General features: G+C 31.7%; 1 protein-coding gene across 1 annotated transcript; it reads right to left on the bottom strand.

Moving 5' to 3' along the window:
- Nucleotides 1-16,921: 16,921 nt before the first annotated feature.
- LOC121122539 (ribonucleoprotein PTB-binding 1) lies at nucleotides 16,922-65,721 on the bottom strand. Its single transcript, XM_040717557.2, has 4 exons — nucleotides 65,099-65,721; nucleotides 19,343-19,891; nucleotides 18,988-19,255; nucleotides 16,922-18,931 (listed from the first exon to the last, which is right to left on the bottom strand). Exons 1-4 carry the CDS (start codon nucleotides 65,375-65,377, stop codon nucleotides 17,751-17,753), a joined length of 2,277 nt encoding a protein of 758 aa, XP_040573491.1. The 5' UTR covers nucleotides 65,378-65,721; the 3' UTR covers nucleotides 16,922-17,750.
- Between the last annotated feature and the right edge of the window lie 6,368 nt (nucleotides 65,722-72,089).

Below are 72,089 nucleotides of genomic sequence, written 5' to 3'. Positions count from 1 at the left end.
CCATATTTCTTAAACGGCCATTTCACAAAAGTTATGGAATTTTTTTTATTTAAATATAAATAATGTTTTTTTAATATACATTGAAGATTGAGTTCTACAAAATATGGATTTCAAAATGTTTGTCACGCAAAAACTGTCATTTTTGAAGAAAATTGGTCTCAAATTCAAATTTCTTGGCTAAACAACACAAAATAGAGGATTGAAACTTAAAAATCATAATCTACAGACATTTTTACCGTAGAAAATACTTATTAAACAATTATCAATATTTATTTTTTATCCTAAATATTTTTTTCACACTTTTGGCGGGGAAACCAGGGTCAAATCATCAACCATGTAATATGTATTAATTTAATAATGCATTTTTCATAATTCATCCCAAAATAGAGCAGTGTTTAATTTATATCTACTTGCATTACATATGAGTAAATTATATCAAAAGTTAACTATTTGATATTTGTCCTCAGGGAAATGTTTTTAATTTATGGAGAAAATTATTTGTATGCATAATACAGTTAATTAACGTTTTTTGTAGTATGACACATATGATTATTATTTTGTGCAAGACAGTATCATTTTTGATATTGCCCTCATTCTCTTCAAGGTTAATATAAATACAAGGTTATACCGACTGATGTTTAACTTCCATCTTGCTTTTTAATAGTGACGTCATAGAGTATAGCTGTTACCAAGAGTTGCCTTCCTTGACTACTACTGTTAGAGTAGCACTGTTATACTCTATGACTCCATTGCTATTCACAAAAAATTAAATTTTTTGTAAAAAAGTTTCAAATATTTAATTTTCTGGAACAAAAATTTAAAAATCCATATACACTGAAAGAAAATGAAATTTTTTGAAAAATTTAAAAAAATCCTAACCTATTCACACAAAATTAATTTTTTTGGAAAAAAATTCAAAAATCCATAGCACAAAAATTTCCAAAATTAAATTTTTTGGATTTTTTTTTCTAAAAGTGTATTTAAAATTGAATCTGAAGAAACCGCAATGAAATATTATAGAAGGTACTATATACGTTATTTGGCATTACCTCTAGTCAGGATAATACTGTAGAAGAAAAGTCATTGAATGTTGTCATCAGTAGCGTCAAAGCTTAATTACGACATAAATTAACAGAAGAAAAACTTATTGAGCCATAATATATACGAGGAATAATGATCTCAGGAGTAGCAAGACTTACAATGCTTTTCATTATAATTCCATAGATGTGTGGAACAGAAAATTAAAATTTACTGTAAATTTAGTGAAATTTTATCCATCAATCTCTGCCAGACATTTCAAAATGACAAGTTTTGAAATGAGACAATATAAAAAAACATTACAAAAAAATTAAGTATAGATGTATTCTTGTAAAATGTTAGCTTTTTTATATCATTTGTAATTAAATTTCTTAGTCTTATACCTAAAAAAAAAGAAAGGTTTATTTATTCATCTCTTAGTTGATTTGAATATACTTATAGTAAAACACATGGGCTAAAAAGTGCCGGGCTTAACAAAGAAAACACTGTTGTTGTTTTTTCTTTCAAAATTATTAGTATTATTTATTTATTTTTAATTTAAAATTTTATACGCTTTATGGAGCAGAGTCCCCATATCACTTTTCAAGCCATTACTTATCTTGAAGAGCCATTTTTCTTGTTTTTGATTTTTTGGTCTTTAGAAGGAAATAATTTTTAATTACACTGATGACAAATATTTTTATGCAAAGGCATTTTTCCTTTTATCTGTTTATTTTTATACATCAAAAATGTAAAAATAAAGACCCTGCCGTTTAGAAGAAAAAAATAGACTACATTATTACAAAAATATTCATTCTCCAACAAAATTACTGTTACTTCTCTGAGTCAATTTTTCGTCATAATATCAAAAAAAGTTGTCCAAAATTATTATGTTATCCTGAAGTGGTAATATGATTTTTTTTTTGTTCGAGAAAAAAGATATACTGGAACCGTACAGGGACTCCCTTATATCATATGTACCAATCACGAAACCTTTCCTTTGATTAAATATAATAGATAGTCACAGAGATGTATAATATATTCTATGTCCCACATGTATCTAAAAATGAAAAAACCAGAAAATAACGTGGTTACCATGACAATTTGAAGAATGTTTTGAAGAAAACAGCAGTTTATATGTCATGGCGTTGTATTAGATCAGCTGTGAGCAATTTGAAGGAAATGAAATAAACACAATCCCACTCCATATAGAGCAAGGACATAGTGGAATACGATGCCGATTCTCAATTATACTCCGAGTCCAATAAAGTCTTTCACTTATAATTACAGAGCAAACCTTCAGTGTTACTCTCAGTGTCATTTATAGACACACGCACTAGTTATTACTAATTACTTAGATGTTATGTCTTCAAGAATGAAATAATAATGACAATAATCTAGTTCAGATTATTAAATAGAAAAAACCGCTCTTGTTTTCTAGGGTAAGTTTTATACATCTCTACCTATCCTCCCATATGTATCATATTTGATACTTGAGTTTATGATTCCTCGATTTCATCAATTTACTCATTTTTTTGGCTCAAAAATTTGATAGGTCCAATCACAAATATATAATTAATGGATCATTTAATATATAAAAATTGAAAATCTTCGACATTGAAATGATCAAAGATCCTTTTATAAGGATCCTACTCCACAAGTACCTATCGATCAAAGTATTGAATGCCATCTGACTCAATAAGTTTTGTAAATTCTTTGCTCCATATAAGTTTGCAGAGTTGAGACACAATCTGATAAAAACCTTAGTTGTTCCTTCTAGATTTCCTCCATTTCATTTTAAACAAAGCTCTCGTGAGTGATGACTCTTAATCATGAAGTCATTCATTTTGTATTGGGTAGGAATATAAAAATGTTGCGGAAATGAATGACAATGAAAAAAAGCTCTTCAAAATAATTAATTGCTCAAATTGACACTCACTAAAATTAACGTTGCTCAAATGAACAAACGCAGCCTTATACACCTTTATATCTATTTGTAGGGTCCCTTCAGTTTTCTTCCTCTTTTCAAGGGTCATATACTAAACATAATAATGTTGGTACATGAAAATATTAAAATGAATTATTAATTCGTTAGTAGGAGGATCAAAGTAAAATAAAATCAATTCTATAAATATACGTAGAACTAACAAAATAACTTTCTGTACTTATTTAACAATATATATATATATATATCATTTCTTGGTTTCAAATATCTAAATGAATTTCCTTTGCTCTCTCGAAGATGTTATCAAAAAAGTCTCAGCTACTACACACAACATAATTAAGTCACAATGTAGGAAGCAAAAAATAAATCAAATATGACTTTCCAAGAATGATTCATTCATCTTTGTTTGGTTGGATTGCGCACATTTGAGGGCTGAAGGACTCTATTGATTAAATATTCATCTGTCTAAATTATTATTTTACGTGTATGAAGGATTTGAGGCATTATAATAGTGATGTGTCGACACAGTTAAACTTCACTCAAATAGTGACTCCATTTTCAGATTCAAAAAAGCCCAAGTCTACTTCATATTTTTATCACAAAACCTCATTATTATTTTTAGTTTCTTGACACATGCTGTCCCTAAGTGCTTTTCTAAGCTATCATAATTAATTAATATCAGTTTATAGGTGCAAATAAGATCTTATAGATTTTCTCATTTAGTTTTTTAGTAATTTTTAATTAATTTGAAGGATTACCACCAAAGAGAAAGAAATACAACGAGATGCCAAAGGGATTTCGATTGGCAGTTTAATATAGTAAGGGTGTAGTAGATTAAAATCTTCAGTTTGGAGCAATGAATGTCAGCTATGGGAAAGAGTAGACACAAAGATAGAGTAATACCTTAAGAACGAGTGACATAAGTAAAGAGGGGATGTGTGTAAAGAAAAAACTAAGTATAGGAATTTCTTCTTTTTTGTTCATTCTTTAATAGGTCATCGTGGTGTTAACTTCTCCGTCTGAAGTAAGGATGTCAGCAAATTTTTGGTGTAGATGTTCTAAAATGTATAATAAATAAATATATATTAATTTAAATATTATTCATTTTATCACTCCAAAATCATAAAACAGGCAGCTGATATTAACAATGCTCTTAATTCAGATGTATCATATATCTTGCTCCCCCCCTTCACCTTGTGCTCTTACAAAAAAAAAACAAAATATCTCTAGCTATAAGATACGAGCTGGTCCAGAGTTGGCGACAGAACGCGATAGCCACGTCAAGCGTATTTTTTTTATTGTTTCCTTTTTGGATAAATTGCTTTCAAACTCCATTTCCGGGAATTAATTAAATTCCTATTACTGTATATTATTTTTTTCCTCTGGGTTTAAAACTGTTGTATAATTTTTTAATCTGCTAAAGAAAATTTGTTGATTGATTAACTTTTTAGTATACAATCAGAGTTGAATATCAGTTCTCTTTTTGGAATTACAGATAACACAAGGGAACAATTAGGGGGGGGATTTTTGTACAAATGAATTGAAGACAATAATCGAATTTATTTATGAGATCAAAATCCAAAACTGATCTCAACTTTTCTCTCAGTCATCTAAATTCTAAAATATCGGGGCTATTATCGTTCAGAGTCATTTTTTACCTTTAAAACAAATCCACAAATTAAAAGTAGGATTAATAAAGCTTGTCTTTATATATTTATGTATCTTTGATTCCAACTAATAAACACAGTAGGTATTATAAGATGTTTATAAAAAATTGTCGCTCAATATAGTTCCAGCACTCACAGTCCGTACAACACTAATTCAACCATTCACTCAACAAAAAACTAAATAATATTTTTCTAATTTATGGACTATAGTCGTTAAACTTAACGACTCGACTCAGTTCAGCAAAATACTAAGCTACCAGATGGTCCATTGAAATCTGTACACTTACTAATTCAATAATTAATTAAAGTAGAGGGATTTTAACTAATTTATATTTCGATATTTTAAAGCATAAACAATTAGTTACACAATAGAACAAACCAGCACTAGGACGCCATGACAGAGGACTGCATCCGAAGCGGGTGCCAGGGCTTCTGCCGCTTAGAAGTTATCATTACCGCTAAGGATGGCTACATTTATGATTAAGAAAGCTCAGCCACATATCTATTTATAGCATTAATTTTGAAGAAATTCTATTGTTAATTAATAAATTATATCTTGTTGGATTTTAAAATTCAAAATGTTTAGATTTTAATTGTCCACTCAGTATAGTAATGATATATGAAAGGAATAAAACATAAAAACATGTATTTTCATTGATTTCACAATGTTAATGTAAACGTCCTCCTACAAATATATGACAAAACATATGTTCAGGGTGTGACAAACGTTCCTCATCGATTTTGTATTTGTAAACAATACAATTATTTTTGTTTTTTGAGAATACGTTATTTCCTGCATAAAAAGGGGCTCTATTTTTGTATTCTTTCATCTAAGTATGTATTTTCAGTTTTAAGGATGTATAGATTTTTACATTCTTTGAAAAATTGAGTAAGTAACGTTGTGTCAATTATTATTAGGGATAGGAATTTCGTAGAGTGCGAGGAGAAGGTGGGAGTCAGACTTATGGTACTACTGAATTAAGACATTTTTTATAATCAGCTGACTGTTAGGGGATGAACTTTCAATATTTATAGGAGCATTAGTGCAGGGAAAATATTGTTAAATTATTTATAAACATTTATATTATTTTTTAAGCATTTGTTTTAAATACAACAAAAGTAGGTGATAATTCATTGTAGAGAGCGAGGTCTATTAAAGAATGAAAAAAACAGTATCACCAACCGTTTTTTCTTTTCTGATCTCAAAACTGTTATTTTTCTCTACGTTTTACCCATCCTTGATTATAATTTGTTTTAAATACAACAAAAGTAGGTGATAATTCATTATAGAGAGCGACATCTATTAAAGAATGAAAACAACAGTATCACCAACCATTTTTTCTTTTCTGATCTCAAAACTGTTATTTTTCTCTACGTTTTATCCATCCCTGATTATAATTATTTAGCAGCAATAAGCATGTTATTAACGATAATATTTAAGTATTTTTTACAATGATGTTTCGGGTAAAAAGATTACTTGGTCAAGCTCATATCCCTAATAGAAATGCTCCCATAATAAGGCCTAATATTGATTTTTTTCATAACTAAAATTTATTTCGAAGATTTTGAAATACTGGAAACATTTTACAGCTTGCTACAATAGGGTAATACAATAAAAACAGATAAAACACAGACAAATATTTAAATAATTATTCCAGAACTAAGCTTAATTGTATTTAAAATATAGTTTCTTCAAATATTTATCACGCCACCGTCAAGCTTGAAGCGTGATCCTTTCATGGTTTAGATGCAGAATTGAATTTTCGCGATGACTGCATGATGATATATTTTGTGATTGGAAGCTAGTGTGAAGAAATCCTTTCTGTTTTTTTTTTTGACCAACTCAGGGCTAATTTTTAGAATAAAATAGTTATCAAATGAAAAAGGAATTATTAATAAAAATAATAATTTGTAAAGAAGTATATTTTTTAATTCCTTAAAATATTAATTACACGATTGATGTAATTCAATTATCTCTTCCATTTTATATCTATTATGCTAGTAGAAAAATTGCCCTTAATTTATCAAAAAAAAGAAAAGGAAAGAAAAGAAAATAATTGTACCATCAATAGAGTATTTCTTGATTAAGGTGACTCAAGTCCCTTCTATTCATATTAACTAGTCACTCCTAAGTCATGGCTTTAAAATGACTTGTTTAAATTAGACTTGAAAGGAAGTCACATCTCGAAACGTATACAGTGACTTGAATTCAAGTACACACATCTCATATTATTAAAATATATTGAAGTGCGTTCAAGTGCTTGAAATTTGTCATAATTATTCTAGAAGTAGACTCACTAGATCCGAAACACACCTCTTACTATAATTAATATGAAAAAGGAGTGGAAAATCAATAAAAACAATTTAAAAAATTAATTATATATAATTTAAACGCTTTTACGTGCAAAATATCCCTTTAATCAGCTTCTTTTAAAACGTTTGAATATTGCTGGTGATATTCTTTTTTGTGGACAGAGTAAACATTCAACTTTCCCCGCAAATCTATAATAATAAAGAAAAGTTTATCTGTTTGTATTTATGAATGCATGTTGGAATGAAAAACAGTTATTTTTGATCTAAAAATAACAACGTAGTCATGATAATGACGACTCACGTGCTTTTTCGTCTAACATTAAGATACAAAGTGCACTGTAAAGAATGCACTCAGATGAATATAGGGGCTTCCTCAGGAATACATATATATAAATATATACTTTATTTATTTATGCTTGGTTTTTGGAACTTTTTTCACATAAAATTCCACTATTAAATTTTTTTTGTTATTCACAATTTAAAAAATTTTTTTTTTTCAAAAATCCAGTTATTCACAATTTAAAATTTTTTGGAATTTTTTTTTTCAAAAATCTATAGCTTTTCATGAAAAGTTCCTTTTTTTTAAATTCACAGCTGTTTTCAAGATATTTAAGATATTAAATTCTTTGGGAAAAAATAAAAAAATTATACCTATTTTCAAAAAATTTCAAAAACCAACGCTGTTAACAAAAAATTAAATATATTTTGAAAAAAATTTTAAAAATTAAATTTGATTTCATATATGAAAATTTTTTTCAAAAAAAAAAATTAATATTAAATTCTTTCAGGAATTTTGTAAATATCCATTGCTATCAAAAAAAAAAAAAAAAAAAAAAAAAAAGGAGATTAAATTTAAAATCATATATATTTTTTTTTAAATTTGAAAAGTTCATTTTATTTTCAAATATTAGTTTTTTTTTGAAATTTCAAATGCTCTTATTTTTTTGAACATTTTTTTAACCGAAGAAATAACATTATAGTCAAATTAATAAACATCTCGCGGGGGCATTCCATGTAGCATGGAGTAAATGTAGCTAAGGCTCAGCCAGGTAGCACTCTAGAAATTAAAGTACTCCTTAGCTAAAGTACTTCATAACGTAATATTAATGTTATTATTTTTCATCCTTTAGGAGAGAACATCTAAGTATTGAACAATTACGTGTGAGTGTTCTCATGAAAAACGGTGACTAACACTTATGATTTCCTATATCATTAAATCAAACTTTGTCTTGTAGTCGAGGCCTAATTACTCAGGGCAATTCCTGGTACAACCGCTAGTATACAATAGTATCAATTATTATTAGTATTTAAACCATTAAGCCTCTAATATTAAAAGTACAGAAGCTTTAGATATATTTCACCCCTCTCCAAAATAATCAGGGGCCTTCCAATATGAAAACGCTTCCTGCAACCCTGATCATAATTAACGAATTCATTTTGTGTGTACAATGTAAAATGGTCTTCCAACATTTTAAATTGATTTCAAAATTTGCTCATAACTTATACAAAAATACTAAGTTGAAAGTATTAATAATCAAACATCCAAATATCCAAAAAAATTAATTTTCTGTGGATAACTAGATTTTTGAAATTAATTTCGAAAAATGTAATATTTGCAATTTCATTTTTGAAACTTTTTCCCTAAAAATTTAATAATAAAATGTCTTTTTTGGAAAAAAAAATCCAAAAAAATGTAATACTTAAAATTTTTATTTTTGAAATTTTCTTCAAAACAATTTAACTTTTTCTGAACAGCTGTGGGATTTTGAAAAAAAATTCTAATAAATGTTACACTTTAAATTTCAATTTTTTTTTTTCCAAACGAAAAACTGAAGAGACCTTTGAAAGGACGGAGATTTGCAAGGATTGAGGAGATAAAGACTGCATCACTGGAAGATCTCAAGACTATACCGAAAAGTACTTATGATAAGTGCATGTAGGATAGGAAAAGCCTTGTCACAAGTGTATTATTGTATCTGAGGGTGATTACTTTGAAGGGGACAACATAATATTGATGAATAAATAAATATTTTTTCCTAAAAAATACTAAAAGAGAAAATATCATGTGTTATTAGAGGAACTATTAAAAGTGTTCTACTATTTGTTTCCTTTATTTAATATTAAACTACCTAATATTTTTTCAACATACTCCTGGGGTGGAACTTTTGACCACCCTGTTTCTGTATATTTCATTCTATGAATTATATCATGACCGTAGGTCATAGTTTTCATGTAAATAAGTACAGTTTATAATGTTTATGATGCATCCATCGACTGAGGCGATCCTTACCCTTCATAAACCTTAATTTGTAATACAAAAATATTATAAACTTATATTTTAAAATATTTAATATATTAATGAAATTTAAAAACACATTGTGAGGGAAGAATCCTTGTGACTCATAAATGTGGCCTGTCAACGATAAAGCAAGCTTGAATCAATGAGTTTTCTCAAAATTGAGTGTGAATTAGATTTAAATATCTCGACAAGTGATCGTTATTTTCTTTTAACAAATTATTTTTACTAATCCCCGCAAGTTGCACTTAAAGTATGCAAAATTGATCGTCGCAATACAAGAATGGAAAATGGATAGACTTAATTAATAAGGGACCAATATAAGTCTATTAGATAAAAAAAAGAAGGTTCTAACCAATAGCTAAAATTCTTGAGTAACTTAACTCACCCCATAAATTTGGATACAAAACCTATAATTGACTAAAATATGTATATGAAATATTAGATTGTATTTATATATGAAGTTAAATAATAGATTTATTTTTTCTTCAAGACTGTTTTAATGTTGACGTAATAGGATTGTGATTTTTCAAAAATAGCTACTTATATCCTTGGCCTTTTATCCCTTTCTAGTTGGAATAAATATTATCACAGTCATTCCTCTTATGGTATTTGAAGCTTTGACCCAAGAACCATCTTATGACTACATATAACCTTAAAATAAGGCAATCTATTATAACTTATCTCTCTTAAACGATACAATATCTGAGTTTTTTTCTTCAATACCTTCAAAACTTTGAAACAAACTGCTTAGTTTGGAAGTTTGTTCAACGAACAAGGAACATTTTTGTCCATTCATAGTTTTTTCTCACCTATTCGCATTTCTCTAATAGTCCCATTCATGACTCTTATAATTGTCTGGAACTTAAATATTTCTTAGGAAGCACTGCACCAGGGATGTGCATATTGTATAAATAGAGCCAATAGAAACATATGAATAGTTTTACTAGACTATTCCTCCATATTTTGTATCAGCGAGGAACAAGCACTATAGCTAATTGGAAATTATGAAAATCCGGTGTATATTTTAGCTCGTCCATTTTTTTGGAATTTGTAATCTGAAGAATGAATTTTCTATTCCTCAGCTGGTGTCATTATTATTTAACTTATGAGTAGTGAACTTTCTTTTATACTACATAGAATTATATTAAAACGCTGAATGAACATCTGCGCTCATAAAAGAGTCACCTTGAGGATTGGCTGAGAATTTATAAAATTGTAAGTCCTTGTTGGACTCAGAATATAATTGGGGATCGAAATCAGAGTAATTCTTGCCAAAGTCCCTAGTTTATTTCCTTCCCTCTTTGTTACAGCTGATTCTAGCAGATCTAACAAAATGTCATGATAGATAAGCCGCTCCCCTACCAAACAGCCGTTTTCCTTTTCTAATTTCTAAGAGTAGTTTTTCCATTACAAACAAATTGGATTTTAAAAATCAATTATCTTTTTCTACACAACACCATCTTTTTACTCAGAGCTACAAAGATATTACAAGAAAGAGCAATCTTAGCAGCAACTAATGAAGAGAAAAAAATACTGAAGTAAAAATCAAGACATCATCAGTTGATAAATAAATTTAATAACCTAAAGTAATAAAAACTCGTGCAAAAGGTATTTTATTAAGGGTCAATTAGACTCATCTACTAAGCTGGAAGGTTGAAGAGTAATACAAGCAAAATAGCTTGATTAAAGTATCTGGCTGTTTATGAACAAATCAATCTGTTGACGAGGTTATGGATATAAACGACGCAGTACACTATCCAACAGGGTTTTGTAATTCTACACATCTATCTGGAATGATTCTACAAAAGTTGGGATTCTAATACTTTTATTAAGAAATATAAATGCTCTCTAACTTTGTAATTGTACAAGATTGATTGTTAAGAAGATGATTTCTTATGTTTTAGAAGCAACTATCATTCTAGTGATTAAGTATAAGAAAAAGTATAGTATTACATTTACACCGTCTCATAACGTCCATATCCATTAAATATATTTCCTTCTCTAGGAACGATCGGGGTGCGAACGAACGCACATTAAGATCAAGAGAATAATTTATAACGAGCTCGTTGTCCATTGAGCTACAATGTCCCATATATTTTAGACAACCTAGCCAGGGCCAGTTTTAAAGGAGAGAGGGGTCCCCAGCCCATGCACTTTAAGGGATTTTTATTAAAATAAATACACTGAAAAAGCATTTAAAAAAATGAATTGACCTTTTGCTAAGAATGAAGGGTAATTTTAAACAAATAACTTATTATTTGTTTATTAAAGAAACGTCATTAAAAAAACGTCATTTCTTTGAAATATGCTTACAATTTAATAAAGTTCAAATTTATAAAAAAGGAGAAACAACCCTGACAAAATCCAAGCATGTTATATCAGGGTCATCCCACCCCCCCTACCAAAAAAAAAAAATGAAAGAATTTTTCCTATTCCAAAAAAGCGTGTCTAATAGTATTGACTAAATTACCACAATCTTTACATGGAGTGTTGAATAACAAAATTCCTGTGTCTATCTGAAATTGAGCTGTGAATTTTCTTCCATCAGTAATTTGGGAAGTCGAAGATCCATGCATCCAATTACGAGATAGATTTAGTTCCCTAATCCATACATTACCCCTGGACGACGCAGATACCTCTTCTGAACTAGAAAAAATCATTTTCAAATACCAAGGAACGGGCACGTTTTGTAGCTTGGCATGTATAATGAGAGGAAATTTAACCTTTCCGGTAAAAAAAAACAAACAGAGTGAACACCAATTATGAATTATATCCGGAGTCGTAATTGGGAGTTGCTTTCCAAAGAACCCTTTATGTTGCAGCAAGCATAGAGGAAAAGTCGTCGATATATTAATTCATAAGATCACTTCCAAGTATAACATAATAATAGTATGTTATCACATATATCCACTCCATGTTGGGATTCTTCGTTATATCAACAAAAACTTTCGAATAATTTTTTGTGATTATGTCCACAAAGGATTTGAGCCCACCACCCCCTCGATTTCTTGGTTTCTTTAAAGCAGAAATGTAATTCCTATGAAAAAGATTCTTTAACCAAAATATTTCCTCCGATATGGCATTCTCCGCCAATATACAGCCTTAAACAAAACATATGGAATAACAAAAGTGTTAGAAAGGTCTATTCTTTTTTGAGGGTTAAAATTGCGCCAGTCTTTGATAGAATTATTGAATCTAATTTTTAGTTCCAGCCAATTTAATTCTGAGGGACCAGAGCCCACCCATTTAATGCCTAAAACAGTTATCATTTCTTTGGTAGAACAATTTGAAATTTTCAAACCTTTTCCCGGATGGCATAAGCCAATCAGGAGAATTGCAGTCTTTGATGTATTGATTTTCAAACCCGATTTTTTTTCGAACGTTATAAAATAAGATATGATAATTTCTATTCTTCTTTGCAATTGAGCTTCCGAGTTCACTTCTATCATCACGGTCACATCATCGACATACAGATCTATAAGATGTTTAATATTTCCAAAATTGACAACGAATCCTAGATATTTTTTTTGGCATGGCAGTTCTTAGCTCTTCAATTGCAACTACAAAGAGCAGAGAGGGAGGCAAAGGACAGCCCTGCAGACAACTTTTACACAAGTAAATCGACCTGCTCTTTTTACATCCAACAATAACTGTCGACGATCCCGTAGCTAGCAATGCACTGACAGGGTTAAAAAAACGACTTGGTAGTAGTTTTTTCATCGATCTCCAAATGTGAAAATAAGAAAGGGAATCGAATGCTTTTGAAAAATCTATCGCAATAATAGATCCAAAACTCTTGTACCTATCCAATACTTCAATTGTAGTCTGAATATTCCAGGAATATGTCAGATATTTTTCTTCCTTTTAAAAATCCTTTTTGCTCTGGGCCTATCTTTTTATTTAAAGGTTCAATCTGACTTGCTATCACTCCTGCAAGTATTCTCTATGTTTCGTTTATTACAGTGATTGGTCTCCAATTGTCAAGGTTTAAGCCATCTCCCTTTTTGGGGATTAGAACAATTCGTTCTTTAGTTATAGCTTCTGGCAGACATCCCTTTTTTTCATAAAGTTTATCATTTTATATCAATACGGGACATTACCATTAGTCTCTATCGTAGTTGTATTTTCGCTTATTGTCACCTCTCCTTGGTCAGTACGAGTGTTTACTCTTTATTTTCTGGAATGTTTTCTTCACTAGCTGTATTTCTCCTCCTATCTTAATCTATCACATTATCTGTGTTATCTTTAGTCATGTCAACAATAATGGAACCATTACCAATTTTTTCACTTGTTTTATTATTATCAATTGCATTGTCTTTGGATAAAACTTCCTTAACGGACTTAAGATAATCTCCCCTTTTTACAAACTGATTGATACAATTTTTTGGGAAATGACCTATTTTGTAACACTTTGCACATGTAATTGACCTACCTGCATAGCTAATCCGAGTCTTTAAGCCTTTAAAACCTATAAATCCTGGAAGGTCACATTTTGGTATCAATCCAAGAACAAAATTCCCCTTAAATCTTCCATCAATAAAAACAGTCTCTTCTGCAGGTTTTACAATTTCGCCGAAATATTTAAATACATCATCTATTTCACAGGGCTTAACATCCTCATGAGGAGAGTGAATAGTTATTTTCTTTTCAAATATAATAGGATGTCCAGACTCGTCTTTACGTTTGTCTCTTAACCCTCTAACAACTCCTTTAATTCCCCCATCCCTGTCATTGGCTTCCCTTATTGGAAAGGTATCCTCTCCATGGGAAAGGCAATACTAATATCTAATTCTTTTTACAGTAGTATAACCACTATAAGGCGATGACCAGGATAAATATGAATTCTTTGAAGAAGGAATGTGTCTATCTCCAAAAATTAAGTTCTCAATTTCTGGAACAATTGGCCGTTTAAGAATGCGACCTCCATCATTGCTTGTAATATCAATAATTATCTTTCTTATAATTGCTTTTGAAGTCAAATCTTTTTTCAATGAATTTAAATAGCTATATTGCTGTTCATTATTAAAACATAAATTTCCCGGAACTTTCTCAAATATGAAGTGATAAACAAATATATGCAACCTCTTACCATCGATAACAATAAGAAATTAAAGATGATATGCGAAAATTATAAAATCACTTTTTTTCTCACAACTATTCTACACTGTATGATATGTATCTCACTAATTATATACACAATATATTTAGAGTCTCACTTATACACAAATTCAATGCAAAATCACATTATAATTATATTTTGAAGAATAAAAAATCAGAGCGCCAAATAATATGACTAGTCACTCTTCTTCTCTTCAAAAACTTTTAATTTCAGGTATCTTGTCTCTTTGAAAGAAGATATGCTTTACGATGAAACTTCAGCGAATCAAAGTACGTAATTAGTAGTAACTATGTAATTTCAGTGTTTATAGTTTCCATAAGACAAATCAGGACCAGTCCTAAAACTGCAGTCTTTTTAGACGGATCCAAAACTAGCAATAATACTAATAATGTTCTCCCTCCAAAATTTTATGACATACAGCTGATGTTATCAAGAGCATTAATTTAGTAGTAGCATAAGTATTGCTCCTACCTTCTACTTGCGCGCTATGAAATGTCCATATCTAGAAATGACCCATGCACTGCTTCAATGAGTGGTTTGTAAAAATAAGTGATAAACAAAATGATACAAATTTAAAAGTAGTTTGTTCTACTGCATTTATTTCAACATGAGATACGTTTATCAACATTATTCAAACTTCTACTTAGCTTTAATATCACTTTAAGCTTAAAGTTGTTGATGTATCAGACATATAATTGAGCATATTTGATTTGAGTGCGTCCAATAAATAAATATCCATATTATAGTTCAACATTATAACAAATTGTCAGCCTACTCCTGAGTTACTCAACTTCCCGAGATTCTACGCAGTACTTGCAAGCAATTACACCTCTACAATCCCATACGTGAATAAATTAATTAATATACCTGAATGCAAACCATTTTGACAGTTATAACGATGTATTCCGATTGAATCTTACTTTCACAATGAGACTGGAATCACAACTCACTTTTTGGAGATAAACATAACAGAATTTTACTTAGATAAAGCAGGTGATTGGCGACTGCACATATTTATACATCTTTGTTTGGCTGAATATACCTTAGCATGGCAAGTTTCACAAAGCTCACACAGTTACCTTTATTTTATCTCGCAACCTATCTTTCCAAAAACAAAGAAGTGGTTACAGTCCGTTGGTAGTTAGCCAATTCTTCCATAACTATAGGACTCTTATTTAGTAATCGTTCACAACTTAACAAGAGCTAATTCAAATTCAGCCAATCAACGCTCAGAACACTGATAAGCGGGGGAAAAGTAGAAAAATCGGGATCTGATGAAAAAAAAAAATATTTTATGTGAGCGGGAGTAACAGCATGAGCTATAAATTAGGCACGTTGTATTCAGAAAAGTTATTTCAAGAACTACCAGGGCTATGAAATAGAAAGCATTATAGTTCGTACTAAGAATTGGAGACAAAATGAAGAAATAGAAACGATACACACAATAGTAAGGAGAAATAGAGGTTGGAATCAAGTGTCATCCCAGTAAAGATAAGTGACTTCTATTTAGGTATTAAAGTGGTCAGTCAGACAGACAGAGCTGCATGCATGTGAAGAAATAAACAAATCAGTTTATGAGAGTTAAGAGAGAATGAAGATGAATGTGAAGAAAGTAAGTAGAAAAGAAAGTTAAAATTTAAGACATGGAAGTGCGTAAAGGGAAAAGTAAGTTAATAGGACCAATGCTATAAACCAAGTAGCAGATCGGGCGTGTTAGCTCGAGAAGATTATTAGAATATATTAAATCCCCCCCCTCGCCAAGATATCGTTATTATATCACGCAACCTGAAGCAGAAAAAAGGTCACCAATCAATTGGCAATTCTTCCCAACTATACTTGTTGTAAATTGTTCATATTTTAAATTGAGCTCTCTCTAATTCAGTCAATCAACGTTCGAAACACTGATTATGACGTATGCAATTTGTTTTTCCCTTAACAATCCCCTTGTTAATTCCGTTAAAATTATTCAACGCACCGTGCACGACATTACCTTGATCGTATCTCGCTACCATTTCTGTAAAGGGATACAGAAAATGAGGCCTGAAATTGGCAGTTAAACCAATTCTTCCAACTATGGAATAGGCATGAACAAACTCAAAAAATATGTATAACTTATCTGCAAGGTAATGTGAGAGTCTGTAGCTTGTTGGATAAAAAAGTCCATATAATTTTGATAGAGCACCAAAAAATTTAATTTTCTGGAAACATCTATGGATTTTAGAATTTTTCCCCCCCAAAATTGAGTTTTTCAAATTTGTTTCCAAAGAAACTTAATTTTCTGATCATACGTATGAATTTTAGAAAGAAATTCATATATAAAATTGAATTTTAGTATCATTTTTCTTGGAAAAATTTAATTTTTGAATTTTTCCCCTAAAAAAACTTAATTATCTGTGAATAATTATGGATTTTAGAACTTTTTTTTTTGGTTTATAGCCTTGATTGATAGCACTTAAGGAGACAGAGGAAGGAAGTGAATGAAGGGTAGAGGAGGAGACTTTCCTTTAACATACAAAAAATAAGAGTATACATAATGGAAGAAAAAACAAAAACAAATAAAATTATGAAATGGACCTATATTCAAATTAAATACAATCACAAAAGTATAGGTGAATTAAAAAAGAAAATAATCATTATCATAAAAATATATCATAGGACAGAGCCTTAAAAGAAAACTTAAGACATCTAAAAAAAGGTGTAAGTATATACATAAATAATAACATTGTTTTGAGAAATAATAAAAGTACAGTAGTGTGACAATATTTAATAGATTTTGGTATTGATACGTAATTAATTATTATCTAATGGATTTAAAGTGAAAATGAAGTATTAATTATAATGCCCAAGTCATCATGCTGCATCGCCGGCGGCTACTGCCAAAAGTAGAACCGCCACATATTTAAAAATGCCTTAAAAATACAATTTATGTGGTGATGATCCTTGTTTAGAAAGTAATGAAATAATAATGAATATATAAGAACTAAATGTGTTGTTGTTATATGGGAAAAAAGTGAAAAAAGATCATATATATGTATATATATATATACAGAGGTCTGAACGCGGGGTGGTCATAAGAAGCGTTAGAAAACATATCGGAAGTCAATTTTTGATAAATTAAAATGAATTAAGATATTATTATTATAAGAAGTGAACTGTATAATAAATATATATATTTGACAAGTTGTCTTCTCTTCATTTAAAAAATATAAGTTTTTGGGCTGATATGATTTCTTCATACGAATGTAACAGAACGTAAATTTGAATGATATTGTAATAATAATAAATTCTTTTTCTTTTTTCCATAACATTAACATTTTTTTCTTCTTTTTTTTTTTTTTTTTTGGATGACATACAACTTCCACTTGAAGAACAACAAAAATGGCGGATTCATCAATGAAATCTACTCCTCTTGTTACGCCAATAAGAGTCTGCATAGTGCCCTCCTAGACCTTGACTGTGCTGTCCAATGTAAGGTCCTTCAGGACTCTGTTCTGGGCTCGGAGGGATCGGCAATTTTCTTTTAAGCTGACTTGGGGATGTGAAAAGAGAATTTGAACTTGCAGTGGTGGGCGTGGTTGGAGTTCCAAGATATAGAGGAGGTCCTCCTCCTCCGGTAAGAGTAGTAATGATTGGAATACCAGATATGTACTGTTGCGGGGGCGGCTGTGTTTGTGGGTGAGGAGGGGATATGAAGTTCGGCTGGCTCAAGAAATAAGGATTATGATTGTGTGGAGGAGGGACGCCGAGAGGAAAGGTTGAGGCATTGATCATTTGTAATTGAGGATGGATTTGTTGGGTAAAAATGGGTGGCTGGTGTAGTAAACTCGGAGCGGTTGATACTGAAATCTGCCTATTGTAAATTGTTGGAGCAGGCGGAGGGGGGTCCTGGATGAGTACAGGTCTAGGATTCGTTGGAGGCTTCCTTATCTGAGGGGCCTCATTAAAGGTAGGGGTTGGACGAGAAGGATCCAAAGATCCAAGAAGCTCTGATAAATTCTGAGTATTAAGCAAGCTACTCAGATTGTTTGGTATTAAAGGCGGTGGCGAGTCTTTTCTTCCCAAATTAGCGCTATAGCCCTGAGGTGCATCTCCCAGAAGGGTGGGGGATCTCTTGATAACTCCTGAGTTATCCAGCATCGAAGAGGGACGATTTTCTTTGTTTAAAACTTTCTGGAGTCTATTATTGTTGTGCAAAACACTGCTCAGTACAGGATCACTGAGAAGATCTGTTAAACTTGGGGAGCCACCATTACCATTTGATGAGGAGTTTTTAGTCCCGGCCTGTGACACGAGGCTTTGGAGTATTCCAACAACCTGAGGATTTTGTAGGAGAGACACTTCTCCAGTTTCACTCTGCATCTGAGCTGTTAACAGGATCATCAGTGCAGCCTGTGCATTAGCGTTCAAATTTGGATTAACAGGTACAACGTGTGGAGGAGGCGTTTGCTGTCTTCCAGGCATAACAACAACTTCTGAGCTGGAATTCCGCTCATTGTTGTGGGTAGATGACACTCCACCAGAGCTGATGCTCACTATTTGCTCTTGTATTATGTTTTGCAGATTTTGAGCAACTACAAAAAGAAATGAATATGATGAAGAAATCAGAAATAATAAAATTAAAACTCACAAGATGGATTCTGTTTGGCTAGCTTTTGTAGTTGTGAATAGACATTGGCGGAGGGTGCATCGTGGAGGAGGGCTTTCTTTTTCTCAGGCGCGTTCACAACTTGCATATAAATATTTATAGCATTTACTCCAGGTATACAATAATGAACACGGATGGGAGTATTGTGGATTTTACAACCATTCATAAAGTCTCGAGTTTCTTCAGCCTCAACGTGGTCAAAAAACTCAACAAGACCCCAGTTTTGTATGACACCATTTTTCATTGCAATCTGAGGTAAAAAATAGAGAAATTAAGTTAGCATGATTACAATCAAGGATTTAGAGATAAAGAAAACTAGAGCGAATAGGTGAATTACCTGACAATAAGGTGGATTCTTAATGACGGAGAATCGCTTGCGAAACTCTCCCATATCCCTATAATTAGGAGGCAAGTGATTTACATATAAACACTTTGAATGAAGCGATGCAAACGTAATCCGTCCAGAATTAAGCCAGTCACAATCAATGGTATAAGAGTCAATTTCTCGATTATCCAATAAATGGCGAGCCTGAGCAGCAGCATCTGAACTCATGTACTTAATCAATCCATAGTCTTTGCTCTCACCAGTCTTTTCTGAGATCATAAGAAAAGCCTCTTTCACCTTTCCATAGGAGGCAGCTAGAGACTGAAAACTACTCTCGGTGAGGGTATTGGGTAATTTCGCGACACAGAGCCATCCATCTGAGCCTCCAATACAGACTGAGACTTCTTTATTTTTGACAAAGACATTGGAACGAGATTTGGGCCAGTCATCAAGGATTTCCGGCTCCGTCAAATAAATTTTACCACCAGGTTTGTAGCGGCCATCATTGCGTTCAATTATCACATTCACGATGTTCAAATCGGGAAAGGCATCAATAATATCCTAAAGAAATAGAAAAATTAAAATATTATAAAGCTTATTTCATATACATATTTTTAATTGAATTAGATATAGGCAATTAAAATTAATACAAAAGGTTTCATATAGAGACAACTTTTTTTCAAAATTAGAAAGCAGTCATATCTATTTTATTAAACATATTAGAGTAATTGAGGCTAACTTTATGTAGACTCTACAAACATAGCTACTCACATATAAGAAATGAATAAGCTAACGAGGCAAAATAAAAAATGGATATTCAAAACAGAAAAGAGTTGTTTAATAAGGACGAAACTCAATCTCGCGAGTAAGTGCATAGAGGGACAGAGGCTCATATCTCTATATTTATGTAAACCCCTCCCACTTCTTTCTTTTAGATGTAACGTTCAATTCAAACTGCCTTATTGGGTATTATTCACAATAACTCTAAGAGAAATCTTCATAAATGTAATCTATGAAAGGAAAGAAGAAAAATTAAAAAGGGGAAAAAATTACCAATAGGACGACCTAGAAGAAAGAAAAGGAAAAATGGATTTTTACTAATAATCAAGAAAAAATATATAGAGGAGTCCCTCCCAAGAAAAATCGGGGATTCAATAATTATCACACAGTTCAGAAGTGTGCCTCAATAACTCCTATGCATTTTTGCTTTGTTTTGTGCTATCTAATTGTCTACCCTTGTGGCTCATATTGTATCTCGTAACCTTTCCTCCAAAAGGAAACAGAAAAAAGTGACTATAATCTTATTATGAAAATCTTGTGTATTTAAGACACGTTATTAAAAGAAAGCGAAGATCTTGACATCTTGGAAAATGTTTGGGAGAGCAGCTTCGTTATCTTGACGTTTCATTAATTTAGCTACTAGTAGCTGTGACGAGGGAGTATGAAAAAAACAACAAGGACGTAGGCAATAATTACTCCAGCGTCGATCCTCAATTTACTCTGAGTCACTAAAAGTTACAATACGTAGCCGAATTTTTTGGCCTCAACTTATGGATCATCCGTATCCGGATTTATAGTTGTGCAAATATGATTTAGACAACAAATTTAACTCCATATGATATGATAGTAGGTTGACGTCGACATTTTAAAAACCCAAATGACCTCATCAACAATTCATCTATAAAATAGTTCTACACCAAATTTGAAATGAAACCAATCAAGACATAATACCTAAACGTTGATTTGTTAAACATTAATTATATCTTGTTAGGCCATATGTGAACATATTCGAGCTGTTGGACACAGTCTACTACATAAATTGGTTAATTTCGGACCTCTTCTCTTTTGGGTGAGATGAAAAATTGAGAGACGCAATAGGGACAGAATTTTGATTGTCTTTACGCAACATCATGTTTTCCATAATGTTAAGAAAAAGGAGCAATAAAGAGAACTAAATGATTGCTCATTAAGAGTAGCAATTAGGATGAATCCCTGCATAGCTCGTTATTTATCCTTATTATAAATAAAAAGAAGCGTAGTATAATAACGTAAGCATGAGATGAAGAGAGTTTCTTAATTGACGACTGACTGACTTTCCTATAATGAGATCCTCAATTACACATAACAAAATCACAGGATATGATGATTCATAATCAATTAGTCCCTTTAAAAAGAAGAAAGTCTCGTCGAAATATAGATAGAAATAAGTTTTTTTTATAAGTAAAAAAAACCAAAACAATATTACAAGAAAAGAATAAAAGGACAATCATCATTGACTCACACTATTAATGTAAATATACATATATTTTTGAGCCTTCAGTTGAAGAAAATAATATTAGATATTCCAGACATGATTGTATCCCATTTTTATGTTAATATGGAATAGGAGGAAGTAAGTACACCACTTTTCGCTCTCTTTCCATTAATACTATTATTATGTTTCGTGTTTTTCTCTCTTCATCTCCTCTCATCTTTTCTTTACTAATCCAATTTGCCTTGGATCACCCCCCCCAAGTTCCTTTCAACTCACACATGCCTGACTATTACATGGATCTATCTAAGTAGTAAGTAAAGACAGGGGGGGATAGAAATACACTCTTTTTGCCAAATGAAAGTTAAGTATCCATCAAAATATGTACCTAAGTCAGAAGCAGCAAATTAATCCATCATCCTCTAATCCAAACATCCCTCTGTTCCTTTTTCTCAGAGTTGTTTATTTTATAAAGTGCCACTTGAGGGTTCAGTTTTTAACTATATAGGCATATGAATAAAGAAAAGGGTCAACATAGAGGAATGTTTAAGGGTTGTAAATTCTAATCATTTTGGGTATGTAATATTCTTAAACAACCCGACAATGAACAAGGTAATCATGACAATTTTAAGCATGTTTGGAAGGAGAGCAGCTAATCTGTCATGGCGTTTTAATTTATTGGCTGTGAGATGAAAGAAATATACTTTTACACTAATTTGCCTATAAATCAACTATTCTGAGGGTTTATTGACATGTCAGTTAGTCATAGTTTAGGGAGGTATGTGTTTGAGAGGAGAGCAACTTAGCTGTCATGAATTTTGATTAAATACCTTATGAACAGCTTGGAGAGTAAATAAGTAAACCTTCTGTATCAAGCAAGGACATATGTAGAGAGGAATTATTCCGTCTTCAATCCTCAATTCTACACAGAGCCCAATAACGAATTACTTATACACATTACTCATCTACGTTCCCCTGTGGGCAGGGGACATAAACAGTCCTTTATTATGTCCAATTTTTGTATATCTTTAGAAATTGTACCTTTCGAACTAGTATAACTAAATAGGCACACATCAACAAACTTCACATGAATTTGAAGAATCCTGATAAAATATATATATTATTTTCCGTTTGGAAATGTGTCAACGCACGGTCTTTTACACACTCATGATTACTTTATACTTGGAGGTTCTCTCTTTAAAAATAATGATAACAGCTTAGGGAAAAAATGAATACTGATGAAATTACAAATACAAAAAGTATTTCGAAATTCAAAACTATGGTTATTTCGTCCCATCAGTTTGTCACATAGTTAAATAGATATTAAGTGCACATTCGGACAGAGGAAGTTTGATACATTAATATATGTAGATTATAATTTGAACAATCTATGCATAGTAGAAGTTATAACAAGTAAACATTGTATGACTACAGCAGATGTACCAATATGTACCCAGAATAGAACAGAAACAAGAGGAAGGGGAAGAAGGAATACCACTCCTATGGCAAAACTTTAATTACTTTTCTTCTCTTTTAAAAAAACCATTCTGCTAATGAAAAATTTCATTTTATCTCTCTTCTTTTCTACGCATATGAATATACAGGGTTCCTCATATTTATTGTCTCTTTTTAAATTCCTTGTTATCAATGAATTTCCAAGATTCTTTGATTTTGAATGATATATCAAATTATCCAATTAGAGGTAAGATGCGGTGGCTAACCCTGAAAGATGGGGAGGAGCAGAGATGCTGCTCCTTGGGATTTATCCCAAGATCTTGGAATATTGATGACATTAAAGGATTATTTGTATCAAAATACGAAATTTGTGAATTTCATGCATGCAACAATAATTATTGATTACTTTTGTTAGACTATATAAATTATTTCTTCTAACTTTGTTTATCTCCAAGCGTTAAGAGTTACTCTTTTAGTCATTTTCAACTCGTTTAGAACTCGTTCTAGTTTTGTCTGATTTTAACTCAGGGAAGAGCATGAAAAGGTTGTAAGCCATTCAAGAGAGGCTGGTAAGCCTAGTACAAATGTTAAATGTTCATCAAAGAGGATATAACCATGTCCATGGGAAGAAACATGGAAGTTTTGCGAACAAAAATCTCAAAGAGCTTGCTTTGAGGTCGTATGAACGATTCAAAGACAATTATTCCTAAAAACTCCATATAACGCGGATTTTTCTTGTTCTTAAACACCGCGATAAGCGGGTACCCCCCTGTAGAAGGATTTAATGTAAAGTTTAAAAGGTCACCAATACATTTACGGCACCCTGTACGTCTGTATATAAATATTAAAAAGACAAAATTGATTCTATTTTAAACAACAGGAGAGAGAAAGAGAAATATGAGGAAAACTTTTCATCTGTTTAACATACATAGTCATATATATATATATATTGAAGAGTATGAAATACAAAAAAAACTTTCCTCTTTTACTAGTTTTTCTATGTACTTTGTACACAAGAACCCACCCACCCACCCCCTAATTCCATTTTTTCCATTTTTCCTCTCCTTTATTTTATTTTTTAATTAAATTAACATAATGTCTGGGGGTTCTTCTTCTTATTATTCATCAAATGAGAAAAATACACAGACACACATCAAGACACTATTTATATAATATATATCTTTTGAAAAATGACGACGTGTATCAACAATTTGAGAAAATAATGAAACGTTTATAATTATTCAATCTAATAGATTCCTCAATAGGAGGAAGAAACCACCCTTGTTTTATTTTTTTTTTTTGAAATAAAAGAACTTAAAGAGTCTAACAACTATAGGGTTTAGGGTTGTAAATTGTTAGCATTTTGGCTTTGTAGAAAATCGAAAATGAATATGGTACCCCAAACAATTAGAAGAATGTTTTGATTGAAGTGGGACTGGACCGTGATCCTAAATAAGAACCAATACATCACTAGTCTGAGCGTTCTGATAAAAAAAATGGAGAGTAACTCGTAGGATTTGTTTGGGAGACTTTATTACATCAGTACATCAATGTTTGTTTGTTCATTGACGCCTATTAAATCCAGTCAATGCCGGTCACTACCGTTAGTAACATGTAATGTTTAAAAAAAAACCCGAAAATCAACATGGTTTTCCAGTTAATTTAGAAAAGAGAAGCTATGCTGTCACGGGGTTTCATTAGATCAGCTACAAGCAGCTGTGACGATGGAATTGATGAACATAATAAAATCTGTCAGTACTAGAACCTGCACCTATCGCTCATTTATGGTAATGACAACAGCTAAAATGAGGTAGTTACAAACTACGTCCTTTCAAATAGACACGATACATGAAGTTACTACTAGGATGTGTTTGGCTAGAACGTCTAATACCAAAGTATTAGACGTTCTAGCTATAATTCCTTATTTTCTTCCTTTATATATTTTTTAATCCTAGCCAGGAGTAAAAAAAAAGATAGCTAGGACAGATTAATTGGACCGCTAAATGGTAAAAATGATCAGACCTATAAAAAAACTGGAAGGAGAGAGGATAATTGATGGCTGATTAGGAAATCAATCATAGGACACGTTGTTACCTTTATTGGTTCTCACAACCTCTCCTCTGAAAAGAAACATAAAAAAGGCACAAAATCAGTTGGTAGATAGTCAATTCTTCCCAACTATGGAATTACTCTCAGTAGGACAATAACTAACTATAATTCGACCAATCAACATTCAGAACAATCATAAGGGGAAAAGAAGGAAACACATCCACAGTTGATAACTTATGTATTAAATTACATTTTCAAAAGATAATTTCAACAAAAGAACTCACAGACTAAAAATGCTTCAGATTTACAGTATGCAGAACCATTCTAAGTAGGGGGGATAGAAAAGAGAAAGAGAAAAAAGAATGATGATAAATAGCCTCAACATATTGACCAACAGCCGTTTCATTTTTATATATATGACATATTAAATCCATCTGTACGTGTGAGGAGGATTCGTATTCAAGCAATAGAAATGGAGGAAGGAAGACGAATGTGTACATGTGAAATGAGGCGAGTAATGAGGAAAGGGAGAGGAGGAAAGGACTTTTTAACATTCTTTCATTTATTCACTCTATCTATTTGAATGGACATCGTTTCCTTCCATCTTAATACACAACATCCCAGGGGCGTCCTCAGGAGGAGGGATACAATTAAGGAATTTTGGATTCTTAGTAGAAAATTAACTATTTAAATTTTTTCTCCCAAAAAATTAACCTTCTGTGAATAACTATGGATTTTTGAAAGTTTTCTCGGAAAAAGTTAATATTAAATTATTATTTTTTTCAAAAATTCAAATATTAGAAATTTTATTTTTGAAATTTGTTTCCAAAATTTTTATTTTTTGAGAATAGCCATAGATTTTAGACAACTTTTTCCTGAAAATTTTATTTTTTGAGAATAGTTACAGATTTTTGAAATTGATTTCCTGAAAAATTAATATTTAAAATTTTTTCCCCAAAAAATTATACATTTGAAATTTAATTTTTGAAATTTTTTGAGAATAGCTAAGGATTTTTGAAATTGTTTGTGAATAGTTGTAGATATTATAATTATTTTTCCAAAAAAATGTAATTTTTGGGAATTTTTTTTCCAATAAAATTCTAAAAACCAAGACCCCTCCCCCCAAAAAAAATCCTGCGGTCGCCCCTGCAGCCCTTCCATGTATGGAGTGACTTCATTAAAAATTCAGACTTTAATAACATACATAAATTCCATTTTTTTCCTAGTTGTATCAGCTTCAGAATGGTACCCTTGAGAGAGAGAGAGAGAGAAAAAAAAGATGAAGAAAAAATAATTCATTTCATATTCGAGTAATGCTATTTGGTCCTACAACTAACTGAAGTCGTAATAATAATAATAATATTATTATTTCCAGTTATAAGAATAATCTTGAAATGATGTTATACATGGTTTTGAGCTTCTTCATTTTTTTACCCCTTTTCATCTCCCCTTCTTATAAATATATAATATGTACACTCCATTTCTTAACAAGATTCCTTCCATTCCCTCTTTGTGTGAGTAGAAGGTAGAGACTAGAGACACACAAACGCCACTTCTGTCGTCGTCTATGCAAATATTATTGTTTCATCATCCCATTCAATCATTATATGTAAGGGGCTATGCACTTCTAACAACAGCAACGATTCATCGGCTCGGAATAAAGTGATTTTTTTAAGACGGCTAATTTGGTCAAAATTTCCTTTTCTAAACAAAACAAAGTAAATCAAATGGGACCAAATCAACATCAATTATTGTTTGTGTATGTCCAATTTTACTACAAGACCAGTCCAGACTAAAATAGGGCCGAATTAGTTTTTAAAAAATTCTTCTTTTCAAATCCAAAAATTAATTAATTTTTTTTGTGGAAAATTTCAAAAATTAAACTTTTTGGGGAAAAAATTGAAGTAATAATTTCTTTGGAGAAAAAATACTAAACCCAATATCTATTCACATAAAAATAATTTTTTTTGGATAAAGAATTTGAAAAATTATATTAAATTTCGAATATAAAATTGTCTTATAAAAAGCAAAAATTCCTTAATTTGGGGGTGGGTGCCCCTCAAATTATAATAGTTTTAAACCGGTCAATGAGATACAGATTGAAAACCAACACTTATATGCAGATATAAAGGGGAGATTAAGAGAGATATATATCCAAGTTTTAAAAAAAATCATAAAATTTTGATCATACGTGATACCCTATAGACGCTGTAGGGTTCATAACATAGGTATTTTTAAATTTAAATAATAATAAGTACTGACATCATGAATTTCCCAGGTGGTTGTACTTTGTGACAGATGAACCTAATTAACTTATATTAATATTATAGTTCCTTCCTTGATGTCAGTTAGTTACCCCCACCTGCTACACAGTCTCTTCCAATGCATTTTCATCAAGAAATGAAAAGACTGAATCTTTCATTACTCATAACGAATGCAAAATTGAATAGATTGACGTCATGTAGATTTATGTACAGTAGGTCTTCTCTGTTAATTAATAGAAAAAATAAAATTGTCTGTCTAAGTCAAAGTAATAGCAGCAGCTGTTGCCGGCCATTAAATAATAATGGATGATATGAATGAGAGAAGGGAAGTAAAGTATGCAACTATATATATTTTAAGTGTTGAGACTCCCTCCGAGAGCGCAGTCTCAGACTAAAGATCGAACTTAGATACTTTTCCATACGTGGATCGCTTCTTTTCTTTTTTGGTATTAGCATATGGGTCAATTTTTTTTTTGGTCTCATACGAGGGACTAAGTTTTCTATTTCTTAGATCAACGAGATTCTTATGAACGTAGAATTAGTTCAACTAAACAAGATTTTAAAACGTTCTCAGATAGGATTTCCAGAAATTTCCTGTAGCGGAACTTTTGAATCCAGAACCGAAATCAAAATTAGATTGATACTTGCCTCGAAATGTATGAACATTTTGCCCAAAGTTCAGTCCTAAATAATACAGGATCCGGATTAAGGCTACATTTGCACTTATGTAAGATCCAAAAAATCCCTCGGATCTATTTTAAGATCCGTAACAGTTCGAGTACCCAAAGTCTGATTATATACCGGACAATACAAATAAACAGTTATATAACCTGAGTACTTTGGATCCAGATTGATGACCCAGCCTACCTTTATTAAGTAATACTAATAGTTTTTTAAGATCCAGAAAATCCCTATGATGATTTTTAATATTTGTAAAAACAGGAGTGCACGAAACCAGTTAGGATCTTGGATGTTTTCGCATAATAAAATTTTGATTATACCGTACCCGAGTACTTTGTATCCGGGTCCATGATCCACCCTCTCTCTATTTCGAACGTGTAACCATTTATAGTATTTTGGAGCAAGATAGGGCTGCTTCCCTTTCTGCATTTCAATAATAGGGATTATGTGTTAGTATTGGTTCGGGTATTTCAAGCTTGGGATTGGTAAACCCGACTTGTTTACATCACTAGTTATAAATAAGACATATCAATAGATCAAAAAATAATTATAACATCAAGTAAAAGTTGGTAATTAAAAAGACTAAGTGAGACGTTATGAGCCGAACAAATTGCAGCATGTACATAAAATTATATATTTTAATCATACTATTTCAACAAACAAAGACAGCTCTTAACAACCCCATTAATCAATAAATAGGTAAACCCACTTTGATATATATGTATGTTACAAACTTGTGTGCATTCCTTTGTGTACATATTTAATTTAAACTCCTTGAGAAGTTGATTGTTGTTTTAAATATATATTCTATATCTACAATATATAAATTAACGAACAAAGTATAAACAATAGGTAGATCCCAAATGAATGAAGACGGAATACACTTTGTTACACGAGAGCATCTTCATTATTGTTTCTTGTACAATAAGTGGAGGAAGAATTAGGAAATAAAAATATGAGTTAGAAAACCTACTCACTAATCAATTAACAATGAATAGTATATTCTTCAAAATACTACACACAAAAATGTATTCAGAATTTTTCACTCATGGGAGGCGTTGTGTGCCATATGTGGTGCGGATATACATATAAAAACAATTTTGAACAAATATCAAGAACAAGATAAAAATACCAAGTTATACTTCATATGAATAATTTTAAACAAAGGATTTAGAGTACTTTGGATGAGGATAATGAAATAAATGAATATTTATGGATGGTAGATATATTTATTAATCAAGTCATTTTTGGATATTTTAATAATCCTTTCCTAAAATATACGTATTATGTGACATATTATAAAGTTCAAATCCCCAGAGTTATATTACTCATAAATACATAATAATCTTTAATTTAATCAGTTAATAGTTGGTAATTAAAATGACTTAAGTTGTAACTTGTAGTAAACATATACAACATACGTACCAATATTTGAGTAAATTAAAGGCTTATTATTCAAATTTGTGGGATGAGTTAAGATACTTAAAGAGTTCTAGCTATATTCTTTTATTGTTACAAATCAATTTTTGATCTATTTAGTGCAATTTTCGGCATACCCAAAGGATTAATCTGAATAATTGTTTGGTAGAAGTTGACGATAATTCATTGACGGATACAAATTTAATACTTGAACAGATCTTAAAACTAGCCATCTCAGTGTTTGTTCCTCCAATGGGGATTTGGCTCTCAGAACAATATTTCAAAGAGTTGACAATAGATGTCCAAGGATTGATTTGATTTTTACGATTTGGACAAGACTGGATCGCTATGGTTGAAGTTTATTTTGTTTACACATAAGAAATGAATATAACATGGAATGGAACTTAATACGTTGGAACAACCGATCCAATCTTGATATCAGAGACAAGAACCGAACTGTTGATTAGGAGTGGTTTTATAATATTGGTTGAAGGAACTTGTATAAAATAAATAACTACTTGGAAAAAACAAATGAAATCCAGTCTCAACATTGGGATAAATTATTCTAGCTTGCTTTTGTGTTGACAAGGCCACATATGCATGTTTTTGATTTACAATATACATACTAAGCAACATTAATGACATTGATCTCTTTGCTCCAAGTGATGCAATGACTTAGTTATTACAAATATATATCTCCAGCAGCTTCCAATTGATTACATAAATTCATTGCCAATAATAACTAATCGTATTTCCCCCCTTATATACGAGAATATAAATTGCCTTTATCTAATAATAATGAAAAGCTGCTTCTTGAAGATAAGTGCCCCTACTCCTTGTCATTTAAAGTTTGTCTCTTTCTTTTCTACCCTCACTTGACATTGGTTGAGAAATCACCAGCATGCGTCATTTATTTCCGAATGGGAGCTCTCAATCATAATAGCATCAATCAATCTGCTTTATTATTTTTCCTGGTTTTTTCATATAACTTCCATTTTGTACATATGTACACCACTTTATTGAGATAACCAATATCCTTCGTACTTCTCCAATATACAACATATATAGATGTAAAATATATACATAGTCAAAATAAATTTCCCCTCTGAATATATATATATATACATTTTATGTACAATTTTATCCTCAGAAAATATTTTCAGCTTGACTTCACGAGACTAGTTTTATATATAAAACACGTTATGTGTTTTATATACATACATATCAAGAAAAATGTATATATATATAATCTTCTTAACGGAGAAGAAACTACACAGTATGTTATAAAAATCATAAAATATATCCAGTGATTTTATACGGCAAGTTTGGTATAAGTACCTGTAGTAGGATTGGAGAGAAGCTTATTATTTAAGCAGTAAATAAACGTACGTTATCCCCCACGTCGTTACATCTATTATATTCGAAAAGAAACTGGGGAAAAAGGGCTCAAAATCAGATGGTAGTAGTTAGCCAATTATTCAGGACTACATAATTTTTATTCAATAACTGTTCATATTTGTTCAGAGTACCTCAACAAGAGCTAATTATAATTCAACCAATCGACGTTCAGAATACCGAATTTGAAGAAAAGAAGCAGATACACCCACAGCTAACAGCAGTACCCACAGTATACTTTTGTGTAAAGGATGTAACTAACAAAACTACTGACTCATAGCCTTTATTAAAAATGTTTTACTAAACTGGGATTTTTTTAATATTTAGTAACGATTGTCTAAGTTATTATTGAATAATTGTTCCAAAGTTAAAATAGAGGGCCAACTGATTTGGGCTACTTCAGTGTTATCTTTTTTTTGTGGGAGTTTAATAAAGGTTGAAAAATAAACAGTTTAATTAGCCTTAATTATGGTTCATGGCAAACTATTCTTGCGTACACGCTTATACTATCAATAGTTCTCAAATATTTTACTTTATCGGTCTTAATTTTTTACCATAATCGATGCTATGAATGACCATTTGTTGCGTTTGAATTAGTTCTGCTCACAATTCCATTTAATATACTAAATGAAGAATAATCCAACAGTTGAGAAGAATGGCTTAATTGCTACCAATTAATGATATATCAAACCCATTTTTAGTCCAATAAAAAAATGTAAAAAAAGTATTGGAAATTAGGAGGCATTAATAGTTTTTGAAGCGGACATGGTGGTTTTGAATCTACTGCGGGACCCCAAGTTTATACTGCACAACACGTTGACCTGGAACATAGGCGATTCTAATCTTTGAACTGGTGGTGGTGGGCTTTACCCTGTTTCGATACCCCAGGGATATCCTACTCCAATCGCATATGCCTAGGGTGCAATTTTGGAAACTAGGAAGGTTATTTTAATGTCGTTCATCTTCAAATAGGAAAACTATCAACGAATCCTTAGATTAACCACTATTCTATATTTTCGGGCCATCCACTGCACATGGTTGGAAAAAAATATTGCGGGCATATGATATTATTTTTACTTAACTATTAAATATAACTGCATAATTAAACAGAAAAAACTCTGTAAACGTTAGGAAGGATCATTTTTTTTCTTTTTGGAAGAATGGTTCAGAGATATAATGAAAATCTACTCGTGACATATTCTACACTCTCTAGAAAAAGGAATAAACAACTAACTTCCCCTCCCCTACTTCCTTCAAAATAAAAGGAACTAGCTGTGTATGAAGTAAAGAAACATCTCTTCCCCTGGCTTGGTAACTAATTATGTAGTAGCTATTCGTTATTGATGGGTCCATTCAAAACGCAATTCATTAAGGAGATGAAGGGAAAGATGTTGAAGGAACAACAACTATCAGTCTCCCAGTCTTCTTTGTTATCAATTAATTGACCATTCTCAGCAGTACAGCACTACTCATATACATTGTGCACCATTTTAAGAGAGAGAGAGAGGGAGATGGGGTGAAAAGCTTCATCCAAGAAGTAATTTAAAAATGTCGTCTTTTTATTGCTTTCATAAATGTGCGCTTATTTAATTTTATCTTTTAGGCCATTAAAAGTGGAAAAAGGACACACTCCTACTAAGGAAGAAAGTCAATTTCTTATTCCTCATGAATTAAATATGTACAAAGTATAGGGTGTTCCCTTGGTGAGGAGAAGAGCTGCTGATAGCTTCTCTATATACAAAAATAGAATTGGATTCAAGATTTAGTAAATAATCCCATTACAATTTGAGTACTCCATAAAGGAATTCATACTGAAGGGGTTATTATTGTCAATTCTCCGGATAAAAGAAACTTTTAATAATTTAAAATTGCATTCAAAGGATATTTCTGCCATAAATGTACCTCCTCTACAAAAAAAAATAAGATGGGTCTTGAAGCCGGATCCTATGTATTGGGCATAAGTAAACTTGTTTGACCGAAAAGATCCAAGATCTGACTAGCTTCGTGTTCTTGAACTTTTACTGATCAAAAGATCCGAGGGATTTTTCGGATCTTTAACAAGCTTTTCTTCCAATCAGTGTTCTTAACATTGATTGGTTCTATACGAATGAATACTTACTAAGCTGTGAACAATTATCCACTATTTTTGAATAATAATAGCATACCTTTTTTCTGTTTCAAGATACAATAAAAGTAATGAAGTGTCCAAAGCTATTATAATAATAACTGCTATTAGTAATATCATTGGGTTATTTATAGCTCCGTCATCAGCTATCACTGAAAATATAACTTTAATATATTTCCTATTTAATGAATATCAGAACTTTGGGTAAAATTCTCAAAAAAATTGGTACAAGTTTCCGTCTAATTTTGCTTTAAGATCAGGAGCAGAAAGTTTGGGTACCCGTAATTTACTCGAATATTTATGTTTTAAGATTCAAATCTGAGAAAATATGAATCCTGTACGGCCCATACTGTGAGATTCTTGTGCCTTTTGTAGCTAATTTTATTTGTGATTTCTTTTTTCGCCATAAATATGGGTGTTTTATTTATTTATATTTACCATATTTTAAAATTCTGAGTCTTTTGCTCTAACGAATGCCCTTTTTTCTATAAAAAGTAATTTTAAACTAAAAGGTTTACTTTTATCTGTATAAGATGCAACTTTTAAAGATATTAATAAAGGAAATAAATAATAATTCGCAGATTTTATTAACTAAATATCGCTAAAATTTAATACTGAATAAAGTAATTAAATTAATTACATATATTTAAAAAAAACTTTTTTCATCGATTTTTTTTCCGGATAAGAGGAACAATTTACATAGTTGATGTTATTCGTTTTTTTTAGTAATTTCATTCTTTAATAGTTTTTTTGATGATATCTCATCAATCCCCATCATGAAGAGAGAGAGAGAGAAAAAAATAACCCCACACACAAAACCATAAAGTCTTTCTCTTTCAATGTTTTTTTTTAATTAGAGATAATCCTTTAGATAAACAACATTATTTTTTCATCCCTGTTGAGTGTGTGAGCAGATATTTGGCATTGCTACTATTTTCTATTATAGAAAAAGGGTGCAGATCCTTGCTAATTCAATAAATAAATTTAAAAATAATGCCCAAAAAAAGTAGAAGGTCCATTAAATGCAGTAAAAATGCCTTAATGAGAAGCAAGGGAAGAAGAAGAAAAAAAGAAAATAATTAGATTGTGAGGGCTTTTAATTCAAATGTGCAAAAAAATAAAATACTATAGTTGCCTTTCGGTCTCGAAATCCGAGACCGGTCTGAAACCGTTGTAATTTTTGTAAGACCAAAATAATTCGGTCTCGCAGTTAAATTCTGCCTCTACAAAAAATTGGTCTTATCAAAAGAAATTTGATAAAGAATGAAATCATCATTTTAGATTAGTAATTCCTTTCTTATTTTTCACCCCGGTAAGAAATTTCAATTTCGCTCCACGAATTCAAAACGCGGCCGAAAATTAATGTAGAAATAAATTTGAAGAATATTTTGGAGGTGAGCAGCTAAGCTTTCATGACGTTTTATCAGATATTAGTGGAAGGAAATACAAACAAATCTCACTCCAGATCCCGAAGTCAGCCATATCGTTTGGAAAATAAAGCAGTTCTAAGTTATATTGTATACAACTCCACGTATACATATAGAAGAACAGAGGCAAATCTTAAAAAGGGGGATAAATGCACATTCATCATAATTAGTGGAACCCCCACTACACTACTAATGATAGAATGACTCGATCAAACTATTTTCTTCCCCATAAATATACATACATGAATGGAAAATGAGATTAAAGAGAAGGCTATAATAGTCCTTGCATATAACCGTATGTAGAGCACGTCATCTGGTCAGAACGATGATTAGACTATGCTCCATTTTAGAGCATAAATGTACATTGTACATATATTTTGTATACATAAGATATACATCTATAGAGAGAGAAACGCAGAGCAAATATTGAACTTTTTACCCTTTTTCATACAACGTATATTAATCAAAAACTTTAATGTACAATTCATATTATAAACTTTAAAAATAAGTCTTTTGAAGATGAGGGACGAGATACATTTTAGTGTTGGGTTTCCGTCTGAGACCGATAGCATTTTTGTAAGACGGAACTAATACGGTTCGAACCAATTTTAGAGTAAATTTCTGTCTATATATATAAATAATTGATCTTGATCACAGCGACTTAGCAGGGGCGTTTTCAGAGGGTAGGCTTGAGAACAGTAGCCCCACTACAAATATCTGTGAATAGCCATGGGTTTTTAAGAAAAAAATTCAAAAAACTTTTTACATCTGATTTTTTTCCCCAAAAAAATTTATAATTTTTTATGAACAGCTGTGAATTTTTGAATTTTTTTGTGAATTGTAACGAGTTTTTGAATTTTTTTGGACCTACCAAATGGAATCCTGCGTTGCCACTTGAGGTAGAAGTAGGTCATGATCCGCTGTGACCAATTCCCTAATAAAATATTAATTCCCTCTAGAAAAAGTGACGTAAAGCCAACCTGGGGCAAAAAATTCTTATGGGACCCTATAGTGAAACTAGAAAATATTTATATATGACGTCATTCATGAGCACACGCAGTAGTAATTACTTTATCCTTAATATTTTCCAGACAATAATTATGAAAACAGCTTTAGAATATAAAAACTTTGTTCAGGTTGGAAATACAAAAAGCAACTCACTTGTTCCTGGTCATGAGGTATACACTTCTATGTCAACACAAAAGCAAGTAATAATTATTCCTTATAGTATAGATTACATTTCTATTATAAGACGAATTATTGGCCATTACTAACCTCAAATTATCCTTGTTAATATTTTGAATTTGCCGCAAATTACACTGAAAAGTACTAGTCAAAATTAATCGTCACAATAAAAGAATAAAAAAGTTGATGAATTTTATTTGAAAGGGTCATATCAGAGCCAATAAAAGTCTCTTAAATCAAATAAAGGTATTAAACTATAGGTAGAACTCTTTAAGTATCTTAATTTATCCCAAAAAATTGAATAATAAGCTGTTAATTTGTATTTATGAAGTGGAAAAATATATATTGGGATTTTCTCTTTTTTTTTGTTCAAGATTGTTTTTATATTGATATACGGCATTTTACAATATCAAATGGAATATTTTGTACATAATTATGTAGGACATCAAAAAATAATTATGTCCCCTTTAAAAAAAGTAATAATATAAGAACATAGTGTCCAAAAGAACGAAAAACACTGTTGATTTATTAATATTGTATTTCTTTAGACCCTGTCGATTTATGATCTTATGCTTTCTTTTTTTAATGTTCTCTCTCGCTCTCCTATTCCCCCTTCCATCCATCTACCATTAAATATTAAAGACCATCAAAGAAATGTAACCAAAATACATTACAGAAATTTTAAGCCATTTCTAAGAAATGTGTTTGTTGTAGTATTATTTTGCTTATCCGATCAAGAGATTTATATAATTCTCTAAAGTATTTTCAAAATAATTTCCCCCTTGAAATACTTTCAAAGACAGTCTTAGTAGAAGATACCTTGACAAAATATTAAAATAACTTTTGTTCTCGACTTATATATGTGGTTCGTCAACACAAAAACAATCTAGAACAAAAATCAAGAAAAGGAAAAAATCATTTTTTTGACTTCATTTCTTATATACACTACTATTGAAACATACTTTGAACTCATCCGGATTCTGTAGGAGTGCATCACAGCGGAGATTTCCCCTCTACTCCTACAGGAGGTTAGGTCAGTAATAAAATAAACCTCTCATTGTTTTCATCTTTAGTTAGCTGTCGAAATGGAGCAGCAGCTTAGAAGAAACACGATCGCCAAATTAGAGGGTCGATAAAAACCTCTGGTAACGTACCAGGAAAGTTCAAGAATGGGCGCAGGTGAAAAAAGCGACTTCTACCTTCTAGGCAGGGATGAGGAAATCCATCAAGGTCCTCCTGACCTGAGCATCTTTTGGCTTAAATGTCTAAAGAAAGTCGGACAACATGCATGTGCCACCTCACACAACATCGGGAAGCCCCTTAATGCACCCATCAAACGCGTGGATGCAAAGATCCCTTCTATGGACATAATCAAAGCTTTGCCAGTAGTCCCTAGTATAATCTTTTGCCATCAAATAAAACAAAAATGATCGTCACACTGCATCTATTCAGATTCTGGATGAGGTCAAAGTTTATTCCAATAGTAACATTATATTGATAGGTTGTTATTGTTTTTTTCCTCCAATTTTGTGGGATGTATTAAAATATTAAAGAAATATTGTTATAATTAAGAAACTGTGTATGACTGAAAAGAGTTATATTGGCCCTTTCAAATAAAATCCCTCAATCTCTCATCTTTTTTATTGTGACGATCAATTTTGGCTACTTTAATTTCGACTTGTGACAACCCAATGGGGTATCTACAGTAAGTTGTCAATAGAAATTGACGATTATTCGTGGAAGAATACAAGTGTAATCCACACTCAATTTTGATAAAAATAATTATATCCTACTTTTATGTTGACGGGCCACATATTATTCAAAGACTGTATGCAAAGTACTCATCTCTCAAGCATACGCAATGTAGATGGAACATATATTCACTGGATAATACAAATAATAACCCTCAGGAAATATACAAATATTTAATCTTCATAAGATAAATTTGATGAAAAAAAAATCTCTCTCTCTCTCTCAATTCTAATTGAAGTTACTCTCTATTCAGAAGATAATATGTTATGAGGGTATTTCTTTGTAGTTTATTTCCTTCAAAAGGAACCAAAAAAAAAAAAAAAAAAACTTTATGTGCGTCCCCTATGGGTACAAAATCCCCTCACAATCCGTCATATAATAAAAATAGTTGGTTATTGAGTCGAGAAAAGCCTTTTGAAGATACAAATGATCGAAAACTGTGATATTATTTAAGACTGCTTAGTAATAACAAGACAAAACAAGATATGACTATACAAAATACTTTTTGCTTTGATACATTTATCTAGGCGGTTCTTTGATTCACCAAATTCAATCTAAAGTTAAAACTCACTTTTTACAGCAACAAAAAAATCAATTTCACAAAATTTATTATGAATTATAAATAATTGTGATTTCATACAAGATAAATGCACAAATTATATTTCTAAAAGTATCAATTGCATGAAAACTAAGCCTTCGACAACTGCCTTGACTTTTTCTATCCGTTGTACAAGTTCCAACAAAAAAAAATGAGATTAATGATTTTCAGTTAAGACTTTATGAGTATTTGTGACGTGGATGATTCAATAAATGAATATTCTATGGGTCGTCGATGATATATTAATGATGTAACCTTTGACTTTAATATTAGTTACTAATATTAAATAGGCCACTTGACAATACTTTATGAAATTTTAATAAATGAGATGTATGCACGAATAAAATGAATAATTTAGCGAATACGTTTGATGTTCAATGGTAAAATTTCTAACCATATTTAATCTAACCCCTCAGGTGAAAATAAATTACTCAAGTTCCACGTGTTCTTCATCTGTTCAGGTATTAATTTAAATGTTATTTATAAAAAATAAATACATTACTGAATGGTATTTACTAATATATAACGTTCATTCTGTTTGAATATTGAAGAAATAATTAAACCCCTTCACAAATCTATTCAAAATTAAAATTTAAAGAACATTTAAGCATTATATCCCGCCAGTATGTAAAAGTAAATTGAACCAAAAATGAAGGTGGTAATCCTGAGAATTTGAAGAATGTTTGGGGAGGGGGAGCAGCTTAGCTGCTGTCAAGGTTTATTAGATCAGCAGCAAGAGGAAGGAAATAAAATAAAGTCCGACTCCATCTATTGAAAGGACCTCTAGGATGAGATATTGATAATAATAACACGTATATTTGTAATTTTTGAGTTGCGTCAATTTGGCCCTCAACACTCGATGAACACATGGCAATAAATAATTTGTATGGATTAGAAAGCTTTAAACTTGCTTCACCTCTCATTTCAACGTCATGAACCCCAAGAAAGCACCCGAAAGGGGTATTTACTTTTTAACAAAAACAAGTAAGTAGATAACTGTTCAAATAAGGGAAAAAAATATAAATGTACTACCTTTGTAGAGAGAGTTCATTTTTCCCCTGAGGGAAAAATAGATTCTTATTCCCCCCCCCTCCTGGTTTTACTTCATATCTCTATGTACAAACATATTATGTATATTAAACTGTCCCGTTTTCGGGTTCTTAGACTCATGCCCCTGCACAAATACATTTTCTACTGGAGACAACCAATATACTGATTTTGGCAAAGGTTCAGTTCTTTCATGCCCTTTTTGACGTGGTACAATCTGTTTTTAGTGGGGGAGGGGGTAATTGTCTTTTTGAGGCCTCTTGTACCAAGGCACCAAATATGATACTATGGATGGCCTAAAATATGAAAATTGACGATCGTGCTCTATTATTAATAACTACTCAAAAAGAATTATTTATTAACTAAAGCTATTGTTATTATCATTTTCTTCTTCTCATTGCTGAAACGTCATGACAGCTAAGCTGATTTCCTCTCTTAACATTCTTCAAATTGACCACACTCATTTTCGGTTTCTTTTCTTACATACCAGAATTTCATATTATATATATATATACGAGGGTGGTTTGAAAAGTTTCTGACCTAACAAAGATATATGATATGTTTTCCTATCTTTTATTTTTATTATTTTTTCAACATAGTCTCCTTGTCACTCAGCACACACTCCAGTCCAGCAATACTCTCATTTTTGTAACACCTCCAAATAGTGCCATCACTTTCCCAGCCGAAAAAACAGGTTGTTTTTTCTTTCTTTTTGAACCTGACTGTTTGCATCCAAGCTTCATCTACAGTAATTAATCGGCGTCAAAACTCAAATTTAATACGGCAAAAATGTCCTCTGATGCCATTGAACTTTGTCAAATACTATTATTTGACTATCCCCAACAGAAAAGTTCATTCTGGAGGAGGAGAAATATATTAGCCCGAAAACGGAACAGTCTAATGTACATTCAAGATAAAAAATCTTACTATGTAAACCATGTATCATTATTATTATTATCATGAGACGATTCCTATACTCAGAGTCGTTTCTGATAAGAAAGTATAAAAATAGTAGGATAAAAAAATTTTAATCCTTAATTTCGAATTAGATTAGAGACTCATATGTACTTTTAAACTAGGGTTGTTTCGGTTCTTTATATGGGACTAGAAATTGGACCTTGAAAAGCATACTGAGTTTTAGAACGCTTTCTAAAAAGCTAATATTTTCACTAATATAATAAGATTTGTTTGTGCAACTATGTGTATTCTCAGCGATGCAAATTGATAGCATCTTGGGTATTAAAAAACCAAAAATCAAAATGTCAACCCTGACAATTTGAAGAATGCTTTGGAGGAAAGTAACTTAGCCGTCATGGCGTGTCATTAGTTCAGCTCCAAGCAGCTATGACGAAGGGGAGGAGGAGAAAGTAATAAACAAGGACATTGGCTGAATTACTCCAATGTCGATCCTCAATTCTACTCTGAGTCATACAAGGACTTGCAATTATAACTCCGCAACGAATCCTCAGGATAACTCGTGTCTTTTATGGAGCACACGCAAATGTTCAACCAGGTTTCGTATATATCAATGACAGCTTGTACGTAGTAGAAAAGGAAGTTATCTCCATACAAAATAAAATAATAATGATAACAGCTTAGGAAACGAAAATACATGCTTTAGGTTGACAACTCCAAAAATACAAAAAAGCCAACCGATTGGCATCACTGTGTATAGTGTTTAAAAAAAGTATTTTATTAAGTACTAATAGGAGTACCCCGACATTGCTCAGAATTATTAGACGTCAACGCACAGACAAATTTTTCTATAAGCATATAGAAGGTTTATATCTAGATTTTTCTTTTTCCATATCATGTGGTAAGCTTTAGCTACATCCACCCGTACATCATTGTTACTTCTTGGAACAAGTTGTCATGCAGTTCTAAAATATTAAGCGTCCCTCTCAAAAATGAGGCCTCCACAGAGAGACAAACTTAACTTTATTAATATATATTATTTTATTAACCCTTTAAAAGTTGCTTTCACGTAGAAGAATAGTTGATCGCTGTTCTTTCTTTAGAATGGCTTTTACGTTTTACGACGGAATTTAAAAATTGAGGGGGTTGTCACATCCCTACTTTTAACAACAAAGTCGAGGGTGTCGTCATTTCGTGTTGTGTTAAAATCCTTCTGTTATCTTATTAGTAACGGGGCGAATAAAGAAGAAGAAGAAAGTACTAAAAAATATATATATAAACATAAATAAAATGTAATTACCATTTATATCTCATTATGGGGCTATGTTAATGGACTCCCCCTTCCTTCGTCTTCACTCCCTGAATTCTTTTTTGTTAATCTCTAAGGAAGGAAGTAAGCAGCAAGCAAGAAAAGAGAAATCATCTCCCTTTTATTTCGTCTTCACTACCCTTAATGAACGACTTTTTTCTTCTTCTCTATTTCTCGTTCTAATACACGGTTTGAGGAATAAAAGATATATGTATGTATACATAGAAAACTTATCATTAAGAAAATGTATAAAGACTCACTCCCCTCAAGACAAAAGGAAATATTAACTAACTAAAGACTATGAAGAGAAAGACTGTAGGGACATACCGGAAACAAACATTGTGAGGAGCCGTTTTCCTAGTCATTTTTTCTTCATCTTCCTTTGCCTTCTTCAATCACAAACTACTACTACTACTACTATTTGAGTAGATAACCCCCCCCAAACACTTAATTCTTATTTTATGTAGTTAATATATTCTCCTTAATTGTTTTTTGAGAGGTTCATTAACTTAATGAAAAGGATTTTAAATTGAAGTAATTAAGTTCAACAAGATACTTGTAGTCATGAGGATAATATGGAATGATCGCAATGGTGTATTTTTCGTGACTTGACTAATTAAAATTCTTGGATTAGGGACAATAACTTTTGTGAGTAACTTATTTCATTTCCCCTTTTTAATACCATATCAACTCTAATGCCATTATAATCAAGTTCATCAGTAACGAATGACGTAGGTGGGACCCCAAATACGGGAATATACCTATAGAGCAGTGGTTCTCAACCTTTGGCCCTCGATCTCAAATGGGTTCGCGACAATAATACCATGGGGTCGTTGATTGATTTTGTGACGAGTGTGAATATTGTATATAATAGGGCGGAAAGTATATTAAGACAGTTCATACTATAGACACTAATTGTAACCGTTCCCTCGGTCAGTCAAAACAACCTATGAGCCAGTTGTGAACATGTTTTTAGGGACAAAAACTTTTTTGAGTACCTGCTGTGATCTCCTCTTTTTAATACCATATCCACTCCAATGTTATTATAATAAAGTTAGTTATGTTTGGCTAGTTTTTTTGTTATGGTGGGGCCTACACAGTTATTTCTCCTACCAATATTGCCAAATTATCTAAATTTGGCAGCATCTGGGTGACTTTTTCCCCCCAGAAGGGGCTAGATTTTTAGTAAGAATATTATGAGTACCGTGCCAAAGGTGCTCAAGGCTCCTGGGACGCAAAATCATAATGCCATATTTTAATACGTTTTAGGGTCTTACATAAGAAAACTAGGCAATAGATTTTCGAAAGAGTATAAGGTCCTGTTATATATTGGTCCCATTTTGAAATCCTATTTTTCTCACATGAATGTTGTCACGATTATAAAATTAGGTTGTTATGGGCCTCTAAATGGCGGGCATCACATAAAAAGACTGTAGATTTATCGAGAGAAAGAGTCAAAATAACAGAGATCATCAATTGCAAATCTATATCTATGGTTTCAATACATACATTCCTTTAAATATTACAAATGAATGAACAATGGATTTCCTTTTCACAATCCTGTCTACGCCTCCTACACCACCCTGATGATGCTTCCGACGCCTTCTTTTTCATTATTATTAAATCTACAAAAAAATTTCACTCTTCCATTCAAAACCAATCCATCATCGGGTAGGAATAAAAATGAAATTTATACAACATATAGATATATTTTTTTAAATTTATAGTTCGTCTTTAATATTATTATTTATCTATCCTCTGTTGTTCAAAACATGAAGAAGGGAATTTCTTCTTTCCTCTCTCTCAATCTCACTCTTCTATTCTCTTCCTTCCTATCAATCTGAATAAATTAGCATATATTTATATTCATGTGAATAAATATACATTCATCTATACATTTGTCATCATTTAGTATCGAAGTTGACTTACTGGATTGATCATATATCTATGTGTATTGACATATATGTGATCCGTCTACATAAAAGTAATCTTAAACAAATATCAAGAAAAAGAAGAAAATCCCTATTAACATATTTTTTGTGCTTCATATATAGCCCAATGTTTTATTGACATATTTTAGTCATTTAAAATTCATAATTAAGGAATGAGTGACCCTATAATTTTAACTATAGTTTGAAACTTTTATTTGATTCGAAGGACTTATATGGGCTTTTGAAATCCATTTTGCCTGCCAGTTTCTCTTTTATTTTATGGTAACCAACAATTTATTAATAAAAATTTTATATATGAAATATTGGGCTGAAATAAACCTTAAATCCTATTTCTCCTTTTTTTCCCAACTTCCATTAATATTGATTTTAGGAATCAATGTGCACTCCCAACACGAAATCAAGCTAGAAAGATTTTTCTCAAAATTGAATATTTGATTACATTTGTAACCTTTCAAAAATTATCGTCAATTGCAATCACCAAATTATTCTTTTTAGCCCTTTTAGTGTGTCGTAAATTGCGCTTTAAGTAGCCAAAATTGATTGTCACAATGAGAATGAAAAATTGGCATGCATATTTTAAAAGGGGCTATATCGGACCCAATGTAGACCTCTTTAATCAAATAAAGGTTTTAAACTATAGCTATAATTCATGGGTATCTTTACTCATCCGACAAATTTGAATAATATGCCTTTAATTAGCTCAAATATGTCCATGAAATATAAGGTGGTATACATGCTTTAAAATAGTAAGTTCTAGATTTTTCTCTATTCTTGATTTGTTTCAAGATTGTTTTGTGTATTGACGCACCCCATATATCGTGTTCCAAAGCACTTATGACATCCCATTATTTCCCCCCCCCTCCACCTAATTAGTTTTCTTGATTACAAAATTAAGAATATTTTGAAGTGTTGAAATCTATTGACAAAGACTCACTCTTAAGTTAATGCATGAGTGTCGTATCATCAAAGGCACTATGTAGACATGTATGTACCTTCCTTCACCCCCCTTTCCAATAAACAGAAAATGAAATGAAAAGACGAACTTAAAAAAGTGCAGTCTTTTATCAGTGTTACCATACGGTCCAAACATAAAGTTAGGGAATATATCGTATTATTGAATAAACAACAACTAACAAACAAAGAAGGAAAATCTTTTTCATTCAAAAGCATGTTACCGACTGATAACTTCAACAAACATACATACATATATATACATAACATAGGTAAGTAAATAAAATAAAAGAATATGCATAAAAAATAAAGTTTTGATACTATGTACCTATAGGGTTGTAAATTCTAAGCATTTTCGATATGTAAAAAAAACAAAAAAACAAAGGAAACCCTGACTATTTGAAGAATCTTGGGACGGAGAGCAGCTTAGATGTCATGTCGTTTAATTAAATTAACTACGAATAGCAATTAAATGAAAGAAATAAACACATATATCCCTCCGTATCAAGCAAGGAAATTACTATTGATTAAAATTGTGTGTATTTTTGGAATGTTCAAAAACGATAATCAACATGGTAACTCTGAGAATTTGAAGAATGTTTCAGGGAAGAACAGCTTAGCTGTCATGACTTTTCATTAGGCAACAAGTAGCTATGACGAAGGGAGAGAAGGACATAGGCGAGAATTACTCCGATGTCGATCATCAATTCTACTCTGAGTCCAACAATCTATTATAACTCCATTATGAATCCCAAGCTTATTCTCCGGCGTTTATGAACACACACGAATGTTCAATCAGGTTTTGAATATAACTCTATGTATAAAGAAAGGAAGTTCACTATTCAGGAGTAGAATACTAGTAATAACATATAACGAATAGAAAATTCATTCATCAGATTTCCAATTCCAATGAAAGCGGTCCAGTTAAAAAAAAATCACAATTTACATCAATAGTTTTCGACTCGTAATTTCTACTCTGGAAGTAACTCTACATAATTCATAAGCACACCCCCTCCATTTATACTTCATACATCAATATTATCCTTCTTAGATAACAAAAATTATCCCAGTGACGAAACTACTTTGCATTATGGGCCTGTTGAAAAAAACAAACAAGAAAATCCACATGGTAACCCTGATAATTTAAAGAATTTTTTGGAGGAGATCAGCTATGACAAGAGAGGAATGAGAAAAGGAAATAAACAATGCCAATGGCAAGAATTACTCCAATATCGATCCTCAATTCTACTTCGAGTCCAAAAAGGACTTGCAATTATAACTCCGAAACAAATCCTCTGGGTTACACTCCGACTCGAATGTTCAATTAGGTTTTGAATATAATTGAATCTGTTCAGGGAAAAATGTTCACTACTCAGGAATTAAATAATAATGAAAAATGTGAAGGGGAAAAATTCATTCTTCAGATTACCAAATAAAAAAAAAGGGCCTCTTAAAAAAAATCACAGTATTTACATCAAAAGACAACTTAAGAAAATAAAAAACAACAACACTTTTTAGATTGCCAACAACAACACTAGCAAGCTAAAAATCCTTAGGATTAACAAGCCTAACTATTTTAAAATAGGGCTCTATGATAAAGGGACGATCATAGTACAATGTGTGGTCCGACAATCCAAAAGCAAGCTATAAAGGTATTTCTCAAAATAGAGTCTCTATTCTTCAACGAATGATTATCGTCCATTCTATTAACAAAATATTCTGTGTAATCCTTTTTGATGCCCGTCTAATTGCTCTTTAGAATGAAAAAGTCCGAAATTGATTGTCTTTATTTCAAAGCGCCATATCAGGGCCAAATTAAGAGTGTAGTCAACATGTTTGGCATCTCAACTCATCCTAAAAATTTGAATACAAAGCCCATAATTGAGCATCATATATCAATGTATATATTTAAATAAATATATTGGGACATATTTTTGATTGATGTTCAAAATTGTTTTTGAGTTAACCCACAATATTTGTACTTGAGAAAAGTAAGGAAAACTCGATACTTATATCATATACTCTGTTCCTAAAAAAGTGTCTTAAATAGCTCTCACAAACACACATCAAAAAGTGTGGGATCAAGGTCTTCTCAAATGAGACATATAGGGCGTAATTCTTCTATGGATGTAGGGACATATCAGTCATATACCTAGGGTTGTAAATCTCAAGCACTTTTTAGCTTGAGTGTTTGTTTCTATAGCTGTAATCATTATTTCTTATTTCTTGGGGAGAGAGCATTTAAATATATGTATGAAGTGTATGTGCTCATAAATGACGGAGAGTTAGCCTGAGGATTTGTTGAAGAGTTATAAGTAAAAGTCCTTGTTGGACTCGGAGTAGAATTGAGGATCGATAATGGAGTAATTCCTACATACATCATTGCTCGATACGGAGTGGCGCTTTGTGTATATTTCCTTCATCTCACAGCTAATGTAAAGACACTTCATGACAACTAAGCTGCTCTCCTCTAAAACATTCTTCAAATTATCAGGGTGACCATGTTAATATTTTAAAACCCTAATCACACCGCCTACGTCAAGACTGACAGACATATCAACAAACCTTCAGGACAGTTCATTTAAATGCATATTTATTGAAGGACTTCCATCAAAGCTTATTTTTCGAGCAATACCTATAATTTAGGCATTGTATAAGAGATAAGAGTTGAGATAAAATAAAACATCCATGCCGCCGTCTTGGTCATTTCAACTATTTAGGCCCATTTTTATATTTAAATAATCGGCCAAAATGCATTTAATATATTATTAAGACATTCTTTAAATAACTAAAACATTAACATAGTGAGAACTCTCTGCTTTAAAAATAAACAAATGAAATATCATTATTTGCTCTAACACTTGATGCAATGCTAAAACAAATGCTCGTAAATCAATCTTCTTATTATAGATACTATTTGTCTTTTCTTGAAAATTATAAATGCAAATGTAGTTACAAAACAAGTCAACTCAATCCATTAATTCATGAGGTAGACTCAAACAATTATGAACTTTCCAATATCCTAACAAACAATATGTTTTGCAGACAAAATGAGGTCATTTATCAAGATGAAAGAGAGAATGGGTAAATAATAATTACGTTAGAGCTCAAAGAAGCACAACTAACTTACTCCGACTGTAAGAAGTTATCTTGCGTACGAGAAATGCAAAATCTTGAGATCTCGGCCTCCTTCTTAATTCTTCCCTCTTTTTTTTTGTATGGGTAAAGGTCAATGTGATACACATTTGACGTCTTTATGAAAGGATAAAAAATATATAATATATACACTTCATCATATTTCATACAAAATTATATTTACTTGCAAAAAAGCAATAAATATCTCATAACTCAACGTTGTAAGTGACACGGAAGATGCATTTCAGTAATTCAATATCTAAATATGTCTTAACCTACATATATTTGACACAACATAGTGATTAGTGGTGAGACTCGGTCCAAGACCGAGTTTATTTTCGGTTCGGTCTTAGTAATTTTTTCTAGACTATAGACCAAAGTTTAATAGTGGAACCTTTTTTTCAGGCTCAATCTATGTATCCATTCTTTCCCCTATCCTCCTGATTTAAGAGTTATACAAATATATACAAGGTGGGGATTCTAAAATCCAGAAAATTTAAGAATGATGAATACTACAATTTATTTCCCATTATTCATTCAGCAAATTCAAAAATCTTATTATCTTAAATGATGGGGCCCATAGTCAATCACTCAAACCAACCACCTCCAGCTACAACCACAGCCTCCAGACTAACCCTGGGCCCGACACCGGCATTGATGAGTAACAACTTTTCCATCTGAGCCACTACCTCGAGAAACTAGAAACACATAATAGGCCAACGGGTTCAGATCCTGCGAGCTAAGAGGTAACATTTTGTTTCTCCAAAACACCCTGCACTTTTAACAATATATATTACACTTTTATGCTGATTTTCAAAATTGGAAACACAACGGACGTAATCAAGAATTCGTCTCTAGAATCGGCCTGACCGAATTTTGAATTAGGCCGATTTTTGTAAGACCGTTCCAGATATAATTTTTCTTTGGGGACGATCTCACGTCGTTACCTCCACTTTATCATGTAATCTTTCTATAGCAAAGAAACAGAAGAGGGCACAAAATCAGTAGGTAGTTAGCCAATTCTTTCCAAATATAGAACTATTCTTGATTAATAACTGAGAATTGTTCAATTTTGAACAAGTAGAGATAATTATAATCTAACCAATCAACGTTAAAAACACTGATTATGAGAAAAGAAGTAGACACATCCACAGCTGACAACAAAATACGCTATTTATTGAAGTATTTGCGAGATAACGCCGTGATCTAGACCAACTTTTTCTTTGAGATCGGACCAAACTGCATTTCTTTCAAGGACTATTAATTCGGTTTTTTATAAGAATTTTCAGACCGAACCCCAGCACTAACGTGGTTAGACTCTATGCATGTTTCGAAAGAGCGAGAAAATAAAGTAAAAAGCTGAGAAACAAACAATTCCCGGATATGAATCATATCATCCTCACATTATTATAAAAAAAATATACGATAAAAGAAATGAGATTATCAATCCATGACCTTGATACGTCTTGAAAGATTTCATTGACATATTAACAGACACACACACAACTAGCTTTGTTATGTGTGGTGATTCTCAAATATTAGTTACACTCTACATAAATACTCTCATATGTGTGTGAGGTTTTTTACCTTCTTTCGTTATAATTTAAAGGCAATTAATATGTGGAGTTTGTGTCCTTGGGCTTAGGAGGGGGGGATGAGGGTTGTACTAGACAAGAGAAGATGGATCCCCCCTTTTTAATAGCTTTTTATTTTTGTACATGTCTGGACATGTACATTAATGTACATCCATATATTTAAAGTCCACCAAACCCTATCGAAATGGATGAATGTCTGATTGATTTGTCGACGGATTTCCGGCGTAAACCACTCCAAGGTGAATCAAAATCATTCGCCTTGAACAGAGTATTACCTACCGACAATGTACTTACATATTATACACATTATTTCAAAGGAATATCTAGACATGAGGCCCCTGCTTGGAAAAAGGTATTCGTTGCAAAAGAAAATTTCCCAAAAAAGGCGTTTAACGATTTCCTGTTATGTAAAATGTCATAACATCGATAAATGAACAAGGGTTATTATCAAATGTGATCCGTTATTTATTAAAATATTTATACGGCCAATAACGTATCATATTTCAAATATTACCACAAAATGGAAATGTTGATTAAAATACCAAGTGATGTAGATAACTACACAATGATAAAATATTGCCATCATTCAATAGTTTAAAATTCTTATTAGCCTACCAACAAAAATGTCTCTTCAAAAATGATGATTTTCAAAACACAAGGTTGTGTTATTTAGATTGTAAATATTTATTTTAAACTTATGAACATTTATGAATTTATCTGTAAGTATCTGTGAATAATGTTGCTGAAAAGGATATCAAATTTTAATAAAATTTTGCACGTTTAAAGTTTTTGCAAAGAGATGTAACGGATGTAGCTTGTGGTAGAGGCATAATAAGATAAATTAGGCCAAAATAGCTGCAAGCGTTTTATTTTTTTAAAAGTATATTACTGCACGGTATTAGCGCTCTTATGGACAATTTCTGCAATTTTGGAAAATTATTAGGAAGTAAGGAGTACTATATGCGGTGCGTCAAAATAAAAACAATTTGAAAAAGAATCGAGAAAAAGGAGAAAATCCCGATATTTTGTATGTTTTTAAAAGTTACCTTTTTCACATCTCTAAGCATCATACACAGATCCTTCAGGGAAATTTGGATAACTACAGAGTGCGGCTGTTGTTTAACTACGAACTTTGAGCGCCGGTACGACGTTATTTTTAGTTTTGGGAGATGATTTACAATAAAAATCATGCAAGATAAAAAGAGCTCATTTTTGACAGAAGAAAACGTTGACTTAGTTGTAAAGACTATTTGTTTTACTTTTTTGGATCCAGTGTTTGGCCTCCGAGATCACCAGATCTCAACCATATAAGATTTCTTCTTGTAGGATGCAGTTGAGCAAATCCCTAACCCTTCCTCCTGCAACACATGACCCGAGCTAAAGACCAGGATCTGGGAGGAATTCCAGAATCTGTCATCAAGATATGACGTTCCGTTTCTGAGGCCATCACTCACGACAAAGGCGATTATATTGAGAATAAACTTTTTGTATTTATACAGCTTTCATGTGGTATTGGTTTGTTTTCATATCGGATGATTGGTTTGGGAAACAAATCCATTTACAAAATAAATCGTATGGTTATTATATAAAGGTTGCATCTTGCTTATTATGCAAGTTAATAAAATGTATACAATACGATTAGTGTTGTGTCATGCATTATTTCGGATGTGGAGACTATAGTACCACCCAGTTGAGTATCGGTCCAGTGCAATTCAGTCCCGAAACTTGTAGAACTTGATGACGTCTATATATATTTTTTTAATCAGTTGTAGTACTGACAGTCCAAGGGACCGGTCCTAAGACTACTGCACCGGACCGAATAAATTATGACAGACACATTACTAATCACGATCACTTTAATTCTATGAGAATGTTCCAGAAATGATATAATTCAATCAATTGTCAGGATAGTCCTTAGAAGGCGTATGTATTTTTATTTTTTTCTTCTATTTTTTATCATAGAGACGATATCAACAAGTGAAGAAGATCCTTTTGAAAGAAGAAGAAGAAGCCCCCCTTCTTTTTCTCCTCTCATCTTACTCTATCACCATCAACCACCACCAACCACTTTTCCCTCATATAAATAACAGGAGAAGAGGGGGAATTTTTTTGACTCCTTCCCAAATTGGAATTGGATAACTTTTTTTATTATTATTTCTTATTATTATTTTCGTTTTCAATAATAGAATTGAAGATGTGATAATATTTTTCTTTCATTTAAGGGTGCTCCCCCCCCCCTTTCCCATATAGATATAACTAATAAATACACGCATATTGAGTCTCACACATACGTTGAACACAAACTCATATTAATATTACTCCCTATATTTGTATAATAAACCTACCATATTGAGAGTACAGTAATAAAGACAAGGACGCAAATCACTATTACTAGTCTTTTTCTCTCGTTACTTCATGAATGACTTGCTAAAAAAGAGGTTATTGTGATGGGTGTGAAGGGTGGAGGGATGACTTGACAGGTATTTTGCAAAATATAATACCAAAGGATTGGGTAAAGAAATCAAACGCAATATGAATGTGCAATTTGTAGTTATAATAGTGATCAGACTCGTGGATCAAGGCTTTTGTTGACTCGGTCCAGTCCTTGTAGCTCATTAAAGAAGATAAAATCGATCCCTTGTGATGTCATTGATGTTTTTTTTTTTTTAACTATTATGTTTAGAAGGAATTATATGAGTAAGTAAAAATATACTATGATCGTTTGATATTGGAAGACATGTGCAATGCTCTTAATACATATCTTATTTGACTAAATAAAGCATCGCTAATTTCAAGGAAAAAATCCAAGGATCGATTTTAAAACTAGACCGGAACAACACCAATCCATTATCCCACAAGTACTGCTGAAGTTGATACATTCCACGTCTTTTATTGCATTTCCTCAGCCTTTTCTTCCAAAAAAGGAGAAAAAAGTCCCAAAATCCCTTCCTTGGTAGTAATTAGAACATTCTTCCCTTACCATGAAATTGTCAATAACTAAATGATTGTGGAAGGCAATTGTTAGCAGGTAAAAGAGATCAGTCGAGTTTGACAACGACAATGAACGTTTCAAATACTCAGTAGGAGAAAGTGGAGAGCCGACATCAAAATACAGTGTATGTTTTGGTGTTTATTAGGTAATGCCGTGATTATAGACCAATGATTCGTCAACTGTGGTACACAAACTCCCTCTAGGCGGCACGGAACAAGGGTGTTTTTAGTCCCTTCATTTTTCTTAATAACATTCCATCCTGAATTGTTGGTGGTAAACAATAACCACTGTTTTAAGACTGACTCTTATTGTTGGAGCAATATTTTGGTCAAAAATACATCAATGTTATTTATATTCTTCCTTCATTCTTGATGTGAGAATATCCACTCTCAAAGGAAAAATTATTCTGTTCCTCGACACTTATGAACTACTGCTCTAGTCACCAAACAAAGTATATCTTTTTAAACTTCAAATAAAAGTTAATGCCATTTACTTATTTTGCTCAAAAATAAAGAAGGAATGATGATGAAATACAAGAATTTACAGAATAAATACAATTGTTTTGTATGAACAAACACACACAAAACACGCATTGTCAATTTTCTTTGTTTCTCGGTTGATTATAGTATGTGTACTAGTAATATATTGTTTAAAAACTCTTCAAACAGTAGTTACATGTACATTGTACATACAATAATATATAATTTGTCATTATCAAAGACGTTGGAGGAGAAGTAAAGGAGGAGAAGAGGGGAAAAGAGTCAAAAAGAATCCTTAAACAATTATATATATATTATTTTATAAAAGAAGTCTTAAAATCCAATTAAAAAGAAAAAGTAATGGAGCGGGAAACTAAAATATTTCCCCTTTTTTCACTCTTCAGCCATTTTTTTATATTTTTTTCCTCTTTTTTTTTCAGTTGTTTCATCGTTTATTTCCATTACGAATTAACATTATTGAGTACTCAAACAAAAAGTTTATTTTTGTTTGGACAGACGTAGCCGTCAAGACAAAAGCAACCTTCTAATATGGATTAAATTCGTTTCTTCGATAAATTATCCTCAATTTATATTAACAAATTATTTGTATTAATCCCCTTTGGGTGTCTCGTAAATTCACTCTTAAAGTAACCGAAAATGATCTTTGCAATTATGAAAGAATGAGAAATTGATGGATTTTATTTGAAAAGGGTCATATCGGAGATTATATAAGTCTTTTTTATCTCATAAAGGTTCTAAACTATAGCTTCTATAAAAAGTTAATTATATTTTTTTGAGATAAATTGTTATAGCTTGTTTTCGAGCCACATATATTTATGCAGCATAATAACTTTGTGTTATTTTACTCATTATTAAGAGGCTCATTTATTGTTGCTATAAGGCATTTCATCCATTTTCTAGTAAATTATCCCCCCATCATCATTGTTGTTTTCGTTGTTGGGAATAAAAAGTTGAAATTTGTTTGTTGATGAACGATGCGTGCTGTTTTTGCTCTGAGGTTGTTTATTTTCCGTTGTTTCTTTGTTCTTAATTAATTTTAATTAATCTTGCTTTTATTATTATATGGATCTTGAAGAGCCGTAGATAGAATCGTCATCTGTGGTGAGCAGTGATGCATAAAACAAAGCCATGCCCGTTTGTAAAAATAAAAGGAAACGAAAATAACAGGGGTAATTCCGACTATCAGAAGAAAGATAACTTAGCTGTTATGAAGTTGTAATAGACCAGCTGCAAGCAGTCATAATAGGAATTACTCTCATGTCAATCCTTAATTATACTTTGAGTTCAACAAGGACTTATTCCAATAACTCTCAAGGAACCCACATTTTTACTCTCAGTCTCTCATGAGCAGACGCTCTAGTTCAGGGTTGTCCAACCTTTTAATATAATGGGCCGCATTGCAACTTGAAATATGTTAATCGGCCACAGAACCTTTTAAACTAAATTTTATGAAAAATTTACTTCATAACAAAAAACTATTACATAAATATTTATTTCAAATTTTGGCCTAACTGCTTAAAAAAAAAAAAAAAAAGAATAAAAAATTTTCCTCCACTATATAATTTGATTTTTTTTAAAGAAAAAGAAATCGTCCTTAATATTATTATATTTTTTTTCTGTTTCTTCATTTAAAAAAAATTCCTCAGAGCCATAATTTTTTTTTTAAATTCTTGTTAGGGAAATAATTTGCGTTGTACGCGTTTTGATGATATTGTGACAATTTTGACAAAAATACTAATTCAAATGAGAATGAGTTATACTTAAAAATGAAGGAGGCCGCAATGAGGCCCTCGTTATTCCTTAATACTTCCAAGTCTTTCAAGAATTAAATAATATTGATAACAGCTTTGAAAAATAAAAATAAACTGTTTAGATTAACAACCAGAAAAAGCCACTCCCGCTTTCTAAGGCATATTTTATACATCCCTTGTGGTTTGTGAACAAAATAAAAAGAGTTTTAAGAAAAAGCACATTAATAGTGATATAAATCGTGTGATTTTTTTAGCTGGCATGTTCTTTTGGAATTGATCATCTGAAGAATGAATTTTCTTTTCCCTAGCAATTGTCAACATTATTCAATTCCTGAGTAATGAATTTCCTTTATAAATAGATTCAATCATATTCAAAAACTGATTCAACATTCGTATGTGCTCATAATAGACGGAGAGTAAACCTAAAGGATTTGTTACTGAGTTATAATTGTAAGTCCTTGTTGGATTCAGAGTAGGGGTAGTCATTCTTTCCTATTTCCTTGTTTATATCCTTCTTCACTCCTCTCTTGGCTGATCTCCTACGAAACATTCAAGAAATTGCCAGGGTTACTATGTTTGATTTTCGGGTTTCTTTTCTTTTTTTTAACATGTCCACTATACACACAATATTCATCCCTACACATTAAGGTCATGGAGTGACCAATGGGCAAAGCTACCAAATTGTATAGGGATAATACCGAACGTATTTCTTAAACTGTATGTATAGGTGTATGAAGTAAAAAAAAATTGGGATTTTCTTCTTATCTTGATTTTCGTTCAATATTGTTTTATGTTGACGCACCACGTACATAAAAACACCTTTTGCTCATATTTAAATATATAGTACATATTTTGAGAGGTATTTTAAGAGAAGAAAAGATAACAACAAAACAGGAGATACTTTGAATATACGTTTGTAAGAATTGAATAAAGAGAGATTTCTTAACCTGCTGCTATTTTGCTTTCTTTTGTCATTTAAATATTAGTATAAAGGGAAAAGAAGGGAATATTATAAACAGAGTAAAATCTCCATCTGATACTAACATGCTCAAAAAAAAAAAAAAAAAAAAAAAAATCTAAAGAAAGAGATATTATGATTTATGACTTGAAATGTATACTTGTTATATATACATTTATAAATACAAATAGTTACTCACAAATTCCTATTTCAACTCAACTCTTGTCCTATACAGGGGGTAAAATATGACATATTAATGAACCCGAACGAAGTGAATCCATCCCAACTACTATTCACGCACTCCTACGACAACTAAGAACTAACCCCCACTACAGCCACATGATAAATACATCAGTGGTTCTCAAACTTGATACGGTGTTATCACCAGAAAAAATCTTCAATCACTAGTTTATGTCAATCTTCTGTATTTTATAACGGCACCGCTTTTTTGGAATTGGTAATTTGAAGAAGGGATTTTTTATTCTTCAGCTGATGTCATTATTACTTCTCCTGAGTAATTAACTTCTTTTCCTACTACATTCAATTAATTATATTCAAAACATTTTTAAATATTCGTTACGCTCATAAAAGACAGAGGGCAACCTTGAGGATTAGTTGCGGAGTTATAATTGTAAGTCATTTTGGACTCATTTTTTCCAATGTCCTTGTTTAGTTCCTTTTCCATCTCCTCTTTTGAAACAGCTAATTATAGCCAATTAAATGAAAGGAATTGACAGCGAAGTTGCTCTCTTTTAAAACATTCTTCAAATTGTAACAGTGATACACGCCCCAAATACACACGATTTTCATCCGTAGCGAGCACCTTTATTAGAACTAAGGATGTTATTTTCTTAATGAATAAAACTAATTTTAGAAATTAGAAAATAAAAACCGTTGTTGCATTTGATTTTTCTTCATATTCCTACACTTTTTAATAAGTTGTCGTAGTGTTAACTAGTAACTTGTTGGTCCAGTTTTAAGGACCGGTCCTTAAGACAATCAGACGTACAGTAATAGAACTGATTAAACAGAGAATAAATAATGTTGAGAGACGTCATCAAGGACCGAACGTGGTTTTGCGACTGATATACACGACTTGACTGAATTGGACTGAAGTCTTCCCTTCTAAATAAGGACGGACACAACATTAGTGTTAACGTCTTCCTCTGAATTAAGAATTATAGCCTATCTTGGGTCTAAATAAATTTAAATGTAATAATATTTTTTAATGCACAAATAATAATTTAAATGTAGAGAGTTCTCCACTTGATAACAGTAAATCATTTTAAAGGCAGCTGATAGTAACTAAGGTCATAATCAGTAATAATAGAAGTATTGATCCCACCTTCTCATCGCGCTCCTTTTTTTTCTTTACAAAAATAGTATCCTTAATTATAAAAAAACTGAATATACAATAGCGGACGAGGATTCATCTCGCACACACAAAATTAAATTAAATATCAGCTGTCGATAAGTATGCTTCTTTTCCCCTAGTCAGTGTTTTGAACGTTAATGGGTTGAATTGGAATAAACTCTTTTTTAAACTGTGAACAATTGCCAAAAATTATTCATAAATATTACCATAGTTGGAAAGAGTTTGTTAACGACCAACTGATTTTGGGGCTTCTAATCCCGTTTATTTTCGGAGAAAATAATGGTGATACAATAATGTTAATGACGTGATGGTAACCAACAGTTATATATGTGATGCGACAACATAAAAACAATCTTAAACAAAAATCATAATTAATCATTTTACATCATATATATAGCAAAGCCCAATATTTCATAGACATATTTGAGGAAATTATAGGCTTATTATTAGGATTTATGGGATGATTTATGGTACCCAATAATTTTAAGTATAGTTTAAAACCTTTATTTGGTTTAAAAGACTTTTATTAGCCCCAATATGGTCCCTTTCAAATAATATATCAATTTCTCATTTATTTGATGTGACGATTAATTTTGGTTACTATAAGTGCAATTTACAGCACATCCCAAAGCTCAATTTTTCATATACGAATTTTAATTAATTATAGACTTATTATTCAAATTTGGGAAAAACTTACAATATCATTAAAATGACTGATGTAATTAAATAAGGCGTTATGAGATGAAGAAATTGTAACCTGTACAATCCGCTTATACAAGTTCCACCTTCTATACCAATAGATAAACAAGATTAATGAATCACAGGCAGTTTTTCGTTGTTTCCCAAGATAGTAAAGCCTTTACCATCATAAAAAAAGGTAGTATTACATACAACGGTTGACAGAGCATAATTTGATCTTCCATTACAACTTCCGAACATATTATAAGCATTAAAAGACCACAAAGAACCAAATATGCTGTTGTTAATATTATCTGTACAACAACCATAAGAATAACAAAATCCTTCAAATACATTTCCTATCACGTCGTTACATTAATTGTATCAGGTAACCCTTTGTACGTATAGAAATAGGGGGGTCATAATCAGTTGAATCAGTAATTAGATCATTCCACATCCACACACACCCCACCTAACTATGGAACTACTATTCAATAATTGTTGAGAATTGTTTAGAGGTAAATAGAAGGTGGTAAAACTAATTCGGTACGACTAGTCTACATATGCACGGCGCTAGTATCGCAGTACAATAATTATTATACTGAAAACATTATGAAATGTTAAAAATCAAAGCTTATATAGCAAGAAAATAATAACACGGAGTCATTTGAATTTTTTAATAGAAATTCACATTCCTCTTTGTAATTATAATTTGAGATCCTGTCAGGTTTTGACTAGATAGAGGGCGCTCTAGTAGCTATTACTGTACATAAAATAGTCTCTATAGATGAAAGTATTGTTATCCACGAGTATGTTGAAAAAATAAATATTAAAATGGGCACCCCAACAATTTGAAGAATGTTTGGGAGGAGAGCAGCTTAGCTGTCATTACGATTCATTAAATTAGCTTCATTTTCGATCCTCACTTCTACTCCTAGGATATAGACTTATAACTCCGGAACATATCTTCAGTACTACTCTTCGTCTTTCACGCACTAGTGATTCCTTTAAAATCTTATACTAGCGGTAGTACTCCACATTTCCCAGAGTTATTAGGTGTCGACGAACAGACAAACTTTGCTAAATAATTCCCAAAAAAATCGTCAGTCTTACTCTCCGTTTTTCATGAGCAAACTAACACATAGCTGCTCAATCCTCATCAAGAATAACAGTTTGAGAGGGGGGAAATATTGTTAGCCAAGGAGTACTTTCGTCTCTAGGGTGCATCCTGGATGAGCTTGACCTTCACATGCACGTTGTTAAAATTTAGTCCTCAGCTCTTATTTAAGCAACACCTAAAAATGAATGTACATAATCCAAAGATGCATCCATACAAACTTTTCTTTAATAAAATATTGGCCAAGGTTGTAATATAGCAAATTTACGATTGATGTTTGTCTTCCAGCACGCTTTCAAATAGTGACGTCATAGAATGATTGATTGCGTGTTTTGTTATTTTTCAAAATCTGTCAGTCTTGGCCAGCAATCGGTAGGATACATCAATTTAAAAATTCTAGCAAGCCTATTCCATGATGGTCTAACCTTGTATTTCTACGAACCTTGATATAGACGATATATCTTCTAGAAATAAAGAATAATAATAACAGCTTTGGAAAATAATAAGCCTACATTCAGGCTCCAATTACAAAAAGTGGACAATCTTCCATTGTCATTTTATAAAGACCTTAATTCAGAATACCGATGAGGAGAAAAGAAGCAGATCAAGAAAATACCAACTATATTTTTGTGTGTACAAGGTAATGCCGTGCTATACAACAAATGAGTACCATTGGAATAAAGACACAAGATATTATGTTCATTATTAATACTAGGGAATTGATCAACAAGAGATACTAATAAGACGTTCGTTAGAGTCCCTAGACTATTATTATCACACCACGGAGTCAGAAAGTTCATCGAACTCGCAAGAATTGTATATGTACATATATGAATAACAAAAAGAGTTACAAAGCAAAGAAATAATACACTTAGTGTGTTGGCATGCCTAGGTCGAACCTAACAGTACATATACTATAACCAGCAACGTTGCTGTAGGAGAGAAATGTAAGAGATCAAAAAGAAATTATCATTCAATACACAGGAGAAACAAAAAGACAGATAGAGTTAAGAAAAAATAAAACCATCAAATCTCTTTTGATTCAATTAATCTTTTTCGGATTTAAATATAATTTGTTTTCCCGTTTCCATTTAAATATATATAAATCCGCTATTAAATAAACCTATCTCTGTTCCACCTTACCCCAGCTTTATTTCTTATAAGAAGAAGATGAAGAATAATAGAGGCATTAGTAGATTTTGTATGTAGATCCATATTCAACTAGAGGGGTTATGTTTATTTTTTATACATAATTTATTCTTTTTTCCCTTTCCACGCTTGTCATCTATTCTAAAGAATGCTACAAACTATTTATTAAAGAAAAAAAGATTAAATCCTTTTTTGTTTTACCTGCAAAACTGCAAAAAGTAATTACAATTAAAATGATTAAGGAAATACTCCTTCGCTATTAATATTAACAAACAAAAACCCTACTTTCAAAAAAGTGGGGATTACGTAATACACGCATGGAGAAATCAAATCTATGCAATTACCTATTCATAGATACAAATATATGTATGTACATAAAACCAATAGAAAATCTAATTAGGAAATAAAGGACTTTTATGAGGCTTTCATGTATGCTTAAGAAGGATTTATCCTTGGATTAACACACACGAATCTCCATGATAACAAAATGTGTATATGTTTTTACATATGATTATATGTTATATTAGTAAATACTTTATTATGTATCATCAAGGTTTTTGTGAGTGACTATACTACATACGTGTGTGAAAGAGGAAGTGGTGAGGGGAACGTTTCGAAAAAAAGAGGATTGTGTTCGTCAACATGGGATTAATGTCAGAGTAAATTACTATAATTCAGGGAGAGGGGATGAGGATGTGAGCTACAGGAGGAAATAAACTAATAAACTCCTTAAAAAATTATAGCCGATCCAAAACTATCGAGAGGACCTTAGAGCCTCCACATTTATTATCCTTATGATACTTTACAGGAGTGTAGTTTAGCCAAGGGTGGTACTACTACTCTCCAACGAAAGTCTTAGGGGCGCACTATCCAAAAGGATTTCGAGAAAATGAACTCCTAAGTTTTTAAAATACGCAAAATAACTCTGATCTTATAAATAATATAATCTGAAGGAACGACGGTTTTAAGGACTAGTCATATGAACTGATTGGATCGCTCCGAAGACTGGATCGAATGAATAAAGACTGACACAACACTACACATATTTCCTCATTCATTAGAAGCGTTGCAAATCTTAAGCATTTTTAGCGTGCGTCTTGTTATGTTGTTGACAAACTAAACAGTGTTCTTTTAAAACTTATTAGGCTGTTATTATTATACTTTCATTCTTGAGGAGAAAACTTAAGAGTATAAAGTTTAACCACGAATGTCTGCTCAAGAATGACGTAGGGTAACAGTGCGGGTGGTTTGCTCGGGAATTATAAGTGTAAGTCTTTGTTGGAATCTGAGTAGAATTGAGGATCGACATCGGAGTCAATCCTACTCAGGTCTTTTCTAGATACAGACTGGTGTTTGTATTTATTTCATTCCTCTCATAGCTGGTTGCAGCTAATCCAATGAAACGTCATGAGACCAAAGCTAATCTTCTCTCAAACATTTTTCAATTGGTCAGGGTTACCATGTTAATTTTTGGTTTCCTTTTTTATCATCCCAAAAACGTTAACGATCAGAAGTAATATTATCTATACTTAAAATATAATGAATCCAACCTTAGTAAAGGAAAAAACCAGACCAATTGTTGTTATTTCGTTTTAGTTTTTGTACAGTTATTTTGAGTGTAATACAAAATTCAACCCTGTTATGAAATACAGGTATCTATTCTCTCATATTATGCCGCCCATTAAAATTTGCAATAATAATGAAGGAAATGAGCCGTGAATCTCCTCAATGAACCCCATTTGATGAAGATAGAAAAAGAAAATACCTGGAAATTAGTATTCAAGTTCAAGAAACTTTTATGTCGTTCTTAGTGTAAATGGGTAGGAATGAAAGCTACATAATAAGTATGTTCGGGAGTGTCATGATGCGATGGAAAATGATACTCTTATTTGAAGTAAAGACCATTAATAACATCTGTTATGTTTTGTCGTTATAGTAATAGTCCATATCGCTTTCATCTGAAGAGATTAAATGAAACAACATTTCTTCTTAGTCTAAGAAAAACAAATAAATTCATAAATTAACTGATCAAGTCACAATTTACCCTTTTTAGACATGGTGGGTGACATAAAGCGTCTGTTCCACTCAGATGTACATATATTAATCTGTTTTGCATACATACAGGGAAACTGAATAGAAACCAGACATTATTATTCAAATGAATATAAGATATATGTGGACTGTCAACACAAAAGCAAGCTAGAATCTCAAATTGAACGTGTATGGCCTACATTTGAATTATTCAAAGAACCTTATCAGGGCCAATATACACTGGCAAGAAAAAGTTTGGGAAAAAATACTTTTTCGTCATTTTCATCAATGTTTATGACTTAATCAATATTTTTTACTTCAACCCGATGATAATTATTATCAAAAAATAGATACATCTCCTATTTTTCAATTATCTGTCGGTAAAAATCCAGCTGTTTTGGAAGTGGAAACGCAATGATTTGGGGTAGTTTTGGAAATTGCAGAGTTTGAAACTTATTTTCGATCCTAGGATTACTGAAGCAGAATGTTTCTCTATCCTGAAGACTCAAGCCATTCCTTCTGGATAGATATAAATTGGAAGTAAGTTTGTTTTTTAACAAGACAACGACCCAAAACATACATCCAAGCTATGCAAAAACTTCTTGGAAAATAAAGAAGCCTCTCACAGCTCAATTTCCTGAATTGAACACAATAGAGCTATTGTGGGAACACTTGGAGAGAAAAGTTCGGAAAAAGTGCCCCAGAAGTAAGAATGAGTTGTGGAACATTTTGTAGAATGCATGGAATGATATCCCACCTCCCTATCTTGAAAAACTAACAACAAGAATGCCAAAAGTATGTAAAGCAGTTATGGTAGCAAAGGGAGGATTTTTGATGAAGCTCAAATTTGAACAAAAATACTTTGATTTTTACAAATAAATGTTTATACTTAGTGTATTTATTACCTGAAGATAAAGTCATAGGTAGTTAGAAAAATAAGCAAAATTCCATTATTTTCCAATCTTTTACTAGCCAGTGTATGTTTTTTAAATCAATTAAAGGTTTTTAACTAAAGCCGAAATTCTTTGGTATATATACTCATCTCAGAAATTTGAATAATAAGCCTATAATTGACCGATATATGTCTTTGAAATAAGGGGCTGAATGTAATCAAATGGAGATTTCTACCTTTTTTAATTACTGTTCAAGCTTGTTTTTGTGTTCTTCATGCTGTTTGTTTCAATTCTTCTCTACTACCAACAACACCATTCCTTCAACATTTTTTTACGGAATATACCTTCCTACAAAAATGTTCAAATAAACATACATAGATTTTATAAATCCCCTGCCCACAACCCCGTTCTCTTTTCGTAGTAGGTAGTTGTATGAACAATAACAAAAATATATAATCTCATAGTTGCTGAGGTAAACACGCGGTAAATCTTCATTGGATGACGCGATGTAGCAACAACACTTTTATATAGGTATATTTAACAGCAGGTAAACAATACCATGCATAATAGTGCTATGATAATTGTACATAATATATGTAGCTACGTGTGAGTTAAAGCACTAATAGAGAAAGAGAAAAGTCCAGTGAAGCACAACAAAACTTTTCTGGCTGGGATTTAAGGTACTTAAATCCGTAGATGCAATTTGCAACTTGTATGAAAAAATTGTACAAGTTGCAACAATTAAATGAGATTAATATAATTTTAAATTAAGAAACTAGAGTACTTGGCAGGGATTGGGATGGAGGCACTGTCGCCTATCCCCAAAATAAGAAATTTTTGCTTTTTACTAGAAAATGTAATATTTGAGAAAAAAAATTATATTTGAAATATAATTTTTGAGATTTTTTGAGAAAATTTACGAATTTTTGAGATTAGTTCCTTAAATTTTTTTTTGCTGTTAATAATGGCTGTAGATTTTTGAATTTTGTTTGCGAAAATTTTAATATTTGTAATGTTTTTTCAAAAATTTAATATGTAAAATTAAATTTCAGAATTTTTTTTCCAAAAAATTCAAAAACCAAGCTCCCCCCCCCCCAAAAAAAAAAAATATGTATCCTGCAGACTCCCCTGTAAAGCAATGACAGAATAGTCTTTAGATTTTCGAGACAGTCATTATATATTTTTTGATGAAAATTATCCTTGGATAATAAGTACCCATGGATTTGAATCGGCTCAATACTGCCGATTCCATCAATACTTATCCGTACTTATTCATGTAAATTATTAAACAATATATATAAATAAATACTTCTAGTTGTATTATTTCAAATGGTCAACCAATAAAAAGAGGTGAGGATCATAGTCAAAGATGGAAAAAATTGTCTAAATCCTCGTGAGTGTAAATCAAAAAGAAAAGTATATTTTGGCAACTTTGATAGACAACTTATCTACTGAAAAAGATCACTAAATAAAGTATAGCACTCCTTACTCACTAATACGTTTCCATTTTCAAGACAGGGAGAAATAAATATCCTGTAGGCTACTAAAAAAATACTTTAATTTAAATGTATGCAGATTTGGACAATTTCCACGTCCCTAGTCTTAGTATATTTATATCTTTTCTGGGCTAAACCTAATCTATAAAATGTTCCAATATTAAAAAAGGAAATATTTTTGTTATTTTTTTATGAAATTCCTTTATACATAGTAAGGAATCGGTTTATGAATCGGTATCGGAAGGGTTACATCTAGAATAAATAGGCATTATGTAGCATATTATAAAGTTCAATTGCCCATAGTTAATTACTCATGAATATGGAATTTTAACAGATTGAAAGGAAATGCTAGCATCAATTAATAGTTGGTAATTAAAATGACTGACTGGGCAATTAAATAGGGGCTAGAAACTGAGTTATAAATTTCAACTTGTACAAAACATAATTTACGATGGATTCCGTTGATTCACCATATAATTAAAGAGTGCATTTGCTAAGAAAAAAGTATTGTGTGCCATTTAATGACTACCATGTATGTAGTAATAACGGTTTAGAGAACTACTCTTCCCTACCTACCACATAACCAAGTCATAAGTAACACATGCAAGGCATGAAATATTCTTCTTTTTTTATTTATTTTTTTTGTTTTACAAAATGCGATCGACGACCTTGGATACAAATAACAGGGTTTATAGGGGGATTCTACAATACGAATGAAAATAGAATAAGTTAACAACCATAAGACTAATAATTTCTTTTTAGACCGTTAGGAATACATTTTGCAAATGTTGGCGTATCTAACAAGTATGGATATAGACTGGCAGATGGCACATATATTTCAAATATGTATTATTAAAAAACTGAAGGAATCTTAGGAGAGAACATTATATCATGTGTGTGGAGTAACTGAAAAGCTCTAATAGGTTTTTTGATAAGAGGGACTCTATAATAATAAGTCCGGAGCTCTATGTATATTTGAAGATGGGATAGTGATTTGAGTTCCTACTTTATGCAATATGGCTCGGGTGGTGATAATAGGGAGAGAGAAGCAATGGAACTTTTTTTGGTATTATATATCATGGGGAGAGGATTGTAGGTGATGAATGAAAACATTGAATATGTGAATGACCATTTGAAAATGTTTCAAAAGGAATCTCATTTGAATATACTAATATCATGATAATGAACTATTTTATGGTACAATGGATCACTGCGGATCGGAGTCACTCAGTCGTACATAAATAGACAAATACGATATATATATATATATATAAACTACTCAAAGATGAGGAATGAAGTAGGAAAATGGCTCAGAACACATACCTGCTCTTTGCATCCCTCGGGTAGATTCTTCAACTCCAAGGCTCTTCCAGAATGAAATTTACGTTTAATGTCCCGTATTCGAGAGCGAAGGGATGTGGAAGAGGAGTACTGTTCTCCGTGCCCATTAGACCAGGACTCATTCCCTTCGACACGATTAATGACCTCACTTGCCCAGTGATTATGTCCCACAGTGGCCGACACGGTGGCACCCGAATCTGAAAGGAGTTTCCCTCCCTCGGGTGGAGGAAGAGAGGATGAGGACAGAGGAGTCGTCGCCATGAGTGTCACACAAACACACCACTACTACAACAAAAACAACAACCACTCACTCACAGATGAACGTAATGAATCAACAACACACTACAAACAACAACATGTAAGAACAACAACATTAGCAAAGTTCCAGCTGCTCTCTCTTCAAAACGATCATCAGTTGTACCACTGCTGCTCGCTTCTAGTATTCAACTCACTAATACAATATATAAAATGAAAAAGACTGAAGAATAAAAAAAGAAGAAACAGAAGAAGTTGTGTGTTTTTTCCCGCGCGTTACTAATTCATGTCTCATTTTATGTCCGCTCCCGCTTCTTCTTCTTTTCAACTGCAGTGTACATACCTACTGCTACTACAAAAGAAGAAAAAATGACGACGGACACGCTCGCTTCAAGCTGTCGACTACAATAAGCAGCTGGATTTCCCGCCGAACGGCGCCCTCCTTCAATAAAGAAAAGTATGAACATACATACAATAATATATAAAATATTCCCTCCAAGAATATTGTACAATTTGTAGTACGTACGCTACTTTGGAGTGCAATAAAATAATATGTGGTGGTGATGGTGGAGGAGTAGCCATTTTTTAATTGTTAGACCGGAATGGTCAACACAGCTGTTGCTTATGCTGTATGCAGTAGAGAAATTCAATTTGAATAGAATAGTGATGCAACGGTAATATATTTTAGGTATATTATTGGAGATTCAGTCTTAATAATGAACCACTACTCCTCTACATAAATTTTGTATATTTATTTCTAACCTCAATTTTTAACAAATTCTATTGAACGTTAAAATATTTCCTCTTTGAATATTATTTATATTTTGTTATTCTTCTTCTATGTACAGAAGAACATGGACTTTCCCATAATTTTTTGAATAATTTAGAAACCAGTTTCTTTTATGATTAGTTAAGCATGTTGTTCAACAAAGTTGAGGAAGGATTCCAGCTCATTGTTTCATATACCATAGTTTGATGTCGAATTGGAGCCGTGATGGAATTAGTAATATAAATATAATATTTTTATAACTTTAAACAATGGTCTACAATCAGTCAACAGAAGAGAGTTTCCAAGATGCAATAAGATAAGGTTGCGTGATATGATGTTGTGCTGTCAACTATGTTTTTAATTAGTAGTGATGTGCTGAGAGCTGAATTTTACTTCATGAATATTTTCAAGTTTCTAAAAAAAAATACTCGAGCGTACTCATTACTCACCCTAACACTTTTGCTCGCTAAAAAACTCGTTATACAAAAAAAGTCATATTTTTTAAAGAATTATTGAAACTTGTAATATAAAAATTGTTTCGCAATTAATTTTCCAAGATTCACTTAAAAATTAGTTTACTCTAAGATGTAACTTCTATTTAAACAAAGAAGGTAATGGTAGTTACTAAGATAATATTCTAGTGCTGAAATACTGCAAAAGTAACACTCAGCTTTTTATGCCTGCTTATCAAGTTTTTTGTGTCGTTTTTTATTTAGTTCATAAAACTCGAGTAGCAATTTTCGAGAATACTCGTTGCACATCACTAATAATTAGTGATGAAAATCGTTTGTATTTTTTCAGCTCGCCCGTTGTTTTACAATTTGTAATCTGAAAGAGTAAATTTTTTCTTATCCTGAGCTGTTGTCGTTATTATTTCATTCTTGAGGAGTGAACTACCTATCCTACTACATTCAGTTATATACCAAATCTGATTGAACATTCATGTGTACTCATAAAGGACCAGTAACCTTGAGGATTTGTTGTGGAGTAATAATCATAATTTAATACATTCATAGCTATTAACAACAAATTAAATTTTTGAAAGAAATTAAAAAATTTAATGAAATTTTTTCGAAAAAATTATTTCAAATATTAAATTTTTTGAAAAAAAATCTAAAAATCCACAACTAGGCACAACACATTCAATTTTGTGGGGAAAAAATTTTCAAATATTAAATTACAAATAATATATTTTTTCAAAAAAAATTTCAAATATTAAATTACAAATAATATATTTTTTCAAAAAAATTTCAAAAATCCCCAGCCATTCACAAGAAATGTAAATTTCCAATAATTCTTTGTAAAAACATTTAAAATATTAAATCTTTTACTATGCTGCATAATTTGCTTGAATGACGAAAAAAGTTTCGAATAATTTTCTAGTAAAAAGCAAAACTTCCTTAATTTAGTAGGAGCTATAGCCCCTTCCGTCCCTCACCCCTGCGTACGCCTCTTTACGTCCTTTTTTTTTTGTCAGGGTTACCATGTTAATGTTCGGTTTCTTTTTTTAACATGCCCAAATTACACACAATTTCATCATTATATACAATATAGTTATGTTTTTACTGACGCCATAAAATGCATTGTATTTTAAGGAGACGCCATTTTGGTGGTTTAAAGTTGAAATTTGTACTACATAAAATGGACAAATTTCCAATAAATCTTGATTAAACACCATCACATGGCTTTACGAATAGAAGAAAACTTAATAATTTATATTAATTTATGCTACTTGATGCCAATGATAATGATTTCAATAAAATCAAAGTAATATGTACATAGGAAATCTCTAAATTTGTGTTATTATTATATTCTTTTGATAGATTAGTGGCAAAAAATGTAGGATAATTGACAAAAATATCTTATTCTTTCCGTTTTAATGGTTCATTTTGATCTAGAATATGGAAATAAGATTGCATTACGATGAACTAACATATTTTTAATAATACATGTTAGTGTAAGATATTTTATAAAACTAGGCAATGGAGTAGGAGCGTGCGCAGGGGTAGATTGGAGGGGTTGTAGCCCCCCTCCCCCACCAAAAAATAAAATAAGAAATCTTCTTCTTTTACTAGAATATTTTTAAGTAAGGATCAATTTGTTAGTTTTTCGATTCTACTCAAATTGAGAATCAATCTTTAAATAATGTAAAATAGAACCTTAGTCTATTAAATAATTCTTTGAGTTGGTTCCATTTCATAACAGAACCTCATCAAATTAAAAAAATGACTTAATGTAGGTTTAAGTCTTAAGATCATTCCTTTAACATAAAAGACGTCCCTGATTTTCGGGACAGTCCCTGCTTTGGTTGATCTGTCCCAGGTTAAAGGTTTCGCCAAAAATATCCCTGATCTTGACACTGAAGGGGAGAGGGGATATGCACCGACTCAAACCCCAATGCATCCCCAGGGAAGACGTCATGTAACGTACAAATACATCAGTGACAACATCAACAATTCAGAGGCGGTAAATAGTTACCCTTAACAATGAAGTTGGACAGAGGTTATGTTTTTGCAATATTTGATGGTCTGTTGGTCACCAAGATTATGGCAAAAGTTAGAGATCGGCTTTGATCAAACTTAGTACGAAGATTATAAGTCGATTTTTCGCGGAGGAATAGGCTAAGTAGAACTATGACCTATGGCCCTTCCCTATTGTCTGTATCAACTCCACCAAAAATTGACCTTATATATGATACCAGTAAGAAGCCATTAAGTTTTGAGAAGTCAATGTTGAACGTCAAGGTCAAAATAGAACAAAACTTTAAAAATACATAATCAACCATAACTTTGGAACATATTGAAACAGAGCTCAAAGTGGTGTATTTATGTAGTTTTAATAAGGATGTTTCATTAATATTATTTATATTGCTTTCAAACTATTAATTTTGACGAAACATACAGATTTTTATACAAATTTTAAAAATTATATTATACTTTATTTTTTCAAAAAAGAATAAATATTATTAATTTCAAAATGAAACCAAAAACCCAAAATTTGACAACATACATTCATTTTTTAAAACAAACTTCGTCTTCTTGACAAATTTTGCAACAAGATTTAAGTGACGGTATAGCAGCGTATTACAACTCTTATGCCACGCGGGAATTTACGGGCATGTTTGTAGCATTACCAAATCTGAACTCAGACAGCCTGGTAATTGGCAACTCATCTAAACGTTTGCCGGTCGAGAAAAAATCAGTAAAACGCTGCAGTGACTTTACTTCTTAATCGATTTTGTTAACATTTTCACAAATATCAACATTATAACATAAATTTGGCATTCAACTATTAAAATCACGTCTAGCTCAGACCACACGTTCACAACGTCCCCGGAAACGTACTACTGCCTTTTTGACCGTTCCACTGGATAAAGTCCGGAATGCCTTCATTATACTAGCTCTCAGGGGTATTGTGGTGCTGTAAGGACCTTCATTAGAAACCTGTACAACATTACCCCAGGCAAAATAGTCTAAACGGTTAAATTCCAACGAGTTAGGAGGCCAAGAACTCGTCGAGACCTAAATAACATTTTCTTAATTTAAGAAAATTGAGTGTTCGTATACTGGTGTGATAAGGTGTTCCGTATTACTGACAGATCCAAGGTTGGTCTTTCATGATGCTACAGATCCAGTGAAGTACTTTGGTTGCGTAGAACACTGATGTAGACCTTGCCATTGACCTTTAGACCCTGCTTGAAGATTAAAGACGGCTTTACGTGACCATCGGTGCTAACTTCACCAAGAACCATAACTTGCTGTGGGTATTTGGCCTTTACGACGTTACTTAGTTACGTTATAAGGGCTTTTTGCGAACCACCTATTGTCCCTCAAGTTATGCTTCTGGTTTTGACATAAATTTTTATTTATCTGAGAAGAACCAAACAGGACCTTTCTGAGGAGGCTTTTGTTTTAGCTTGATCAAAGATTGGGTTCGTGTGACCCTTTTCTTCCTGATTTATGGTGTTAGAATATGTCCCTTGCAAAATGCATAGCTGGTGTACCGTAGGGTCTTGATTGATGACACGATTGACAGTAGAACGGTACAGTACGTCTATGCTGTCAGTGATTGCATTCATTCATTGGCTGGGATTCTTCTCTTTTTTTTTTTTTTTTTTTTTTTTTCCTTAACAAAACAGGACTCTGGACGATTTTGGCCGAATGTGGGTCACATGGCTTACGGGAAATCAGTGAGTCTTCACTATCCTTATAGACACGTTTTCTGATTATTTTTCAACGAAGCTAGTTGTACACCAGACCGCTTTAGCCATTTTTCCAAGGATGACCATATTTTGGTATCCAAAAAAAAGTGGATGTAAAGGGTAATTCTTATAAACGTTTGCAATTTTATCTTTAAACTTGTGTTAATATAAACACACACTAAGTGATACATTGTAAGTCCAGTACGAATGTCACTCTACAAAGACAGTTGCACAATATACTTTCTTACGACAACATACTTGTGTCTTTTTTTAATCAGGAATAAAAACGTTGTGCACTTTTGTATATTTTGTGGAATTTAAATGATAAAATAGACAAGGCGTTTTGTTATTGAAAAGAAAAATGACTTAACTTACAAAACACTGGACATATACTAATTTATATTATAGGTCTTTCGACACTCCGGACAGAATGCAAAAAGAGGAAATATCCGAGGAACAGAGGACGGTTGATCACCATTACGTCACCAATTACATGAGTCTGTATTTAAAGTGAGTTGGTACCTGTATTCAAATTTCAACAACAATGATTTCAAAAGGATGCGAACTCTTGAACATACCCCTTTGATAAGATGAAATGAATGGCTCAGTCTTGTAAACACTTCTTCATCTCTTTTATGTTTTTTTTCTGTTTCTACTATACATATTTAATTTATTTCCCTGGAAAACATTCATATACAATATAAAAATATCTTATCATTAAGAAGAGAGTTACGGAAAATCTCAATAAAGTGTTCCTAATTCTCCTTTCGTTATTTCCTCATTTGGATTGATTGACGTATAAAAACACGAAATGGATGTAATCGATTTTGATGGGTACTGTTATTGTTATTGATCAATAATTATTCTAGAAACAAAACATAATTGAGTGACAGAAAAAAGTAGAATGTCAATCTTTTGTTTACACTAATTTTTATTAAGCCAAACATACGAAAATGCATAATACTTCTAAATATGTGAACAAAACAGGGGCGTTCACAGGGGGTGCACTGGAGGGGCTTTAACCCCTATCAAATTAAGGAATTTATATTTTTTAGTAGAAAACTTTGTATTCCAAAAAATTTAATTTCTGTAAATATCAATCATTTTTTAAATTTTTTCTCCAAAAAATTTAATACTTGATATTTTTTTCTAAAAATTTTATATTTTAGATTGAATTTTCGAATGTTTTTTCGATAAAAGTTAATTTTTTGTAAATGACTGTTTTTTGAATTTTTTTTTCCAAAAATTTAATATTTGAAAATTTTTTCCAAAAAAATTAATTTTTAGAAAAAGGCTATGGATTTTTGAATCTTTTTGCGAATAGCTGTGGATATTTGAAATGTTTTTTGAAAAAGTTTAATTTTTCAAAGTTTTTTCTAAAAAAATAATTTTTGGATATTTTTTTTAAAATGCGAAAACCTAGTCCAAATATAATCTTAAGGGCGTCCCTTAAAAAAAACTCTAAATGCAAAATAAAAATAGCTACAATACATACATTTCTTATAATGCGTGGCAATCAGCCTGTAGAAGTAGTAGCGGGGTGAACGTGGTTCAATTGTAGATGCAAGATTCTAAAATTTTCTTGGAAATACATTCAGTCGCTATTACGCGTGTGTAATTTGACATCTTTTACTCCAGGAGTTGAGTGCTAAAAACGAGCGTGTGTATTCCACAAGAACTACGTGTTATTAATTTCCTTATTAGTTGTTATAATATATTATTAAATGCTAAGTCATTCATTTATCATC

The sequence above is a fragment of the Lepeophtheirus salmonis genome, chromosome 8 (assembly GCF_016086655.4).
Source record: "Lepeophtheirus salmonis chromosome 8, UVic_Lsal_1.4, whole genome shotgun sequence".
NCBI classification, from domain to species: domain Eukaryota; kingdom Metazoa; phylum Arthropoda; class Copepoda; order Siphonostomatoida; family Caligidae; genus Lepeophtheirus; species Lepeophtheirus salmonis.
This window is presented reverse-complemented; position numbering and strand designations above follow the sequence as displayed.

Coding starts and splice junctions, on each gene's coding strand:
- LOC121122539 (XM_040717557.2), bottom strand. CDS start 65,377: ATGGCGACGACTCCTCTGTCCTCATCCTCTCTTCCTCCACCCGAGGGA. Junction 19,892..65,098: donor CCGAGGGATGCAAAGAGCAG/GTATGTGTTCTG, acceptor CTATTTCTTTAG/GATATTATTGATGCCTTTCC. Junction 19,256..19,342: donor AGAATCCACCTTATTGTCAG/GTAATTCACCTA, acceptor TTTTTACCTCAG/ATTGCAATGAAAAATGGTGT.